The sequence below is a fragment of the Cricetulus griseus genome, chromosome X (genome assembly GCF_003668045.3).
Source record: "Cricetulus griseus strain 17A/GY chromosome X, alternate assembly CriGri-PICRH-1.0, whole genome shotgun sequence".
In the NCBI taxonomy this organism is placed as follows: domain Eukaryota; kingdom Metazoa; phylum Chordata; class Mammalia; order Rodentia; family Cricetidae; genus Cricetulus; species Cricetulus griseus.
This window is the reverse complement of record NC_048604.1, coordinates 66,553,795-66,625,883: the sequence shown is the minus strand read 5'-3', so window position 1 is coordinate 66,625,883 and position 72,089 is coordinate 66,553,795. Positions and strand designations below refer to the sequence as shown.

The following is a 72,089-nucleotide window of genomic DNA, read 5'->3' as shown; positions in this document are numbered from 1 at the left end:
GTGAGGACCCAAGGTGACCACTGGGTGTCTTTCACCTGCCTGAGCCTAGTGGCACCAAGTGGGCCCCTGACAATTATTTTTCAACGTGTTGAAAATCAAAGATACTAACAGTGTGAGCTGAAGGCAACACTCTGAAGGTAAGATAATGGAGGGAAACAACAGTTGCTTCGGCGGCTTTGCTTTCTCAGTCTGCAATAAAGGGCAGAGAATGAACTCAATCAGTGCCCATGCATGCACAAGGGTTGTTAAATAGCCTGACTATAGCCCAGCCACTCCACATCCACAGGCCTAGCTCCAGACCCATGACCTATAAAGTAACTTTGCCTGGTGTTCCCTTTTCCCTACTCCTACTCAACTCCCTGCCCTGTATCTTGCTGCAATTTCCGTACCTGCAGGCTTATAAAGCCCCAGGCAAAGGCTTTCACACCTGGTCTGCCTGGTCTAGGTTCAATAAAGCAGCCCATAGACTAGTTTTACCTGGCCTAACTCCAGCCATGAAGCCTCTGTACTGGCCCAATGTAAGGCAGGAGACTAGAATCTCACATCAGACATACAACCAAAGAAAGAAGTCCACATAGCCAGGTCACATTGCAAACACAAAAACAATATGAAAGTCTCAAATCAACCACACTAGTCCTGTAGAAATGTTCTTTAATGACAATTACCTAGATGAACCCCAGGACACAGAATTTAAAAGATCATAAACTTTGTCAAATAATTGAAGTTTAAAGAAGGTAAACCATCACCTCATTGGATATCAAGAGGATTACAATAAATGCCTGCCTGAGTGATGTCCAAGAAAATACAAATAAAAGGCTAAATGAAGTGACAAAGACATCATGATATGATATCAGAACTCAGTAAAGAGCTAGAAATACGGAAAAGAACTCAAGCTGAAATGAAGGCTAAATTGAAAAACTCAATAACCCAACTAGAAAACTCAAAGGAAAGTCTTCCAAGTAAGATGGGTCAAAGACAAGATAAAATATCAGGATTCAAAGACACGGCAAAGAAATTACACCACTTAAAAATATGGAAAAAAACCCCACAGAAACATAAAGGAAATGTGGGATACCATGAAAAGACCAAATCTTTGAATTACTGTTGGAACATGGTCTAAGAATGGGGATTTCTCAGTGCTTGTGAGGGAATTCCAAGAAACAAAGGTAACAGTCTTGTGATCTCAGTTTCTTCAAAAACACAGAATTGTTCTTGGAGTGTGCTTTCTTGCCCCTCCCAGGTATAGCAAGTAGGTTTACTTCAGATTATTCATTACAACTGGCTATTGTTATTTGTTTATATGCCTCTATGGAAAACATGTTTCTCCCATGGGTGGCTTGTCCTGTGATTGGGTGCTTAGGTGATTCCTCTTAACCCTCAGAATATAAATTGTGTGATGCTCTGAATAAAGTTGACTATTGTGTGAACTTTAGTCCACCTCATTTATCCGCTCCATTCTCCCAGGTCTCACCACCTCTAGAGTGGTAAACAAGTTATGATGAGGGACAAGAATCCCACGTCGATGGCACAGGCCAGATCTTCAACAAGACGGTAAAAGAAAACTTCCCCCACATAAGGAAAGACATGTCCATATAGATACGAGAAGCACACAGACTATCAAGCAGACAGGATCAGAAAAGAAAAGAAAAAAGAAAAAGCATTGAAAGTTGCACAAAAAAATCCACAAGTCACATATAAAGGAAAACCCATCAGAATAACAACTGATTTCTCAATGGAAACTTTGAAAGCCAGTACGTCCTGGAGAGATGCACTCCAAGTTCTAAATGACCATGACTGTCAACCTAGACTACCATACCCAGAAAAACTACCTGCCATAGTTGAAGGAAAAAGAAAAACTTTCTGTGACCTAAACAGACTAAAATAATTCCTATCCAGTAGACCAACACTAAATAAAATAAGGAAAGCAACAGCTTGAACAAAAAAGAGGAAAAAGTATAGCCAAAAGACTATAGAAATGTGACAGGCAAGACAATGCAGAAGTCCCTCCATCTTTTACTCTTGCTGACTCCATTTCAGGTTTAAGTAGCATTTGATCTCCTTGAGAGAGAATCCTGTGGAAAATTACCCAACTCTGTTCTAGAAACCCAAGACCAGGATGTCCTAACTACTTATTTTAGTCTGTTTAAACACAGTCCCCTCTGGCTAAACAATTATCTTAGCTTCTGTTAAGCTACGTGCTTCTGTCAAGCCCCCTTGCAGCTGCCGAGTGAGATGCCTTGACTTGATTATTGCCTTGTGAACTCTGCTCTGGACACACAGGAGCACACCTGGGTCTCCAAACATCTGGCTGTAGTCCCATTTGGCTGGAATAAAGACTCAGTAGGCTATAAAATTGTGTTGGAATGGTCATCTTTGGTGGGCCCCACATAACAGAAGAAGACAAACGAACTATAATTTGTTATGGGATATTTGTTCTCACTGATACTCCAGGACTTCCAATAAAGTTAAATCTTGATTCAGAGGGTGGAGTTAGCAATTGGGTGACCAGAATTAGCCATAGATATGTTGGAGGACTGAGGGTGTCAGAGAGAGAGGGACAGGAAGAGACAAAGAGAGGCTTGGAGGAAAACATGGAGAGTAGGGTCAGCTGATTGTTCTTCAGCTGTTCTTTGGATTTATCAGGTTTTTATCTCAATTTCTGACTCCGGAGTTTTTTATGAATACTCGAACAATTAAGGTAAATGCATTAATAATTACTGAAACACAAACTGTGACTAAGAACACAAACAGGAAACCAACAATAATTGCTACAACCAAAACACACCTCTCAATAGTAATTCTAAATTTGAGGGGATTTTTTAAAATTTAAAGAGAAAATCATGGCATTTATTAACTTGTACATACAAACAATACACAAAACAGTACATTGAGAATTTTGATTTGTTATACTATCTTTGAGGAAAGTCAGGGGATTTAATAGTGCACACTATGTTTTTTTTTTAAATAAGTTTTTAGGTTCTAATATAATTACATCATTTCTCCCCTTCCCTTTTCTCCTTCCAACCCTTCCCATGTACCATCTTGCCTGCATTAATTCATGGCCTCTTTTTAAAAATTGTTCACACACACACACACACACACACTGCTCAGTTAATGTTACTTTTATATGTGTTTTGGAGGCTGACTATTTGGCATTGGACGGCCAATTGCTGTGCTCTTTCCTGAGGAAGACTATCTCTCATCTTTCCCACCCCGAACACTCCTTAATTGCTTGTAGTTAGTTCTATGTATAGGGCTGAGGCCTGTTTTTCCCTTTCCGCATTCTTTTTTTTCCCAGCAGCTTTCAATACCCTTTCTTTGTTCCGTATATTTAGCATTTTAACTTTTATTTGCTGTGGGATGTTCCTTTTCTAGTTTTGTCAATTTGGTGTTCTGTGTGCTTCTTGTATTTGTAGACTTTTCTTAGTTTGTATTTGTATTTGTAGTCTTAGTTTGGGGAAGTTGATTTTCATCTATGATCTTTTGGAAGAGCTGGTCAATGCCCTTGACCTGGGGTTCTCTCTCATTTATTTCTAAAACTCGAACCTTTGTCTTTTCATGATTTCTCACATTTCCTGTATGTGCCCTATCTGTGTTTTAAGATTTTTTTTCATATTCTTTGTTTATTTCACCTAGCGACACTATCTTTGAGTTCTGATATTCTCTCTTCTGCTTGAGTCATTCTATCTTTAAGGCTTTCCTCTGAGTTTTCCAGTTGAGTTACTGCATTTTTGATTTGTTCGTTTTGAGACAGGGTTTGTCTTTGTAGCCTTGGCTGTCCTGTAACTTGTTCTGTAGAACAGGCTGGCCTCAAACTCAAAAGATCTGATTGCCTCTGCCTCCCGAGTGCTGGGACTAAAGATGTGTGCATCATCATCATCATCATCACACACACACACACACACACACACACACACACACACACACACACACACCAAAACACGAAAAACAAACTCAACCAAATAAACAAACAAACAAAAAACTTAACAAATCCAGAAAAATCAAAAGAGTTCCATGTATCCTATCTGACTACAATGCAGTGAAGCTTAAAATCAACAGCAAATGAATCTCTAGAAATTAGACAAACTTATGAAGATTAAACAACACATTAGTAAATGGTAAATGGGTCAAAGAAGAAGTCGAGAAAACAATAAAAATATTCCTGGAATTAAATAAAGAGGAAAACATAACACAGCAAAAACTCTGGGGCACATTAAAAGCAGTCTTAAGAGGGAAACTAATAGCTCTAATTGCCTATACTAAAAAATATGAAAGAACACCAATCAATAAATGGTTTAATAACTCAAAAAGTTGGAAAAACAAGAACAAACTGCTGTAACAGGCCAGATCATGTTGTTTGGGAGGAATTTTGAAGACTTTGGGTCTTTAGGAAAGAGATTGAATACTGTAAGCTGGGCTTAACAGGCCATCCTAGTAGGAGCTTGGAAGACATCGGTGCTGAGAGCACTGTAAACTATTAAGGACCAGATGAAGAGGGTTCAGAGGAGAATATATTGGCAACTAGGCTTGAGACCATTCTTGTGATATTTTGACAAAGAATATGGTTGGGTTTTGCTCTTGTCCTAACACTCTGCCCGACACTAAATTGAAGAGTTTTGCACTAAATTCATTGGCAGAGAAGATTTAAAGATAGGCTAATATTGATTGTGTCATGTGGTTATTAGTGACCACTGTCATGCAGGTCTACAATGAAAAGGAGCAAGGGGGCAAAATAAATACAAAACCCACAATTTGAGAAGGAAAAGAACACTAGGGAATGTAATGTTGAAGCCCACGTTTTTGCTGAAAGAGATAATGAGAGGCCAGAAGTCAAATGGAATAAAGGGGATGATGTCCTCAGGGCAAGACCTCACTCAGCTAATCCTGCAATTTGTAAAATGAAAAGGCCCAAGAAACCATTTCTATAAAGCAATAAACAAAGGAAAGCACATGCAAATGTAATTCAAGGGGGGGGTCCAGGCTTCATCCTAAACAGGCAGTGGAACTTGGCAGCATCAGCCACGTGGTTCTGGCTTTAGAGTCATGAAGGATACAGGGGTTACGGGGTTCTGGAGTCTTCTTTTGTGTTTTAGGAAAGCATCTGAGGCCAGATGTGTGGCAGGGGAGTCCCTACATGGAGGCCTACAGAGGCTATCATGTGAAGTTATGAAAGCAAAGCCTTCAGCATTGGAGACCCCATGGTGCTAGAGATGCCAGAGCTGTGGGATGTCTCCTGACAAGAGCTGCTAATAGGGAATGGAACCAGCCCAAGAGAAAGAAGTGTATTGCAGTCGACAAAGCTGAAAAGAGCTGGAGAGCCGAAGAGCCATCTAAGCTCTTTGACACTGGACATAGAGCTACAAGATTTGGAGTCTGCCCTGCTAGGTTTTGTTCCTGCTTTGATCCAGTGTTTCCTCACTATGCTCCCATTCTCTCTTTTGGAATGGTAATGTATATTCTGTGCTATTATATGTTGGAAGTATGTGATCTACTTTTTGATTTTACAAAGGATTGTAGTTACAGAGATTGCCTCTAGTCTTAGAAGAGACTTTGGAATTTTAAACAGTGCTGAGACTGTGAAAGACTACGGAGACTTTTGAAGTTGGCTATTGTGATATGGCTCCAAGCTTCTGCAGGCCAGGGAGTAGAATGTAGTGGTTTGAATGAGAATGGCCCCCGTAGGCTTATATATTTGGATGTTTGGTTCCCAGTTGGTGGACTGTTCAGGAACAATTAGGAGCTGTGACTTTGTTAGAGGAGGTATGAGACTAGGAGTGGACTTTGAGGTTTCAAAAGCCCACACCAGGCCCTGCCTCTGTCTCTGTCTCTGTCTCTGTCTCTGTCTCTGTCTCTGTCTCTGTCTCTCTCTCTCTCTCTCTCTCTCTCTCTCTCTGTGTGTGTGTGTGTGTGTGTGTGTGTGTGAGTGTCTCTCTCTGTCTTGTTCTTGCAGATGAGGATGTAAACTTGCAGCTACTACTCTAGTACCATGCCTGCCTGTCACAATGGCCATGAAACTGTAAGTTTTTCCTTTTCTTTTTGATTTTTTGATATGGGGTTTCTCTGTGTAACAGCTCTGGCTGGAAGCAAGTTTCTTTCTAATTTTTTTTACTTTCTTTTTTTTTAATTTAAAAAGTTAATTTTCATTTACATACCAACCTCAGTTCCTCCTCCTTCCTCTTCACCCACCTCTCCACCTACTCCCCTGCCCACCCCCATCCACTCCTCAGAGGGTGTAAGGCCTTCCTTAGGGAGTCAACAAAGTCTGGCATACCAACTTGAGGCAGGATCAACCCCCCCCCATATCAAGGCAGAACAAGACATCCATCTGTAGGGAATGGGCTCCAAAAAGCCAGTTCATGCACCTGTGATAGGTCCTGGTCCCACTGCCAGGGGGCCCCCAACAGATCAAGCCACAGAACTGTCACCTACATTCAGAGGGCTTAGACTGGTCCCATGCAAGTTCCCCAGCTGTCAGTCCATAGACCATGAGCTCCCACTAGCTCAAGTCAGCTGTCTCTGTGGTTTTCCCCATCATGCTCTTGAGCCCCCCGCCCCCCCCACACTTGCTCCTGTGATCCCTCCTCCCTCTCTTCAACTGAACTCCAGGAGTTCAGCCCAGTGCCTGGCTGTGGGTCACTGCATCTGCTTCCATCAGTTACTGGGTGTAGATTCTATGATGACAATTAGGATAGTCACTACTCTGATTATAGGGGAAGGCCCATTCAGACACCCTCTCAACTATTGCTAGGACTCTTAGCTGAGTTCTTATAAAGGTAAAAACCACAACTACACCCCGTTGATGTAATTGTGATGCTCTTAGCAAACATACAGGATATGAACTTTTATGGAACTATAAGCAATTATATACTTGGGATGTCCCCAATATTCTTGGGTATTTGATTACTTGGTCCTTAGTTAATGGCTAATTGGGAGGCTTAGGAGGGTTGGCTCTGCTGGAGGAAGAATGTCACTAGGGGTGGGGTTTGAGGTTTCAAAAGCTTTGTACCATTTACTGTGTGCTTTCTCTGCTTCCTACTTGTGGATTGAGATGCAAACGCTCAGCTTGAAGCTCCAGCCACCATGTCTGCCACCAGCTATCATTATGCACACTAACACTTGGGAACTATAAGCCCCAAATAAACTTTCTTCTATAAGTAGCCTTGTTCATGGTGTTTTCGCAGCAATATAAAAGTAACTAATATAAGTCAGAAAGACATATGTTTCATGTTACCCTTTGTGATTTCTAACTCTGAATCTTTTTTATAAGAATATACAGGAACCATTATTTTATGTTTACTTACAAACATATATATTAGTGTATATTTACATGTACACACACACATACACACACACACACACACACACACACAGGAATAAGGCTACACCAGGTGGGGTAATGATCCCCACCACCACCACAGCCATAAACTGTCTAGCAAAATCCCCAGTTCCAAGCATGAGAAATTTCCCTTTGAGTTTTTGGTCAGAGGAGTCTAAGAAACTTCCAAAACAACATTGGCTATTTCTGTTGCCTTAAATTATCTCCTAAAACTTGAATGCAAAACCCTATTGTTGCCAGGCGGTGGTGGTGTGCGCCTTTAATCCCAGCACTCAGGAGGCAGAGGCAGGTGGATCTCTGTGAGTTTGACGCCACCTTGGTCCACAGAGTAAGTTCCAGGACAGCCAGGGCTATACAGAGAAACTCTGTCTCCAAAAACCAAAACCCAAACAAACAAAAAGACCCTATTGTGGAAGACACCAAACAATTCAGATAGAGGACTTGGAGGAATTGAGCTAGAACTGAAGTGAGCAAAACCTATTAGCTAAATCCCAACCCAGCCTTGTGCTAAAACTGTGGTCAGCCTGACCCCCGGGCATGTAAAACACTTACAGGAACTTTTGCTAATCTCCGTTTTTCTGCTTCTGTAACCACAAGGCTTTCTGCTCCCCAGTCAAACAGAAACACCATGGTAACACAGCTGTGTCCCATTCTTATTAAAAGTTCATATCCTGTCACGTTTGCTACGAGCCATCACAACTACGTCAATGGGATGTACCAAGCTTGTGATTTTTACCTTTATAAACCTGATTTCTCAGCTAAGGGCTGCCTCTTTAGACTCATAGTTAAAAGAGTGTGGGCCCACAACTGGGACTCAACAAAGCCTCAGATTCATAAAGAGCTTGTCCTGTTCCCTTTGTCTTGGGTGGGAACAGCCCAGCTACAACAGAACTGAACCAGAAGCCTCCTCCCAAGGTCTAACTCTCATAGTATCTGAAGATGTCATGCAAGCTGCCAAGGGAGAAAAGCAATCATTACCCATTCCCAGCAGTAAAGCCTGAGAACGGCCAACAATAACCAGCATGGCAAGCTATCCCCAGTGGTACTACTATGGTTGGTTTTAATGTCAGCTTGCCACAAGTGATTATAATCATAATCACCTCAGTAGGGGGTCCTAACAGATGCAGGATGACCCGCCCCCACTGTGACTAAGACTTTGTGGTAGTAGCCCAGACAAAAAGCTAGGTGTACAATAGAAGGAAGATGACTCCTGCTTTGCTCTCCTGACCCTCCCCTCTTGCCAATGACTTGATTTGCTCTGTTACTGCTGCTGCTGCTGCTGCTGCTGCTGCTGCTGATTCCTTCACTGATATGAGAACCCGCATTTCCAGGCTTCCATCATGGACTAAGGACCAGTGGCTCTCTAGGAAACTTCCAGGTTTCCAGTACCAGATTGGGACAGCTGAGGCACACAGCTTTGTGGACTAAGCAACTACTAGGTTATTGGATTCTCCAGTGGGAGACAGCTCAGGTACCCAGTCCTGGGGTTTCATGCAGCTGTTGTTATTTTCTTATAAGATGACTCAAAGAGTATATACACATATTTTTTTCATCCTATTACTTGTTTCTCTAGAACACTGACTAATAGAGGTGCAATAGTGGCACTTCTATTTTTGGGGTAACTAACAGCCATCTTTTGAACATAAGGTTTGCTCAGTAGGAAGGAATTCATGCCTAGAACTGTAAACCTAGCCATGGTCACTAAAGGAGAACTTACTTTCTTAAAGTAGTATAAATTCTTATTGTATATTATGCCTATTCATCATCAAATAAGCTTTTTTTCAGAGACAACTAAAGTCAGTCACAAGTGACGAAAGTGCAAGGACAACTGACTTTATGGTGCCCAGCCCCAGTTGATAGATCTACAGCCCAACCCTTACACTTAATTCTCAGGGAGCAGCATGAGAGAGGGTCCAGAAAGATAGTAAGAGCCTAAGGACCAGAACATATATTGTGAGATAGTGTCTTCTATATATAATAGGAAAGCTACACCCATGAAATTGCAACCATGTGATCACCTAAACAAACGTATACACGAGAACACCCACTGACATGGCAACATGGACGAGGAAATCTCACAAGGCCCCACCCCTATAGATGAAGAGCTACAGGCAATTAATGGCTTCTAAGAGAGGAAGGTTCACTCTTCTCCAGGGATGAGCCCTCTGATAAGCTATCCAATCCCACATGGTCTTCCCTAAACACACATAGATATGAACAACACTAAATAGACTCAGTGGATTGTGTGTGTGTGTGTGTGTGTGTGTGTGTGTGTGTGTGTGTGTGTGTGTGTGTGTGTAACAATAATTAAGATAAAGTCATGAAAGGAGCCGGGCATTGGTGGTGCATGACTTTAATCCCAGCATTCAGGAGGCAGAGGCAGGTAGATCTCTGTAAGTTTGAGACCAGCTTGGTCTACAAGAGCTAGTTCCAGGACAGCCTCCAAAGCCACAGAGAAACCCTATCTCGAAAAAAAACAAAACAAAAAAAGTCACAAAAGCAAGTAGGGGAGACACAGGAGTTTGAGGAAAAGAGATAGGGGAGGAAGTGGTGTAAATACAGTGCTCATGTATGAAATTCTCAAAAAAAATTTAAAAAGTTCAAACTGTTTTCTGGAACATTCAAACTATTCTGAACACATCTCTCCACACAACACAAAAGAGAAGGCAGGGCCAAGGCAAAACAGAACAAAATAATTCTCCTCGATTTGGGCCTTTAGTTTAGAGAAGCTACACCAAAGATTTTGAGGAAAAAAAGAAAGGAAGGGAGTGAGGGAAGAAGGGAGGGAGGGAGGAAGGAAGGATGGAAGGAAGGAGGAGAATCTCGGTAAGCTAGAATGAACCTTTTCTTTGAAAACAGAAGTGTCGATCAGTGTGTCCCTCTGGCTTCTTGCTAAGCAGTCAGATTGCCATGGAGAGAGGTTGGAGTCACCATGCTATAACTCACTTATCAATCCTCCACCACAGAATCAGTTTCCAGACACCTTAAAAAAGGCCACAAGTGTTACAATGTCGTCACAAAGTCTGAGTAAAGGCAAAGGAATCAACCTTTCCCCAAACCTTAGTTTCCAAAGGCTCTTTCCTCATAGAACTGTTAATAATTCACTCCATTTTGCCAAACTAAACAAACTTTCAGCAATGGCACCAGAGAGATTTGGTGCTGGGAAACACTCTCTTCAGGACTGAAGTCTGATCTGGTAGGTAGCCTTTATTGTTCTGTTGTCTACTTTCCCCGTTACACCCCAGAACTCTCACTGATATTGATATATTACCACTTACTATCTAACTAAAGTTGAAAGACATTGTAAATCCACACCCTGTTTCTAATAATGGCAGGAGTGGTCAACGGTAGCTATTTCATATGAAATCCTCAGATATTATTTGTATGGTTTTACCATCAATTAGGAAAGTGAATCAAGAGTCTCTTTAGATATTTCAAGGGGCTGTTTCAGAGGGAAGTGTAATAGTGCTATTGATTGGCTGCCACATTGTGCTGCTGTTGATCTGGGCTTCCCTAACTGGCTAAGTCCTTTTTCTGATTCTTTTTAAAAATGTGTGCATTATTATTATTGCGTGGGTACATGTGTGTACATGTGGAGGTCAAATTTCCTGACATGATGTGGGTCCCCAGATCAAACTCAGGCTTGAGTGAATGTGTCTTTTGACATGGGCATGGACTGTCAAGGACTATTGACACATGATGAATTGGCAAAGCCATTACCCATATGGGCCAGACTCAAGAGAGATGTCAAAGCTTTCCTAGGGAGTGTTTATGAATGACTGATCAGTGCATGCAAAGACTAACAACTGCAATTTCCTCCTCCTGGATGTTTACAGCCCGAGATTGCTAACCTATAGAGACCTACTACAGAGACTAGCTAATCCTTCCCCCTGTGCAGTGTATAATAACCACACCAAGGCTCCATGTTGTAGTTGTAGCAGTAAGAAAACCTCACCTGAGCCCAGCCTCACTTGATGTGTTCTTTCTTCACCCTCGGCCAGGGTTCCAGGACCCACGTGGAATTGATGCGCTGGCTCCCCTTAAACTATTTGGTGTTGTTTTTCTGTTCCTTGGGTGGTACCTCCTTTGTGCTGGCATGGCCTCTGGGAATTCCTGGTAAAGAATTAGATTTGCTTGGCCTTGCAGCCCATGGGCATTAATGACCAAGCCTATTTATCAAATTCTGCTCTGAATTTATCTGGATCTTTTTCACTAACTTTCAAAATTCACAGTGGTGATGCTGAGGGTTTTTGAAAAATATTTGCTTTCCTGAATGGACACAATTCTTAGAAAAAAGACCATACTAGGACTTAAGGATCAGAACTTTCGTTGATGAGCGTGATAGGAATACAGAAGACATACTTAGACAAAAAGAAAATGAAAGGGTAAATGTGCCATGTATCTGTCTACACAGAAAAAGAAAATAGAGGGCAGGGTATAGTTTTAGAACTCTGGCCCCAAGCAGGTATCTCCATCTGACCTCCTTGCTGGTCAAATTTGCCTCTGAGGCATAGTCTCCAAAATTTTAGTGAGCCTGCCTCTTTGGGAACAGGTTCCACAGGTACAAATTCCTTTCCAGCACTTTCTGCCTCTCTTTGAAATATGAGGAAATGCTTTATTCTTACCATTAGAGAAAGAAAGACACATAAAAAAGTTGGTCTGAGGATTAAATGTGATATCTAAGTTAGATATTGTGTCTGAAGGTTTCAGCCAACTGATGGCATGCAATAAATAAATACTAAAATACAAGATGGGGTGGGTGTGAGTGGCACTTTCAGAGGTTTGGCTGGGCATTCTAAGCCAACAGCTTTGGTGTGCAAGTTAAAAATGAAGCTTACAGGGGCTGGAAAGATGGCTCAGTGGTTAAGAGCACTGGCTACTCTTGCAGAGGACCTAGGTAGGCTCAGTTACCTGGGCTTATGACAGCTTACAACCATTTTTAACCTCAGTTCCAGGGGTTCTGAACCCTTTTCTGACCTCTGAGGGTTCCTGCATACATGTGGTGCATATAAACTCTGACACACACACATACATGTAAAATAAATATTTTTCAAAAACCCTCAGCAGCATCACTGTGAATTTTGAAAGTTAGTGAAAAAGATCCAGATAAATTCAGAACAGTATTTGATAAATCCAGGATTATTAGACTCCACTTTTAAAAAACTTTTTTGAAAATAGTTTTTTTTTTCATGTATATATTCCTTCCCACTCCCCTTCCATGTGGGTCCACACCCTTTCTGTGTCTCATTAGAAACAAACGGGCTTTTAAGGAATAATAATAAAATATAATATAATAAGATAAAACAAAATCACTCCCAATGGTCTATTTTGTGTGTCTATTCTGGGAATGGAATTGGGGGCCTTGTGCATGCTAAACAACTTTACTAACTCTGTTATTTAAAATGTTAAAACTATGAAGGTCTGGTTTGGGTTTCACTCAGGCCCTTGAATACAGTTAATCTTAGAACCTGTAGATAGATTACTAGCAGCCACATTTCAAATGGCTAAGCCCTTTTAAGTGCTTTCTATTACGCACTCCATAAATGAATCTGCACTGAGGTGGGTATATTACCATCCTGCATTAGAGGTGACACAGGCACATTACAGACATTGGCTAGCTTGCCAAGGGCCACAGGACATTGCAGGGTACTTCCACTCACATCTTTGATTCCAAAGTTCTTCCTTGTACTCTTAATCCTGACCTCGTTTGTTTTTTAGTATTTCTCCCAACTCCTAGGCTAATTTGATTGTGAGGTATGATTTCTACAAGACAAAAAACATTGGTTTGGGGGAGAAGGGGAGGGGGAGGAAAACATGAGGGATCAGGAAAATCGAGTTGGGGGAAGGAGAGCAAGGAAAGAGATACCTTAATAGAGGGAGCCGTTATGGGCTTAACAAGAAACCTGGAACTAGAGAAATCTCCAGGGATCCACAAGGATCCCAACTAAGAATCTAAGCAATAGTGGAGAGGCTATCTTAAATGCCCTTCCCCTACAATGAGATTGATAACTACCTTAAATGCCATCCTAGAGCCTTCATCCAGTAGCTGATGGAAGCAGAAGCAGAGATTCACAATTAAGCACTGAGCTAAACTCCTGGAGTCGTTTCAGACAGGGAGGAGTGATGAGCAAAGGGGTCAAGACCATGCTGGGGAAACCCACAGAAACAGCTGACCTGAGCAAGTGTGAGCTCACAGACTCCAGACTGACAGCTGGGAAACCAGCATAAGACCGAACCAGGCCCCCTGAACGTGGGTGTCAGTTGAGGGACTTGGGCAGTCTATGGGGCCGCTGGCAGTGGAACCAGTATTTATCTGTAGTGCATGAACTGGGTTTTTGGAGCCCATACCCCATGGAGGGATACCTTGCTCAGCCTAGATACATGGGGGAGGGCCTTGGCCAAAGTGACAGACTTTGATGATTTCCCATGGGAGGCCTCACCCTCTCTGAGGAGTGGATGCGGGGGTGGGATGGAGCGATGGTGGGGGAAGTGAGAGGATGGAAGGGAGAGGGAACTGGGATTGGTATGTAAATAAGATTGTTTTTTAAATTTAAATAAAAAATATTGGTTTTGACTAGTTGGCCAAGGAAAAATTTAAAAGGGTTAAATCACTCTGGATGTTTCCAAATATACCTTAGGACTTATAAATTAAATCAAATGAACATTCATTTTAGCGTGTTAAATGTGTTTTGGAATCAGTTCTAGGGCAGGTATTTTCCAAGTCTCAAAAGATGTATTTTTTTTTCAAGATAGGGTTTCTTTGTGTAGGTGTGGCTGTCCTGGAACTGTCTGTAGACTAGGCTGGCCCTGAACTCAGAGATCCACCTGCATCTACCTCCTCAGTCTGGGATTAAAGGCGTGCACCACCACTGCTAGGCTGCTTTTATTTTTTATGTAGTAACAATATTTAACACGGTCTCTGGGCCCCTTAACACAATTTTGAGTGTATGGTAGAGTCCCAACTAAGGTTAACTGACTGTATATGAATAGCACTGTTTCCAGTTTTTCTGCTGGGATTAAAGGTGTGTCCCACCACCACTCCGCTTTCTTCTGTATTCTATAAAATTGGACAAATTTTGATGGCTCCTTGAATCGAATCCAAGGCCTTGTGCAGGATAGGTAAGCACTATTCCATTGAAAACACCACCAGCCCAAATTGAGCAATCTTTAGGGACCATTTCAATCCCATATTACATGTACTATTGACCTCGGCTATGGCTTGGTTTGAAATATGAAATAACTAGAAAGGATTTCAGCCAACTTTTTAGTGCGCCAGTCGGTTTACTGGCATCCAAGTAAATGCCCTTTAAAGTCAGTTGCCCAGAGCTGCCATAGACCTTTGGAGAACATTGTCATTGCTTAGAAGATACTTGTTTAAATTGCTTTGGGGAACACTTTTATGAGTGCCAATAAAGCAACCCTATTCATTTGATTCACACACTCACTACCTTTCTGGTCAATTTTGGCTGTTTCCAAGAATTACCTTTATCTCAATGGATATTTACGACTCTGCGCTAAACATTCTAGAGGTAAGGGCAAACAAACCATTTCCAAATAATAGATGAAGCAGTGTTTGGACTAAGTAAATGGATGTCTAGGAGAGAACTTGGAAGATCATTATGTTTCATTCAACAGTTGAAGCACCAAGATAAACAGTTCCCATTGGAAAGAAGCAGGCTTTTCAGTAGGAACTATGTAAATATACTAACAAACCTTAAACAGATGTATGTGCCATAATTATCTCCATTCAAATACATAACTGAGAGCTCACATACTTGAGTGGAGTAGTGAAGGATATGGGGGTGATTATGGGCTCATCTGAATCTCCAGTTTCCTCAGCTATTAGGAAGCAACCATGTTGCTCTCATCTGTATCTAAAGCATTATTTTTGAAGAGTGGGTCCCGAAGTCTCCGAAATTCTGCTGAACTTCTCATCCGATGAGCTATGACTACTACATCTGTAGTAAGCTGTGACTATTATATTGCCCAGTAGAGTTATAGACTAAGAATTAAGGTAGGTAGGATGCAAATGGCTATGCACAAACATACCTTATGTTCTGACCATATTACATCAGAACTAAGTAAGTCTCCTTTTAAAAAAAGATTGTGTGTGTGTGTGTCTCATGATAGTAAATTTTGAAGAGTTATCTGGTAACAGAGGTCTATAAATCAAAGCTACTTAGAGGCTGAGGCAGGAGAATCACAAATTCAAGGCCAGCTGTTTCAACATTAAAACAAAAATACAAAAAAGGCCTAGGAAGTCAAGCTCAGCACTATGGGGCTTCCCTAGCATGAATTGAGGTCCTGGGATCAACACTCAGTTTCTAACAAATAGAATCACCACACTAAAACCCCTAGAAAAGTAATGAGGCAAAGGGACTGCATCAAAACTATACCGAGTCTGATTATCAGTGGAGAGCTCTGCAGGTGCCACAGAAAATGAAAACTTTAACACTGCCAGACTGGGATGTAGAAAAGGGAAATTGTCCTCAGAGTGTGATGTGCTTAGAGCGAGGCATCTAAAGGAAGGACTTAAAACATTTCAGAAATGGGAGACTGGATGAGGGCTAGACGCTGCACAAGCACACATACACACCCACTCTGGACAGGTAAGTCAGGCAAGGCAGCAGCCAGGACAGGAACAGCAGACACATCTACTTCAGATGGCACGCATCTCCCAGATTCTTGCCATACACTTCCATCTTTTTCTATCAGAGATTAAGCCGTTCAACCAAAGAGATAAAAATCTTGGCCAAATAACCCAGTACCTGCCTGTGCATACCCAGCACAGCCAAGGCCATCAGAATCAAGGTTGCAGTGGAATCCTCGATTCTAAAAATTGCCTACGTGACCGGTTTAAGGTACCAGAACCTTGATTAGTATCCACCTTTTAAAACCCCAAAGATGAAAAAGCACAAGTGATCACTTCATGCATTTTATTGATAGTCTATATTTTAAAGTCTGCAGTATGACATTGTACATAGGGAAAAAGCTTCTTCCTAAAAGATAGCTATTAATAGTCAAACCAGATTTAATGAATGACCTTTCAATGTCTTGTTCTGCATGAAACAAGTTAAATTTTAGCAGGTGTAAAGCAATGTACAAAAAAAGTTGGGTACATTCTCGAAATTTAATACAGGGCTTCCCAACCAGGAGTTTGCTGGATCAGATACTGGAGAAGGGTGTTTTGTTCAGATTTAAATGGAAGGAAATGAGAAACCAGACAAAGCAAGCCAAGCAAATTCAATTCCCTTTGTGCTCCTCTGTTGCTTTCTGCAAATGTTCCCCGGAGGTCAGGAAGCCCTGCTATGACAATCACTTTAGTCTTTACACAGCATGCACACATGTGCTTTATGGTCAAAGACTTAAGGGCTGCCCTTTCCAAATCCTTTCAGGTTCTTATGGGCTTCACAGAGCTTTCCAGGATTGCTGCCCAGTTCTTTACAGGAACCCAAGTAAACATCTATACCAAAGTAGCTTTTCCTGGGAGAAGACAAACAGGTCCACAACCAGGCCAACTGCGTACCTACTCCACTGGACACTTTAAAGCAGCACCAGGAACAATTGGAGCTATCAAGAGGTAAAATCCAAATGCTGGACAGTTTAAACATATAAAAACCAATCTGTTATAAAATGTTAGTTAACAGGGCACTGAGCAGAGTTAAGGCCGAGCAGCTGGCTTGGCTAGAAATTAGAACTGGAAACAATCTTCAAGATGAGAAATGAGAAAAACCTTGAAGCAAGGCACAGTGGCATGATAGGGTTCACTTTCACTGCGCATCTCTAGACAGCTGCTTACCCAAATGACTACAAAGCAACTGTGGAACTTCAATAAACAAATCCTTACTGGGTGGGGTGACACACACCCATAAACCCAGCCATCAGAAGGATCACTAATTTTATAGCCAGGCTGGGCTATAAAAATGAGACCCTCTCAAAATACCAAAACAAAAAAGTCCCAAGTATCTCACTAGAGCTCTGAGACTCAAATCCAGACATCAACAGGGACATGAAAACAATCACAAAATGGATACTTGGAAAAAAAGAATTCCCGGTAGTAATTCTATTCTAAGCTGTAGGCTTTTAGATACAAATTATGGTGACTTTATATGAGGCCACTTCCTGGAGTGTTGGACAGTATTTTAAAACGTTCCAGGGAAGATAAAGGAATCCTTAATTTCAGAGTGCTGAGCTAGGTAGGTTTGGTGACAAGTACTTGTATTCCAGCATTCAGGAGGCAGAGGCACAAGGACTGCCACATATCTGAGGCCAGCCTGGTCCACAGAGTAAGCTCCAAGCCAGCTACGAGTACACAGCACAAGACCCTATCTCAAAAACAGTAATTCAGATTGCAAAAAAAAAAAAAAAAAAAAAAAAAAAAAAAAAAAAAAAAAAAAAAAAAAAAACATAAAGGGCAGATATTGAGCTCACAGCTGTTTTATTTGCTTAAACTGTGACTCAGAAATACTCTTTCCTCAGACCTTGCACTTTTTAACTTCCCAAGCAAAGCATAATACATCAATGTACATTTAAAAATAGTTTTTTGAAAAGAGCCATTTACTAGTTAACTCAATTCCAGCACTGTTACCGAGCATTGAACATACTGAACTGTACTAAAGGGGAAAAGCAGATGCCTTCACAATGCCTTCTCCACTTTGACAAAGGTACAGAAAGAACACTTTGGAAGTAACAATCAGAACTCTCTTAGGAGATTAGCAAGGACCCTAAGTGCTCTGCAGGCATGGCTTCCATGTACTGCATATTTTTGGTAAGACGTGTAACAGGGAAGCCAGTCAGAAAAAAAGAACATTTAAAAATCAACTAAGGCATATTACAAATTATTTCCTTTCACAAAAGAATTTAAAAAGTCTCCATCTGTTAAAAAAAATGTCAACCACAAGGTGCCACTGCATTCTAGCAAACTAAATGGCCTTTAACAGTCATTTTGCAACTTTGACCTCTTTTATCACATGGGTATTTGGAGAACTGACTGAAAGTCATAGAAGCAGGTGGCTAAATAAAAAACATGCTAAATGCTACCCTTTCATAAAGAGAAGACATTGACAAAAGCAGAGGATACTTGGCACAGAAACGAAGTTTTCCAAGGAGACAAAAACCCATAGCTTACGGTAACACTTAACCAGTTTCCTACATTGGATGGATTCTGACAATCATGTTCCCAGAGATGGACTATCTCCTGGCACTAGCATTTCCTTATCAATTGGACAATTACCTGTTCCAACACTAGTGTGAGCCTCCTCCCTCTCCCCTATGCCACCTCTATTAACAGTGGTGCAACTAACATTTTTTTTTTTCAGAGAAAATGTTCCAAATTCTCACCACAGCTCTCTTCAGTGTTACTGCAAATAGCCTGCCACTTTTTAACTTGTTCAATATTTCAGCACTAATAAATCTCAACATTGTAAGCTGCGTAGAATAAAAAACACTGCAAACCTTTATACTAGTAAGCGGATTAAAAAAAAAACCTTTGAAATATTCAAGGAAAATCAGACTGTAGTACTTTTCCCTATGCTTTGAACAATGTAATCTCCCAACATTATTACTGCATGAAGTTCAAAGTAGGTCTTAAAGACAGAACCTTTCCATAATAAAGAAAAAGTGCAAAGATACAAAATGAAATGTAAAGTCTTTTGAAAGAAAATGTTCCTTCAAAAATAGGTGTGTTTGGACACTGATGAGGGAAAAGATTTATGTTTTTTATTGTATACCTGACACCTATACGAACAACCTTATCTTTAACGTCCGCAACACTAGTAATAGTCATGGACTTTGTAAAATAAAAAAGCAAATCCCACTAACAATACTTGTATTCATTCTCCACAACCCAATAGATATGAGTGCTATTTGAAAGGGTCTACATGCACATCAAACATGTGCGTTCTACTGAAGGCTGGAAATGGAAAGAATGGGTTCCAGTGTTTCTGAAGAGCTTCAACATCTCCATTCATAACCAGCATCCTGCTTGAGTTACCTCTGACTTCAGTACTTCACAAATAGGGAGGTCAGGGAGGTACCTGCTGTCAGTAACTTCATGTTTAGAATGTGCTGCAGTTGTTTTTGAGCTATAGAAAATGAACACCCCTAAAGTGGAACATTTTACCAAGAGGAAAATGGATTTGTTTTTAGTTAATCAGGACTATGCTGCAGATCTGAAAACCACAGGGAGGTGGCAAGGAGGCTCACAAATATAAAGGAATCCTGACTTTTACATGGACAATTCTTTTAAAAAGATAAAAATGTATTACATAAGCGCCATTAACAATGAAATTTGCTTATATTAAAAAAAATAAGTGAAGCTTTGTTTGGACATTATTTCCTTGCAAGAGCAGTACATATCCTTTGTAAACAACTACCATATTTACAATTTAATTTCCTTGATACTTAGGTAGGATTGAAAGCCAGAGTAAAACATGAAAGAATAAACTTTAAAATAATCTTTACTGCTAAGGTCATATCAGTGAGGGTAAGCAGGTAATTCCTAAAGCAGATGTGGGTAAAACATTTTCTGGAGTCCTGGACTAAACCTGGGTAGTTAGTTCATTTGGTTAACGGCCAGGGATGTGTATATTCAATCCAGCTTCTCTTCTGGCCTGGTAGCTTTACCCCAGAGAAATGGCCAGACTAATCTTAACCCCAACCTGCCGCAAATGAAAAACCAGGCAACAGTACTGGGGTTATTACAATCTATTCTAAATAAAGTGCGTGTCCATAGATGTGAGCCAGCAATCTCATCTTCAAATATGGGCAACACAACTAGAATCTGAATTTCAAGTAACCCAACATGCCTCACTTTCAATAAAAGATAAAAATCTCTTAATTTATGAATAGGTCTTTAAATGCGGCATGTTAGATCTGCTAGATACAGCAATGACAAAGACAAGTGTGCACTAGTACCTTACACGATAAATCTCGAAAACAAGCAAATCCGAGACTTTTCCAATAGCACACCCATCGGTACCAACTGAAATCCTTCCTTTAATATTGGTTTCGAAGTCTCTTTCCTCCACCTTTCTTTCTCTTTCTTTCTTTCTTCCTTCCTTCCTTTCTTTTTGAGCAGATTGTAAAAACATTAATTTAACTCAAACCAAAGACAGTTCGGCCAAATTCGATGATCTCCTTCATCTATTCAAGTAGAATACCAGGTCAAGCTGCTGTGCCTTTTACCATATGAAACCATTTCATGTCTATATTACTGTCATCGTGAAAATGTCCCATTGTTCGGAGCAGTTGTCTTTACCCTCATCTAGCACTTCCTGCCTAAATCGAAGTTACAATGCATGATCTCCATTGGTCTTTAATGCAGTTTGATTCTGCATGGTCCTTTCTTTCTCATGTCACAGTAGCTGTTCACAAAATACATTAAATAGAGATATGTTCTGCTCTTGACATCTACACACTTAGAAAAGCAGCTTCGTACTTTGTTTGGTGTGTTTGTTTTACTATGCTGGCTCACAAAAAGCAGTTCTCATTTCTAAGCATGGTACTTTACAATTTTGAATGCATTAATACAACAGTGCATTGGAAAAGTACTGAGCCTCTACAAAATAGCTTTACATTTTAAACAAATGAATGTGATTTTTTTTCACTTACACAAGCATAGGCTTTTTAATATTTCCACAAGATAAATATCTCAATTAAACTATAAGTTCACTCTATTGTGTGCCACAGTGATGGGCTTAGGACAGTTAATACACTTAGAAGATCCTAACTGTTTAGTGTTATTTACACTGATATGTCCATGTCACCTATTCTGGAAGGTGAACAAACAATATTCAGAATGTGACTGAATTTGTGTCAATAACTGGGAATGGTATAGTTTTAGTTAATCACTTACAAAACACATAATGGAACTTAGTCTTGAGTGGGAATTTTCTTCATGCCTCTCTTATGGCCTGGGAAACTTTCAAAAGAGGTCAACATGATAGAGAAAGGAGCCACTACTAGGGCAGACCTTAAGATAACAAAGGGAAAAATGACAAGCGTACATGGGTAAATTATCAGTAACAGGTTAGCAATTATCTGGTACCGAAACCAAACATTTAAGTCCTAAAACGTTGCTTCTGAAATATTCTTTGCATCCTGAAAGAGAAATTAGAGAAAAGACATGATTCCCTCAGAAAGCAATGACTCAATTCAGGTTGTGACTTTATATTTAAGCACCACTCAAAAAAGTGGACATAAAGCAAGTGATTTCTGTTTGCCCATCACTATTCCAGCTACACAGCTGAGAGTTCTGTTCTCATTACACAACACTTTCTCTGTTCCCAGAAGATAAGACTGCCCTGCGACAAATGGGACAGGTGGAATTCTCCGATAACCAGCGGTCGATGCAGTGGACGTGGTACTCATGGGAGCAAGGTAGTTTACGGAGCTTGTTGCCTTCTGTATATTCTGTAATGCAAACACTACATGTTTTCAATGCATCATTTTCACCAAAACTTCTCATTGCCAAGTTATCAATCTGTTCTTTGGTGAGTCCTCTGGGTTGGTCATCGTCGTCCTCATTTAAGAGGAAAAACTGAGCCAGACTAAGGAATGGCAAAGAGCCACTTTCATCAAATACAACTGGAGCCCTATGTCGACCTTCTCTCCTGCCACCTACTGGGCCAGGCAAGACTCCTTCATTACTGCCTTCAAACATCTCTGAGCTACTTTCTGAACTTTCACCACTGGAACTGGGGCTGGAGCTAGAACCGGAACTAGAGCTATTACCACCAGAGTTCCCTCTTCCACTCCGCGTCTCTATTCTCTCTATATTTCGACTGGAGACTGAGGCACTAGGCTCCGGGTCATTGTCACTGTACATAAAATAACTTAGCTCACCGAACCCTGTCATTATCTGCCTTAACATGGTTTGAATCGCAACAGATGTAGTTTCACTTAATCCAGTATTTAAGATTCTACGAATGGGAATCCTGATAGTACTGACGTAGGTTCTCACACCTGCACGCTCAGAACGTGAAAAGGTGCGCCTAAAACCTCCACGTTCACTCTCATAGGTGACTGTGTTGTTCGGTGCCTGAGACCTTGACCGAGTTCTGCTAGCTATACTATCTCTCTGCCGGTATTCTCCAGGACGAACTCTTCTTACTTGAAGGTCAAGGACTATGGTTGGAGGTCTCTGACCAGGCCCTGTAGATTCACCATGGCTAACTGTGTCTGAAGAACTTGTCCCTTGAGAGGCATTTCTTGACCCAGAAGCTGCAAAAAGACTTCTACCTAGCAACTCAGGTCCACTTATCTGCTGTCTCAAGGTCACATGGTGACGGGTTCTAGAACTTCCCTCAGTCTCATTTACCACAGGGTTCTCCGAGGTCTGAGACGAGATATGAGATCTTCGTGGAACTTCATTTGTTGGGTGCAGAGGTGATCTGCTTCTTTCAGCTCTGGCTCGGGTTCTTCGGTGTTCTGGGCTCCGGCTTCTTGCTCTTCTCTGACCTCTGGTGGATGGCACTTCTGTTAATGTTTCAGTTGAACTTCGTTCTGACCTAGATGGTCTGGCAGATGATGTCTCAGATGCTGGGTTTTCCATTTGCCTTTGGCTGCTGGTTTCCATGTTTTCTACACTAAGACGTCTAGCAGATGTTTCATTTTCATTCTCTGGGGTCTGGCTTCCATTATTACGGTTAACATTTATCTCTAAACTGAATCTGAAATCACCACTGTTTGGATTAGTCCGGCTCACTGCCCTCCAGGACTGATTTCCTCTCTGACCACTTCTTGTTGTATTGCCAGTCTGTCTGACTGAGTTAAGCCAATCTATTATAGAGTCACCGTTGGACACATCATCTGAAGAGTCTCCACCTGTTGAAAACAAAGAAGGGGGAGAGGGAGAGAAAGGAACTACAAAAATTAGGACAATCATATAAGTAACATTCAAGAATTTTGCAATTCTGAACAAATTTTACATTTACAGATCTTATACTGTATGCAACACTGATTTCTACAGAAAAAGCAAAAAAAGTTGAGGTATTTGAAAAGAGAAAGCTAAGAGTAACAGAATTTTATTCTCAGAGGGGATCTGGAGGAAGTTATTTTCATTATTTCATGAGAGCCTATCTATAACAGTGGTTCTCAACCTGTAGGTCACGACCCCATCAGGAGGAATGAGTGCCTGTTTCAGATATCTTGCTTATCAGATATTTACATTATGATTCCTAACAGTAGCAAAATTACAGGCATGAAGTAGCAATGAAAATAATGGTTGGGGTCACCACAATATGAGGAACTGTATTAAAGGGTCACAGCATTAGGAAGGTTGAGAACCGCTGGTCTTGAAGAAGCTGTGAGACTGTGAGAAGGCAACTTGTTTTTTCCAGTCCACTCAATAAAATCACTACATGATGGCTAGTTGGGGGAAGGGGCTTGTGTTGGTATTTTAGTTCCAATTTATATTTCTACCAAATTTTCCATCTCTATTACTTCATCTAGGGCCCTAGCTTAAGTGTCTTTGATAATATGAAGTTGCTTTAAAATATAAGAATTTTGCAGCCAGAGCAAAAATATAAACAAGGTTAATAGTTTATAATTACTTGAATATTTGTCAATATCAAGATTTTCAACTATCATGAAAATGAAGACAATGACCAGCCTGAACCTAGAGTAACAGCATACCTAACAGTATGTTCACAATCTAATGTTTCACCATAGCTCCTAGGTTACAGTCAATCCCTATTTCCTGTGCAGAGGGAAGCACCAATCCTGAGGTTATAACCAGCTTGCTCAGCAGCAGCAGCAGCGACACTCTGAGCCAATTAATGCTGGGAACTGTGGTGTGCATTGTAGGACATCAGGATGGTTGGCAGTGTACCTGCACTCTGCCTGCTAGATACTAATAGCAAACCCTCATCAGTTGTGTCAAGCAAAGTGTCTCCAGTCATTGCTAATACCCCCCCAAGGGGAACAAAATTACACCCAGTAGAGAGGCGCTAGGGCAGACAAAGTAGCATTTCTTTTTGCTGATGAAGCCACATTTATAAACAAGGCACTAAGTAGCAGGAAATTTCAATGGATGTGGAGAGCCAAGGGGAGGAAAATCTCATTTAAATAGGCTACTTCTCACTGTGGCCCAATTAACACAAACAATCCAAAGGTGTGGCCGAAAACAGCACGCTGACATTCTCACCAAATAGCAAGAAAATGCCACTTTTTTTTTTTAAATGAAGTTACTTATCAGCACATTAATTTGTGGCATTTGTGGATAATCTTTTGGCTGACATTTACTATTACGAAGTTCCCATCATCCACTAGCCACTTTCCAAAGCACAACATACCTCTGTTTTCATCTGAGCTCTGTGGTGGTGGACCCTCTTTAATTTGTTGCAGTCTTCTGAGCAACTCCTCCTCAGTACTTTCACCTGAAGGTGGAACAATAGTTGCCAATTTACAAATGACAACCACAAGTCAGTCTGTCTTTTTGCCACCCTCATGATTCTTTTTGAAGAAGGATCCACCCAGGCTGATTTCAACCTCCAGCCTCAGCCTCCTGTGCAGCTGGGATTACAGGCACATGCCACCAGGTCACGTCTGGCTTTGTTATCTGCACTTTAAATTGAGTGACTGATTTGCCAGAAACCACAGAGTAATAGCAGGGCGAAAACTGCAGTTAAAGACATTCTAATTAGTGTCTGGTATTGTTTGCTCAAAATGCTCCAAATGTCTCTGACACAATTGTTCCAATTATGAAAGAATGGAATCAGGTAATAAATATGGCAGTAAATGCCATACTGCACCTCTTGTATTAGTCATTTTTCATTAAAAAACAGTGTATGTAAAGCAAGCTATTTCATAAAAAAAACCTTACATTAGATGTAGCTTACCTGGGGTGCCCAGCAAATTGTTGTCTCTCATAAGTCTATAATCTTCTTCGCTCAGATTATTTACAAATTGATAGAAAGCTTCTTCACGGTCCAGTCTGTCCATTTGACTTCTGCGCTGTGCTGCAGATTGATCATTTCCTTTATCATTAGAATCTGAGTTGTCCATCTTGATATACAAGTGGAAATTTATCTAAAAAGAGAAAGACCAACTTGAAAACTGACGTCATTATGCATTCTGTAGTGTTATTGACATGAAAATCTAAATGCAGGTAAGAGAGGAATTTAAAAAAAATGAATTAATGAGGCTCCGCAGGGTGAAAGGTTAGCAGAAGTGTCCTTCCTTCCTTTCTGCTGGGAAATGGCTGCTTGCTGTCGAAATGGGCAAGTTCATGATACCCGGGAAAGTGGTGCTGGTCCTGGCTGGACGCTACGCCCGATGCAAAGCTGTCATCGTGAAGAACATTGACAATGGCACCTCAGACCACCCTTACAGCCATGCCCTGGTGGCTGGAATTGACCGCTATCCCCGAAAAGTGACAGCTGCCATGGGCAAGAAGAAAATCGTCAAGCGATCAAAAATTAAGTCTTTTGTGAAAGTTTATAACTACAATCACCTCATGCCCACAAGGTACTCTGTGGACATCCCCTTGGACAAAACTGTTGTCAACAAGTATGTCTTCAGAAGCCCAGCCCTGAAACGCAAGGCGAGGCGGGAAGCCAAGGTCAAGTTTGAGGAATGATACAAGACAGGAAAGAACAAATGGAGAAGCTTCGTTTTTAGGTATATTTTTGTTTCCATTATTAAAAGTTAAAAAAAAAGAAAAATGAATAAATGAAATGTAACAGGAAAACCTTGGGAAAGCACTGTTACACTAGGAAGACTAGGTCATGGAGTTAGCAAACTATATGCTTGGGCTAAATTTAACAATGGGGTGTATTTTTATCTTCCTTGTAATATTAAAATGGTTTTTACATTGAAGTGCTAGAAATGGAACCCAGGGCCCTGCATGCATGCACTCCACTGTGAGGATACACATCCAGCTCTTGGGTTTTATAGTTACTTCAGTCAGGGAAATCTGTGTGGTTCAGTTAACTCAAACATGGTTCTCCTGCCTTAGCCTCTTGAGAGCTGCTGGGCTAACAGAGGCGTGCTAAAAAACATGGCTACTTGAACATTTAAAACCTGTTTGTGATGTCTGAAGACTATGAAATACACACTTCGGTATGCATAGTCTTACTGGAACACAGTCATGTGCGCTTGTGTTATGATGGCAGAATTGAGCAACTGTGATGGACTTTAAGTGGTTCCCTCACTGCTTTGTACTGCTGCTCTCTGCACTTGTTATGCAATGCAATTGTAACTTGGTAGTATTTCAAGTATGGCATGAGTATCATCCTATGACTTTTAAAAAATATACAAGGACACAGTCATTGTGGCAATTGAAAAGTGCACTCTGAACATCGAAAATAACATAAAGGCACAGCAGGATACCTAATTTTCACCAGATTGGATGACAGAGGCTGCACTTAGGCAGACACTATGAATGTGCTAAAGTAATACAAAATGAAGATTAAAATACTTGTCAAAATTTTCCCAATACAAAAAACCTATGCTCTGCAAATTAGAAAATTCAAGCTGAAGGAATCCACCTAAAATATTTCTTCATAAAAATTTACACACTGGAATACTATTCAGCTGTTAAAAATGAAATTATAGAATTTATAGATCAATAGATGGAGCTAGAAAAATTCATTCTGAGTGAGGTAATCCAGATTCAAAGAAAAATATTGTGTTTTTTCTATCACGTGGATGTTATCTTTTAAGCCTTCAATATACATGCTACAATCCATAAGTAGAGATTAGGTGTCAAGTAAGGAACTGGGGGCAAGGGGTTTTTGTTTGCTCATTTGTTTTCTAAGGAGGGGTGTGTGGTGATATCTTGCTTGTACAAATAAAGCTTGTCTGAAGATCAGAGGATAGAGCTTGTCACTAGCTAGCCATAGAGGTGTAGAGTTTGTACATGCAAGATATCACCACAGGGGTGGAGTTGGATGAGTGGGGACAGAGGAGGAGTTGGGGGAGGGGAAACCATGGTCACTGTATTGTATGAAAAATTTTCAATAAAACAAGAAATAAAAATGAGGATTTAACCAAATTTCCAAATGACTTGTTTTTTTTCCTGAGCAAAGAAAGCCATTTTAAGCCGGGCAGAGGTAGTGCACACCTTTAATCCCAGCACTCAGGAGGCAGAGGCAGTTAGATCTCTGTGAGTTTGAGACCAGCCTGGTCTACAAGAGCTAGTTCCAGGACAGCCTCCAAAGCCACAGAGAAACCCTGTCTCGAAAAACCAAAAAAGAAAAAAATGAAAGAAAGAAAAAAATGAAAGAAAGAAAGGAAGGAAGGAAGGAAGGAAGGAAGGAAGAACAGAAAAAGAGAGAGAGAGAGAGGGAGGGAGGGAGCCATTTTATCAATGGGAAATGAAATTCTGTTTAAGGGCATAAATGTGTACAAAGAAAATGAACTTGTTAGTATTAGACTTTGGTTAATACAGTTCTACAAAACACTGATGGTACTGGACAGGCTGTGAGGATACAAGGACCATACAACGGAGTGGCTAGTGATGAGTTAACAAATAGAACGGACAGTGTTCCAAGCGTTTCTTTCCCTAGGCAAGTGTTGATTATTCAAGTATAAACTAAGTGTACAACTAGTCCCATGAATAGTTGACCGAAACAACAGGTGAGCATGTAGTCCAGGCTGGTCTTGAAGTATCAATCTTCCCAGCCTAGCTTTCTGAATATTAAGATTAGAGATGTTTTAAAAGAAGTTGAGTAAATACTTAATTCAGCATAACTTAAAGCAGGCCTGCCAGAATGATTTATAAATGAAATAATAAAAAATATATGTGTAGTAGGGAAAACCCTGGTGAGACTACGTTTTATGAAAATGAAAATGTTTCTAAAGCTTCTGGTTACTCATTTTATTTTCTCCAACAAGTACTTTGAAGAAAATATTAGAATCCATCATGTTACTGAACCAATAGTGTCAATGTAAACCTCATTCTTAATCTTCTTGAGTTGTATGGACTTTTTTTGTCAGTAATCTTCCTTTTTAAGACATGGTATTACTATGTAGCCTTGGAGCCTTGGCTGGCCTAGAACTCACTTTGAAGATCAATGTGGCCTCAAACTCAAGAGATCTGACTGCCTCTGTCTTCTGAGTGCTGGGATTCTGTCAGAAATCTACCACTTTGCTTTGTTTTGAAGACAGGGTCTTACTTTGCAGCCTATGCTAGCCTTAAACTCATGACAATCCTGCTTCATGGGAGCCATAGGCTTAGCATTTCCATGCAGTTTTTTGATGGCTTAACATTGGTATGATTCGTAGGACTTGGGTCAAAGATCATTTTTTTCTTAATGAGAACCACCTCAAATACTACAAAATGCAAATGGCTTGAGGAATTCAGTTTGGCTGGTAACTAGTAGATAATGTCTCTTAATGAATAACAGGACAGTTAATGCTTACACACAAAACTTAAAAGTCACTGCAACAGTAGTACTGGTATCACAGGCTATCAGACACTCAAGGCTCCATGTCCTTGATGCTCAGCAGATATATAATCTCTGATCTCCAACTAAAGTTTCAAAAGTTCGTGAATTTCCTCAGTTTAAACTTCATGCACTAGGGTGGAGCAATGGCTCAGTGATTAAGAGCTCTGGCTGCTCGAGCAAAGGACCCAGATTTAGTTTTGAGCACCAATTAGGAAGTAAGGATTAGGATGACCTTCGAAGAAACCCTTAGAGAGATACCTTGACTTTTTCATCAATGAGAATACAGTGAGAGCCATGAAGTTAACCTTGGACAGTCACTAAGCTATCCAGGCCTTGATTCTGACTTAACTCTGCCTCCTGAACTCTTTAAGCCTTCTGCTGTTTATAGAATATGCAGCTTAGAGCATTCTATTACAGTAGCCCAAACCAACAAGGACAATACGAAAATTTAAATTTGTGGTGGAAAGTACTATACTTTATCCCATCCCACATATATAGCAATGTACATCAATCCAAAAGGAAAAAACAAAATCCTGCTCAGTATAGTAGCTCACACTTGTAACCCCCATACCTGGAAGACCAAAAGAGTTCAAAGCCAGCTCAAGATACAGACTTCCATCTCAAAAACAAAAACCAAACCCTATTTCAGATTTGGAAAAAGCAAAGGGGCCCATTCTTGTCAAATTTTGCCCACTTACTTACCTGCAGCTGAATAGTCTATACATAGTCACATCCAGATCCCCATTCTATCTCCCTTAGACTACTATTTTCATTTGTCTTTTTGAGACAGGGTTTCTCTGTGTAACAGTTCTGGCTGTTCTGGAACTTGCTTTGTGGGTCAGGTTGGACTGGAACTCACAGAGATCTGCCTGCCTCTGCCTCCCAAGTACTGGGATTAAAGGTGTGTGTGTGTGTGTGTGTGTGTGTGTGCGCGCGCGCCACTATGCCCAGATTAGACTACTATTCTTAAAAGTACCCTATTATTAAGATTCTTTAGTTTCTATAGACATTTCTGACAAGTGTTTTAATAACTTTGACACTATGGGAGAACTAGAAATCAGAGAGTGAACAGTCATGGAAGTCATATGGGTAAAATGTAAAAAAGCAACACAAGCCACCATTTTCCCCTACAAATAACACAAATTGGTATAGGTAATAGTAGCAGTGGCTCCTTTTTTAAACAGAAAAGCACAAAGGGAAAGAAAACAAAACTCTCAAGCCATAAATAATTTCCTAAAGAAAACCACCACTAATGTTTGACATTCATAAAGCAGTCAATGTTCTGGCCACTAAAGCAAGTTAGGACAAAATCCACTTGTGAAGGATCAGCAAACAATTTAAAAAAAAAACCTGCTGGCTCAATAGGTTTTAAAAATATAAATTTTCCGGGGCTGGAGAGATGGTTTAGCAGTTAAGAGCACTGACTGTTCTTCCAGAGGTCCTGAGTTCAATTCCCAGCAACCACATGGTGGCTTACAACCACCCTGAATGAGATCTGGTGCCCTCTGCTGGCATGCAGAAAACTGTATACAGAATAAATAAATAAAATAAAATAAATATAAATCTTCCAAAGAAAGCAAAAACATCTGATAAGTTCTGACATTTAAAGGACATGAACCTAAGATAAGAGAAAAGGCACATGCCAATGATAGAAGAGTGTGCCATAGTCTTAAGAATAGCATCAACTGTCAAAAACCAATGGTAATAAGACAGCCAGGTGGTGGTACTGCACACCTTTAATCCCAGCACTTGGGAGGCAGAGTATGCAAAGTGAGTTTCAGGACAGACTCCAAAGCTACACAGAGAAACCCTGTCTTGAAAAGACAAAAAGTTAAGTCTAAATAAAGCACAGCAAAATACAAAGGCAAGGCATGGAATCCCAGCACCAGGGAAGCAGCAACAGAAGCAGATGGATCTCTGAATTCAAGGCCAGTCTGGTCTATGTATAGTGAGATTCAGGGTAGCCAGGGATACACTTAGAGACCCTATTTTTAAAGGAAAAGAAAAGAGAGGAAGGAGGGAACAGAAAGATCCCTTCAAATAGAAAGGCATATCACAAGAGAATATAACCAGTGCCAAACTAGAGCCAAGAGGTGACAAAAACAGGGAAGCCAGTAATTCTTCCTTGTAATACAACAGTACAACAAAACTGCCCCCAAATGGAGATGCAATCAGTACCTTAAAGCAAGCAAGCTATATGTAGTCATACCGTGTAGAGGCTGAACAGAAGTTAGAACAGACGGAATTGAAGATTCTGAACTAAAATGTCATTAAGTAAGATTATTGAACTGTATGTTTCCATGACACAAAATTCTATGACTTTTCTTGGCAAGGCCTATGGAGATAATATGAGACCCTGCCTCAAAGCAGAACACAAAGACCAGCTCCAAATTCCTTTTACTTCCATAATGACATGCTGCTGTACATTTCCCCTACACTCAGCAATACTTATGAGAAATCTCTCCACGTGTTTCTGCAACATACTAAAGTAGTGGCTTCCATCAAATAAAATCTGTTCCTTGTAATTATTTTGGGGACAGGGAGAATAATAAAATCTGATTCGATTCCTTCCCTACTTCTGCCCCAACTCTTCATCTTTTCTGCTTTCATTCTGCATTGCTAAGAGTATAATAAGTGAAAGGATTCGGCACTGGGAAGGCACAGCCATCCTAAAGGGGCAGTCATATGGGAAGTGAGGTAAATTCTGAATGCAAGCAGTGGTCTTAATGCCTGGTAAACCAATCTTACTCAGAAATACTCAATGAACCCGGTCTCATTTTAAGGAGCCTTTCACTAGCTGTGTCAAAGCCCAGTGGACAATAAATGGTCAGCATACAGGACTACTGATTCCAAAGTCAATGGATTTTCCACTAAATGACACCCCTCCCATTATATCCTGGGTTGTATGCCAATAGGCATGGCACCTGAATCCCATGGGCTTTTTATGCCAGTCCTTGTATAAACACTTTCAAACATGAAAAAACTTTTTTGTGGTGTTGAGGATTGAACCTAGGGCCTTACACATGCAAGACAAGCACTCTAATACATCGGGCTACATCCTTGGCACTCTTTCAGGCATTTTTCACTATTAACTTCCTGCCTCAGCCTCCCAAGTAGCTGGGATTACAGGCCCACATCATGAAGCCCACTAACAAAACAGCTTTTGATTGGTAATCACTCTTTCACTGAGTTATACCCCTAGCCCACAAAACATCCTGTACTGGCGCAAACAGGCAGATTTTCTCTTTTCTGGTCTGCTACTGGAGGGACATGAGCTCACTATACAACTTAGCCCTGTGTCACCACGCTGGCTCTGTAATTTTCTTCAACAGTGCTGGAAATGGATTGTGCATATTAGACAAATTCTATCCCCGAAACATACAGCTCAGCTTGAATCCTATATATTTTTGTCAATAAAGCATTAGTTCAATAATACTAACACCAAAAAGAAAAAAACACCTGTTTGTTCAACCATAGCCAGGTATGAAGAGGAACACCTTAATCCCAGCACTTAGGGCAGGCAGATCTCTGAGTTTGAGGACAGCCAGGCAAGGATAGTGAAACTTTGTCTAAAAATAGGTTAAACCAGCTGGGTAATGGTGCACACCTTTAATTCCAGCAATTGGAGGTACAGGTAGGAGTCCCTCTGTGAGTTCAAGGCATCCTGGTCTACATATCAAGTTCCAGGACAGCCAGGGCTCTTATATAAAGAGAAACCCTGTCTCAAAAAAATCAAACCAAACCAAACAAAAAAAGGTTAAAAGGTGAGATAGGCCTGTGGCAAAGGTCTGTAATCCTAGCTAATGGGAAATCTAAGGCAGGAGGATTACAAGTTCAAGGCCTATCTGTACAACAGTTCCAGGGAAGCCTAGGCAACTTAATGAGATGTGATCTCAAATTACAAAATAAAAATGTAAAAATGGGGTTAGGCCGACAACTCAATAGTAGAGCATTTGCCAGGTATGCCTAAGACTCTAGATTCAAACCCCAGTTCCACCAAAAATAATATACAGAGTTAAATCAAATGACCTACTAGATTTGAAGTCAGGATAAAAATACCATCATGTATGTAGATACCAAAAGTGTTAAGAATTTTTTCTTTGTAGAATGTTTAAAATTTATTAAATTTATAATAGATAGATAGATGAAAGTTTAGCTGTGCATTTCTGTCATCTCTCACTTTTAAAAATATGAAGCATTCTCAAAACAAACAAACAAAAAAACCAGGGCACTGCACATAGTGAAACATACCTTTAATTCCAGCACTCAGGAGGCAGAAGCAGGCAGAACTCTTGAGTTCCAGGCTTGACAGGGCTACACAGTGAGACTGGTCTCAAAAACAAACAACAACAAGAAAACAAGGACAGAGGGACTAAAGGATGGCTGCATGGTGTTACTTGTTACTCTTACAAAAGACCTGATTTTCCAGCACTACATGGTGGCTCACTACCATCAGTAACTTTGGTTCCAGGGAATCCGACATACATACAGGTAAAATACTCATACAAATAAAATAATCTAACTAAAAACAACAGGACACGGTTGTTTTACTGCATTTATTTATGGAAGATACTATTCACCAACCACATTACTTGCAGAAACGGTTGCAGTAGTACACTAGTAGAACATATACCGAATCCAGTACTGAGACACCATAGTAATGAGCTTACAGATGACCTGAATGGACACTTAGCTTTGCCTATAATTTCCTATCTTTACCTCTTGTAAAGGGCAGCTAAAAAATCCAAAACGGATTCAGGAATGTCCCTCATGTCTAATCTCTTGGCAGGAAGAATACTGACTTGCAGTTCACAATTCCGACTACAAGTCTCTAAAACAATTGAATTGAAATAGTATTAAGAACTATATGGTAAATTAAATGCTACCAGCTTATAGGGTCAAGTTAGTGGGAAGCCACCATGATGACATTTCATCCCACTAAAGCAAGTCAGAAAGTGAATTTAATCTTCAATCACCCATTCCATGTTCTCTTTTGGTTTTTAGAGACAGGGTTTCTCTGTATTGCTTTGGAGGCTGTCCTGGAACCAGCTCTTGTAGAGCAGGCTAGTGTCGAACTCATAGAGATCCGCCTGTCTCTGCCTCCTGAGTGCCACCACCTCCCAGCTCATTCCATGTTCTTTTATTCCAAAGAACTTAAAAAATACCCTATAGATTTCTATGTTGATTTTAAAAGGCAATTAACACAAAAATCTATGATTATTAGTACTGTTGATAGTAATCAGTAACTACAATACCATTTCAGGAAGTAAGATTCCCCATCAAGAAAAAGAAAAAAAAGATTTCCCATCAAGCTGGGCCTATGAAGCAAGCACTCCTGTAATTCCAGCAGTTAGAAGGCTCCTCTTATCAAAAAACAAAAAATATTGTCCCTAAAATATCTGGAGGGTGAGACAGGATTTCCTTGAGGTTGCTATATACCTAGTTCCGGGACAACTTGGACTATAGAAGAGACCTTGCCTCAAAAAAAAAAAAAAATCAAAAATCAAAAATAAAACACAACCAAAGGCACTATCACCTCTATCAATCACTTAATTTTAGTTTAGGAAAACAATTTTGAGATCAAACACGATGATAACTAAATCGTTCCGGAACCAGTGCTCTTACACAGAAATCACTGAGGGTGGCCTTGAACCCTGGTCTGACCCATATACTAAGAACCTTTTATACCTATACTTAGATCATCATAACACACAAGCATCTCTCCCCACCCAAACTCCCTCAGACTGTCACAGGTTGCAATGACAGCATACTCCGTAGAGGTGCAGTTATTACCTTTAACCTACCTAAACACACACACACACACACACACACACACACACAGAGTCCTGCTGTCTACTACAAATATTTGTCCCACACATATCGGTGCTGTTATGATTAATGAAATTAAAATCTCAAGTTAAAGTATTGCAATATAAGAAAAATGTAAAGCAAAAATGACAATTACATATTTCAGGTGGAAAACCCTATGTTCAAAAACATGCATCCATAATTGAGGAATTATCTTTAAGGAAAAAAGCTCAGTTAATTAGAGGGAAAGATGAACAGCTTTACATCATCTAGGAAACGCCCCTATTCAAAACCGAGAAAAAAAATAATGAAGGAAAAAACAGACATGGAACTATACTATCTTAGCATTGAAACTTCAAAGTGGGACATGAAGATTTAGAAATCTGCCCTCACCCAGGGCACTAACCCAAATGCAGCACCTCATTGGTCTGGTTTTGACTTATTTATTAGCCACTCTATGGTAAATCAAAGGAACAAGGTGCTATTCAGTGAGGTACTCTATTTCCCAGTCCTGTATGATTATGGGAAAAGTACACATGCCACAATTGTATAAATGTAAATGTTCTACTTGACTTGCTCCTACTGAAAACCTTACTACAATGTTTAACAACTGAAAGACAGCAGCCTAACATTTCTAAAGATTTTGGTGAGCTATTTCTTTAAAAGAGTCCTGCTTGTAATTTTTTTTCCTAGACAAGGTCTTACTATGTAAAACTGGCTGGCCTAGGAATTCACATGCTGATCTCAAATTGTGGTGATCCTCCTATGTCTGACCCCACCCTAAGTGCCAGAATTCCAGATGTGGGCCACCATGACAGACTTATTTTTAAAGTAAATTTATCAATTTACACCAAGAAGCAATAATAGTTGAAACAGAAACTATAAACAAACCACCCAAATAATGCAGTTACTGGATAACTCTCACCTCTGTTCCACTGAGGCAAACTAAGTCTGCTTCCTCTTTAAAATAGTTAACATTCCCATGAAGATCTTATTGTGAGGATTACAAAATAATACACACCAAACCCAGAGCCTAGCAATACTCTTCAAGAGAAGTTAATTATAAATGTAGCCTAGTTAACTGTCCAGCAGTTTGCTTTGGACACCCAAGTTTGCATCTGTTTTCTAGGAACACTTAAAATGTCCCACTTACTTTTAAGTGCCCTGGCTAGTGCAAGAAATTTATGTGGTCATCTTACAATGTTGATAATAATAACAGAATTAATCAGAGCAATACATACCAATATGGCTTCCTGAATCTTGAAGGGAGAAAAATAAAATGGCAGACAAAATAACTCACATTCTATTGAGATTTCATTTAGTTATTCACTGAATATTTAAAAGCAATTTCATATGCCCAGGTCATTCCAACAATATCTTAAAGCTTCCTAATTTTTTCTTTCAGTGCTATGGAAGTTTGGCTAATATTAGATTACTTTAAAAATAAAATTCACTGTTAAAGCATAGGTGACTTTCAGGTACCCTTTGCATTCACATTAAAAAAACACCTACCCTCATCACTAAAAAACCATTCAACCACAGGGACTGTAAAACACAACAACATATATTTGTAAATACATTCTACATACACACCATCAGGAGAAGAAACAAAAAATAATTACCTGTCTGTTATGACATAGTACTGAAATCCAATAAACTGGATTTTAGTTTTCTTCACTCTGTTCTAGGAGAAAAAGAATTAATTATTCTTCCTGTTATAAACCCCACATTTTCTTTGAAATAAAACAAATTCTTAAAAACACATATCATATGTATTTTGGTTACACGAATCATAACCCAAATTAATTCAATGTTAGAATTAGGATATTTTAGGAACCAAGAAGGCCAGAGGGAACCAGGAGTTAGATAAAATATTTCCTTTAAAAGCCAAGAGGCAATCTACCTTTTAATATTAACTTCTTTAAAACAGCCATTTCCTTATCAGACTAGTAATTATTTTCGGATTCAAGGATTTATTTGGTACATTAAACTAGCCTAAGGCAGAAACTAAAGTAATAGAAACCATAAGGACATCTTAGGCTAAAGAATGTTTGTGACCTTTCTCAGGAAAAACTGCCCTAAAATAGTTACTTTAAAGGGTGTTTGGGTTGGTCTTTCTAAATACTTAACCTGTATTTCAGAAACTGATTTGAGGAAAAGGCCGACCTGTAATGTGCCTGCTTCCTCTCCAGACTCTGATCTGACGGGAAGATGAGTAACTTTGTAATTATGAAGAATCAAAGAAATGATTAGCGCTACATTTGTTATTTTTTTCTGTCTTCAATCATCTAAACGCACTGTGGTTAATTAGGATTCAAGAAATGTAAGCAACTGATTTCTAGCCAAAAAAATCGTGGGGCCTGCCAGTGGTGCATGAGAATCTGATGTAAATCTTTTTGCCCCTGAGAAGAAAAAAAATGACCTTAATAACTAGTCTGCTAGGCCTCAGACTGCTAGAATAACCTGTGGAATAAGTATGGTGAAACTGTCCAGGGAAGAACGTGGCTGTCTCCACCATCTTGAAATTAATCAGCATAAGGGGAAAAGGGACTGAGTATTCAGGAAGCAGAAGCCCAACCGGTTAATACTAGTTACTAAGCTATGGCGTACGTGGCAGGTACCGCCCGCAGAAGCCGAGACCCTTAGGGGGTTTTTTGAGTGGGGGAGGGGTATGAATGTTGGCGGATCACACGGATATTAACTTGAAAATAATCTGGCTCAATTCCCACACTCACCCAGGGAAAACAACCCGCAACGTCTTTTCCCTCCGTTTTTTTTTTTTTTTTTTTTTTTTGGAAGAGGGGGGGAATCCTTCTAGTACTATCTAGCCAAGGATACACCGGGGCTAAAGGAGGCAGGAAGCAAACCACATTTGTCCCCTATCCTCAGGGGAAGACTGTCATCGTAGCCCCAGAGGGCAACTAATTGGCAATGCCCTCCAGAAGGGTTCAAAATGGGGCTTTGCGAATCCTGGGAAAATCTAAAGGCCCAAGAGTTCCCAACATCTGACTCAGAGCACCTCCACCTCCACCCCACTTCCCCAAACCCTAACCCCATCCGCAACGCGGGGCGACGAGGGGGAAACTCCCGAGTAAGGAGAACTGGAGAGATTCTGATGCCCAAGGCCCAAAGTCCACGATAACCTCCCCGATGTTCGGAGCTCGGGAGGGCAGGGCACCTCCAAGATGTTCAGAGCTCGGGAGGGGAGCTCGGGAGGGCCGGGCACCTCCAAGACGTTCGGAGGTCAGGATGGCCGGGCGCCTCTCCGACGTTGGTAGCTCGGGAGGGCCGGGCCGCGACTCCAGGGCCACGGAGAGGAAGTCCTACCCACCGCCTCCCCTCTTCGATGAGCCGGCCGCCACACACCACCCAGCTAAAATGGCAGCGGCGACTGCGCCATAGAAGCCCCAACAACCACGAACCCGGGTCGGGAGGCCGTGCTGGCTGTCTCGGCCGCGGCCAGCCACTCGGGCCATTTTGGAAGCCGCTGCCTTGCCCAGCCCGACATCCCATTCCTCAGGGTGCCCGTGCCGTCACTTACTCGGTGTCCCGGCCAAGAGCCGACCCGCTGGGCTCCGCCGCCTTCACCGGGGCTCTGCCACGCAGCCGCCGCTCTCCAGCCCGCCTCCGAACCCCTGGTAGAGACCCGTCTCTAACCCAGAGCTCGATCTGAGACGTAGCTCAAGCAGCCATTATCTTCCCCATTGTTACCTAGCAGTGACAGGAAACGACTGCCCACAACAGGAAGTGATGATGCCGCGTCCCCGCTTCACAGGCCCCAGTCCCAGACTGCTAGCCAGCCAATCCCAGTTGATTCCTCGAGAAGGCCTGCTGGGCAGAGGAGGGGACCGGTAGACTATCGCACGCGGCGGGAGGCGGGTAGGGAAAAAACTGCCGCTGTGACGCCCACCATGTGACAGGCCCCACCCTCCTTCGCCATTTTGAATTGTGGCGAGAAATTCGCGTTCTGAGAATTGTGGGAACCTTCGCATTCCCATTTTGAAAGCTGAAGGACGTCACAGTCGGGCCGCTCAAAGCCTTTTTCAGAGAAGTAGAATGTGTTATAAATGTCACTGGCATTGATCCACACAGTCCCAGACTAGTGTAGACCGCAGCCAACGTTTTATTCAACATGTATTTACCAAGTGCCAACTGTAGATCAAGCACAGCTGTAGATGTTGAGAAAGTTGAACCCAAAATAAAGTTGAAATAGTCTAAAAATAGAAATTCTCAGTTCCTACGGGATTTGGTAATCTAGAGTGAACAAAAATTTAAAATACATTATTTGTTCCTCAATGCTGCAATTTGAAGTGGGGGAGGGGTGCACTTTAGGGACAAAGTCAATTTGCAATGTTAAAAAGTGTTAAGGAAGGACTCCACGAGGCTCTAACTTGAGTACTTTAAAGGGGCGGAGTTTGCAAATGGATGGGAAAATCTGATAGGGGAATTCTAAACGATTGGTTAAGGAAGCCTTTCTTACCTGCTGATGACTAAGGGAAGGAATGAAAGGAATGCACCCTACAGCTCCCAGTTCCCATTCAACAGTTAAAGGGGAAAAGAACCTTAAACCTGTTTTAAGGATGTCTCCGTGCCACCATCCCCATTTTCCTGTCTTCTGCTAAACAGATAGCTTTTTATTCCTACCTCAGTTTCTTAAACTAGGCTGGAAGCCGGGTGGTGGTGGAGCACACCTTAATCCCAACACACAGGAGGCCCAGTCTGTAGGAGTTCAAGGCCACCCTGGTCTGCAGATCGAGTTCCAGGACAGCCAGTGCTACATAGAGAAACCCTGTCACAAACAAACAAAAACCCAAACAAACATAAATGAGGATGAAATATTTTTCTTTGATATTTTTGTATTAATCATCTAGGCTTCACCTCACCTACCAGAGAAACTTCTTGTGACCACCGTGTTTAACTTAACAATTTCTCCAATCCCTTATTTGCTTAATTGTCTATAAAGCATTTAACTAATAAACTATTTGTTAATCTCACCGTTTAAGAATACAATAAATCCCCAGAACTGGGAAGGCTAAGGCAGGAGGATTGCTGAGAATTGGAAGCCATCCTGGGTTACATAGTAAATTCCGGACCAGCCTGAGTTACAGTGAAAGATATTTTTTTTTAAATGGAGAGTCTCGATGAGACCCAGGCTGGCCTTGAATCTGCAATCAAGCTTCTACTTCCTAAGTACTGGTGTTTCAAACCTGCGCTAGTACTCCCTGCTCAATAATTCATGTAACTTTTAAAAGTAATGTGTGTCAAAAGCCACAATGAATCTGGGCATGGCAGTGTTTACAACACCTAAGAGAATAAAGCAGGATAGCAACAAATTCGAGGTCAGTCTGGGCTACATAGTGTGTTCCTGGCCAGCCTGGGCTAGAGTGAGACCCTGGTTTTTTGTTTGTTTGTTTGTTTGTTTGTTTTAAATGCTAGTCATAGTGGAGGTTTTTTCTTTTACTCTTTAAATTACCGTGTGTGTGTGTGTGTGTGTGTGTGTGTGTGTGTGTGTGTGTGTGTGTGTGAGAGAGAGAGAGAGAGAGAGAGAGGGGGGGGGACAGAGAGACAGAGAAACAGAGACAGAGAGCTTTTTGTGTCCCCCCACCTCCCAGTGCTAGGAACCAGCCTTAGAAACACTCTACCATTAAGCAAAACACCCAACCCCTAGAAAGAAGTCTAAATGTGCATACATGCAAGTAAAGTGTGATCATTATTAGCCATTTAACCTTCTTTATCTTTTTCTATATTGTCTTAAACATTTTAAAATATACATGTGTTAGTAGGTTTTAGAAAAGGGAGAGCCATTTTCATTCAAAGAAAAATCTGTCTAAATGTAAAAAGAGAAAAAGAATTCCTATCCATTTATTCCTTCCACAGACCGAATACACACTTTGCCTTTGTTTCCTTCTGCCTGTTTTCCTGTGCTCTTTCATGAGCATGAAGCTGCTTCAGGTATTTAGTAAATTATTCACTTTATTGCCAAACTCTACATGTAGCCCATGATGCCATTGAGTACACTCTAGAACCATCCAAAACAAACTCTGGATACTTAGTTTCTGTTCAGCCTACCTTTTTTCCCCCACTTAGCACTTAAATGTTGCCTAAAACCTCTTCTTGATTACATGGTCTTTAGGAAAAAAATACATTTCTCTGTGTTTGTCTCAATGGTCTGCTGATCACTATTCAGATCTATCAGTAGCTATTGTGACACTACTCAACTCCATAGTAAGACAGGCATTGAACCAGTATCAATGTAAAGAACATTGCAAAGGAGACTAGTGTACCAACGCAAGTACCAAGAGAAGCTGCTATTTGTGCCTGAGATCTGAAAACAGGAAGGTGCTTCAGGAAAATAAGGGAAGAACCCTGAGAGAGGGAACAGCCTTATTTCAATATCCAGGGATGAGAAAATGGAGCCTGAGGTACTGAAAGACTACATGGTTTTCTCCAGCGCTCACACACCAGAATTTATCTGGTTAGTTTGCTTGTTTATTGTTCTTATTTGTATGTTTATAATCTGCCAGTCTTCCTGCTGGCTGGCTCCCACTCCTCCAACAGTAAACACCGTGGGAAACTGAAGCTTGGCTCCACCCCCTCACAGCCGACTCTTCAGAGCTTAAAATACTAACAGGCACTCAATCAATATTTTTTAAATAAATCAACAAGTTTGTGTGTAGCTCTTATTGCAGATTTTGGAACTATGCTAATAACAATGAAAAACCTTAGGTCTTTAAAGGGAAGAACAATACTATCTAATTCAATTTTTTAAAGCTCTTTATGGATGCTATGTGTTTGATTTTGATTTTCCCTTTTAAAAATAATATTCATATGAAGGGCTAACATTTACAGCTGCTGTGAGTTTGTAACTTCATTTTTCTCTAGAAATAATCTCACTGGTTTAAAATGTAATAAGTAAGCATAATCTTTAAGACATTCTAAAGGTTGTGTGGAAAAGACAGCTACAGAATATTTACTTAGGTCAGGTATTGCCTCTAATAACTTTTAAGAATCTTTTGAGGAAGAATCATGGGCCTCTTTGATGCCACCAGTGGGTATAGTGTATCTCATCTTGCCACTCCACACAGAACACTGTATGGACCTCCCCCAGCTTCTGTCTCTGCCAGCCCTCCCCTACACTGCTCTTTGGACTCCTCCTTTGATCAGATTTCAGCTAGGTGAAATCACAACAGAGAGATTTATTGCCCCCAGCAACTCATCTTCACTAGGCATAACATGCACTTGTTTTGCATTTGTAGATAGCATGTTGTCAAGGAGAATATTTATTTCATGAGAACAAATACTGCCTCTTTTGTTTCCTTTATATTCATGGTATGGTGAAGATCCCTGACCCATAATAAATACTCTGTAACCATTTGAATAAATGAATAAATGAAAAAATATCCACTGGCCAAAAAAATCTTTTAATAAAAAAACATTACCTATTTCTTAGTGCTTCTTCCACTTACTAGTTTTCTCCTTTAGTGGTTCATGATAAAAGTTAAGATATGAGTGAACTCTAAATGCCTTCTTCAGTTTGCTCTGAGGAAGAGGCTCACAGTTAAATATTCATTAATGTTTTGCTTAAATAAATTAAGTATTTATTCATTTATTTTGACATTGGAGGTAACCAAAGGCGTCTAAGGCCTTATGGACACCAATTAAGTCAGTCATTCAATAAATACTGTGAGCCAATGTTCTGTGTTAGGCCTTGGGGCTATGCATACAAAAGTTACAAACTGTGTCCTGTTCACCGAGTAGAAGAGAGACACCTGGGAGGATGTAGTTTCATCATTTTGTAAAGATGTGTGTTCACTCCATTGACTGCCCAGGAAACACTCTTTAGTTCACTCACATGTGTGCTTTGTTTGAGGGTACAGAAGGCATTAATATCATCAAAGAATGACCAAAATAACTTACATGCATGTATAAAAATGTCACAGTGATAAAACAAGAAAAGATCAAAATAAAGCCCATTATTTTGTACAATTTATAAACTCTAATAAAATAGAACAAAAGACAGATTAGAAAGTGAAGCACACAGAGCATACAAAGCCTGCAGAGGGCATTTCAAGCCCCCAAAGCTTTAAAAATAGTATCTTGTATGTTAGCCTCATCCGTGGCAGATTACAATTCCTTTTACTTCTAACAGCACAATGGCCCATTTTAGCTGGGACTATAGGCACGTGCCTGTCAAACGTCCTGTTTATACTGGCATTGTTATTGAAAACTGTTAGATCCTTGAGAGCTATTATCTCTGCAATGTTCATTGTGGTGCACGTTGTTTCTCTCACAACCCCCCTGTAACTTAATTAACTGGAGTTGTTATCCTCGGGAAAATAAATTCTAGAGTAGGAAGCATTATTGCAAATGTTTGGCATACTAGAAATAAAATGAGTTCTGGCTAATTGCATTAATATTAAAGGAATTCAGAGTAGCTTTGTAGTCGTACCCCCTCCCAACTGTTTTTGCAACCCTGACGGAGTTTTCTTAACACTCTGCTGTGTGGGAATTAAAAGGCTGCCTGCCTTTGTAAAGCAGTGGGATGCGCCTTCAGCATGCAAACAGAAAAGTTCACACCCGGGGTCACAAAGCACAGACCACTTCTGTAACTCATGCCAAAGCAACTAGAATCTAACCTTTCTAGAACACACTAAGAGAGACAGGGTCATAGAGAGAAGACAAAAGAGTTGTAGATTTAGAGAAGATTCATTCTTGTTAGCTCTGATTAGCAACTCATTTTAATAAATAAATCTTTTGTTTAAATTATTTTAACTGTGAAGAATACAGTGTTTAAAGCTGGGTCAGGTTAACTGTGGACCTCTGAAGTCAAACACACCAAGTGTCTCTTTGGAGACAAGCTATCCACTTCTCTGCTTCTTATCTTCAGTCTCCTCAGTCAGCAAAGAATCGGCCTTGAGTTTATGCACTCTGCTTTCCGCGGAGGTCAGCCCTCAGGCCTCTAGCATGTCCACCCACCCTGTCCTTCATGCACGCCATTTGCGCAGCTGCTTTCTCCGGGGAGCCACATTCAACAAAAAACTTGCCTCTCTGCCTTCCAAGGAGAAGGAAGGCCCCGCCTTCCCAGCACTTTGACCTGAAAATGCCTGCTCCCAAAAGTCTTCCCCTCCCCCTAGCAGTCTAGGGAAAATCCCAGGGCCACACTCGGCTCTTAGAGTTCTAAGCCTCCTAGGGAGAGACAGGAAGGACAATTGTTTAGACCCGCAGACTCTAGTTCCACCCTGAGATTCTCATTCAAATGTCTCAGGTAGGAACCTGAGAACTGTCAGGCTTTAAATGGTATGTTTATTAATTTAAATTACTTCCAGGGTTTTGTTTGTTCTGCTTTGTTTTTCTCAGTTAGGGTCTCTATGTAGTCGTGCTTGTCCTGGAACTTGCTATTGTAGACCAGGAAGACTTCAAATAAGCTGGTGTCTTGTCTGGGCTTCCTGGATGCTGGGATTCCAGGTGGTCAACAGCACCCCATTTTAGAAATTTTCTACTGCTCCTGCCACTAACAAAGATTCGGAGCAGGATTCTTGGCAGAGAGGCACTAGGAAGGCCAGCTTTAGTTCAAATGATACTAGCTGTCGTTTACTGTTGCTCTAAGATGTAACAGATACAGTATCTTAGTTCTCACCTGAAAACCTGAAAAGATGTTATAAGCATTGTAAGTGAGGACAATGAAGGCCAAAGCAGTGAGAAGCAGCACCCAAATCAAAATGTATTACTTGGTTTCAAATGAATCACAGTTTTTTTTTTTTTCTTTTTCATGCCAACATAGTACACCTTACACACCCGAAAATCATGCCACTGAACAAATAAAGGGCAGTAATTTATACATATTTTGGGCAATGTACATATGTTAAACAATGTTCTATCATTGAGCTATACCCCTAGCTGGAAATTCTCTCTCTCTCTCTCTCTCTCTCTCTCTCTCCCTCTCCCTCTCCCTCTCCCTCTCCCCCTCTCCCCCTCTCCCCTCCCCCTCCCCCCTCCCCCCCTCCCCCTCCCTCTCTCCCCTCCCCCTCTCCCTCTCCCTCTCCTCTCCCCCTCTCCCTCTCCCTCTCTCCCCTCTCCCTCCCCCTCTCCCTCTCCCTCTCCCTCTCCCCCCCCTCTGGTTTTTCGAGACAGGGTTTCTCTGTGGGGTTTTGGAGGCTGTCCTGGAGCTAGCTCTTGTAGACCAGGCTGGTCTCAAACTCACAGCCTCCTGAGTTCTGGGATTAAAAACGTGTGCCACCACCGCCTGGCTACACATTCTATTTTTTAATGTGGTGTGTGTGTGTGTGTGTGTGTGTGTGTGTGTGTGTGTGTGTGTGTGTGTGTGTGTGTATAAGATACAGGCATCTGGAGTTAGGACATTTGTGGTATTTCTTTGTATGAATATATTCTTTGGCCTTTGTTGAGTTTGTGTTTACATCTTTGTTTTTGCTCCAACTTGTTAGATAGTAGACCAGCTTAATGATGCTTGGTTCTAAGTGTTAGGGCTACTTTGAGGTTCTGGGTTCAGTCTCCAAATGGTCCCAGGTTAGAGTAGTGAGTAGAGTGGCTGATAGTTCAGCAGGTAGGTGGGGAGGATACTGCTTTTGGATATCTCTAACTGGGGCTTTGAGTCAGGCTCCACACAGTCACTGGGCCAAGCAGTGTGTTGGGTACCTGAGAGTTAGGCAGATTGGTGGGCTAACTCTGAGAGCTCTTTCCTGGAATTCAGATTCAGACCCAGATTTTGTACTCTTAAGAGATTCCAGCAAAGTGTGATGGGTGGGGTAGCTGACATTTACAGTGACGGAATGTACTGGCTCTGTGAGTTCCTACCTAAAGTTATGGTTTGGACTCTAGTTTAGACTCCAAGCAGTCCTGGATGTGTATGATGGATGGGGTGCCTGATAGAAGAGGGAATGAAGTGGGCACTGGCTCTGGAAATCTCTAACTGGGCTTCTGGGTTCAGCTCTACAAAACTTGGGGTCCAACAGTAGATGGGATGTTTGACAGTCTGGTGTTAGTGAACTGGCTCTGAGAATTCCTACATGAAGTTTTGGTTCAGATTCTAGGTTTAGACTTGAAACTTTCCCAGATTGGTGTGGTCAGTGTGATGCTGATAGGTGAGCAAGTGGGGAGGAGCAGACTGGCTCTGAGTGTCTCTATCAAGGGCTCTGCATCAGGACCCAGGTGACGCCTAATGGTAGATGGAGTGTCCGGAAGCTTAGTAAAATGGCTTTGAGGAAATAAATTTTTAAATGATATACATAGAACAGTTACAATTTCTTTTTGTTTTGTATATTTTAAATTATTTCTTTGTTTATTTTATATATATGGCTCTTTTGTCTCCTATGTGTCTGTATATGCCTGGCCAGAAGAAAGTCTCAGATCCTCTGGAACTGGAGTTACAGATGGTTGTGAGCCACTATGAAGGAGCTAGAAATTGAACTTGTGTCTTCTGAAAGAATAGTCAGCTCTCTGAACTGCTGAGCCATCACTCCAGCCCCTGTTCATTTGGTTTTGAAACAGAGTTTCCCTCTGTAGGCCTGGCTGACCTAGAACTCACTCTGGAGACCTTGCTGGCCTCCAACTCACAGAGATTGCCTGCTCTGTCTCCTAAATGGTGGGATTAAACACATGTGCTGCCTGGTTTATTTGTTTTTGAGGTAAGGTGTCATGTAGCCACTGCTGGCTTCAAACTCATTATGTAGCTGAGGATAGCCTTGAAGTCCTAAACTCATGCCTCCATTTCCTGGGCACTCAGATTACAGATGTGCACCACCCTGCTGGGTCCCAACTGTTCTAAATACATTTTTATAAGCATCAGAACGATATGTCTTCAGGGTGTATCTTTAAATGCTAATATATATTTCTGGGCACTGGAGTTACAGGTGATTATTTTCTGAAGTTTTTGCAAGAAATACCCACTACTTTGGCACTTGGTTGAAAAATGTTACACAAGAGAAGCCATACTCTCCAGAGTAATCAATTTTTGCTCGTCATTCTATGCATCACAAATTGTCCATTAGACTGTAACTGTCATGTGGGCAGAAATTAGTTTTTTAAAAATTTCCCCTGGTACTTCCTGCCACACAGTGTTCTGCATTCAATAAATGTTGACTAAGTCTACTCGTGCATGCGCATATATATTAGCCTATGTACCTATGCGGGCATGCATATTTAAATATGCCACCCTCTTTCTCATCAGTAATGAGAAAAATGTAAAAAGCAGCTTTTAAAAAAGAGCTAATGGGCCTTTTGCCATATGTTGGGAACAGAACGGTGCTCTCTACCCGCCAAGGCTGAGGGTACAGAGTGACTGGTAATGATTTCTGGTCACCACAATCAAATGTGTCCATTTCTGCCCACACAATTATTTTCTTTCATTGCTTTTGGTGAGATTAGGTCCAGTTCTCCAACAGTTCTCCTAACTAGCCTGTCTGGTCACTTTATTGAAAATGTTTAAATGAAAAGCTATGTACCAAGACAAGTGGTAAATGGGCTGTCTTTACCTACTCTGGGCTACCAGAGTTGCAGCCAGTGCTTAATCAGCTGAGATGACAAGAACCTTGTCCTGTTGAGAGGCAGGCAAGCCAGACAGGTTCACAGGTCTTCAGTCACATCTCATTTGCTGTGTCTTCAGAATTCCATGCTCTGCATCAAAACTCAGACAAGAGTACCAAGTTTGTACTTTGGGTTATCAGCAGGTGCCCAAAGGAGAATGAGTGTTCAAATCCCTCAAACCACTAAATTATTAAAAAGCCCTCGAACAGGCTCTTCAGAATCAGACAGCAGGGCTGAAGGATTTACACATTTGATATCAGAAATAAGAGAGCAGGATAAAGAGCCAATCTGAGCTCTTGATGATTTGATGTTTTTAGAATAGTTCTTGCTGTGCAAAGGAAGGCACAGAACGTGGAGGACATTTTAAAGACAGATTATGGCTTATCCTTAATTATAGCTGCTGCAGGGCTAAGGAGATGGGTTGGAGCCTGATCATGACTCTGGCCTTCCCTCAGAGACCCAGCAGGCAATAGGGTAGGGATTTTTTTTGCTTCCTCAAAGCCACTGATGGGGAATTATTGATTCTGAAATCTCCTGTAGGAAATTTTTGCACAGTAAAGTGGGGTGTTTAGAAATCTGAGCAGATCGACCAACTGTGAATTTATACTGCCTCATTATGTTAACCCATCGGAAGCTCTATCTGGGGACTCACTAGTGCCACTGTCTTCTTACATATTTATTGGACTGTCAAGGTATAAAATGCCACTATTAAAGTCAGAAGCACCATGCAGCGGACCATGGCTTAAAATTTCCTCTGCTAATCACACCAGAGTCCTGGCAGCAGCATTCCCACATTCAGCAAATACTGGAGAGTAGGGAGCACTGGTGTGGCCTTAGGAGATTCTGTCTTACTCTTTTTTCTCAAATGATCCAGACTTTTTTACTTGTAACTAATTCAAATCCTAATCCTCTCTGAGGACTCTCAGTCATGGAAGATCTTACCTTGGGGGTGTGGTCCTCAAAAAATGTTCTATTTAGTATTTTTTGGGAAGGTGCAAGAGGTACTCTTGGGATGAAGAAAGGGGATTGGCAAAGAGTAACTGAAAAGTCTAGGATTTCTAAGAAATGCATTCACTTTCAAACATTTCCTGACTGAAAAAGTCAATGGCATCATATGCTTATCCTCCCTATGCTGGAAGCAAAGCATATACTCATAGAATTTAGTCACTGTTTAAACTCCACTGACTTCTTTCTGTTGCAAAGCAAGCACTAAATACACATTTATTTGTTAGAGGAATGAGAAACTGAATGCAAAATGATGGTACTTTTTAGTTCCTGTGTGGTGGTTTGAATGAGAATGGTCCCCATAGGCTCGAGTAGTTGAATGCTAGGTCTCTAGCTGATGGAACTGGTTTGGGAAAGATTAGAAGTGTGGCCTTGTTGGAGAAGGTGTGTCACTGGGGATGGGCTTTGATGTTTCAAAACTCATGTGAGTCCTAGTCTTTCTCTCCCTCTTTACTCCCTCCCTCCCTCCCTTCCTCCCTCTCTATCTCTGCCTCATGCTTGTGGATCAGGATGTAACCTCACAGTTGCTGTTCCAGCACCATGCCTACCTGCTACCATGGTCCCTGCTGTTATGATCATGAACTCTAACCTTTTGGAACTGAAAGTAAGCCCCCAATTAAATGCTTTCTTTTATAAGTTGCCTTGGTCATGGTGTCTTTACAGTAATAAAACAGTAACTAGGACAGCCTGCTAGTGTTAAAATGAGTACCAGTGAGACTTGAAAATATAGTCCATCTTAAAATGTACAGCCAAATGCAGAGGGTGGATCCTTAACTGGCCATGAAGTATCCAAGCACATAGGTATTATTGTTTGTACCTGATAATAAAAGTGGTAAAATATTTATGAACGGAGATTTTTAAAAAAATCCCTTGATCTAAATAAAACCTCAGACTAGGGGGCTGGGGAGATGGCTCAGGGTTAAGGACACTGGTTGCTCTTCCAGAGGTCCTGAATTCAGTTTGCTGCAAACACGTGGTGGCTCACAAACATTTATAAGGAGATCTGGTGCCCTCTTCTGGCATAAAGGTGTACATGCAGACAGAGCACTTACATAAAATAAATAAATAAATCAATCTTTAAAAAACCCAATAAAACAAAAACCTCATTCTCTCTCTCTCTCTCTCTCTCTCTCTCTCTCTCTCTCTCTCTCTCTCTCTCTCTCTCTCTCTCTCTCTCTCTCTCTGTGTGTGTAAACAATTTTCAGGAATCTCTTTTTTCCTTCCACCTTGGATTGAGGATTGAACGCAAGTATCTCTGGCTTGCGGAAAAAGTGCTTGTATCGGTTGAGCCATTTTGACAGCCCAGAAATCAGATTTTTTTAATTTTAAATATTTTATTTTATACACCACATTTAAATAACCACTCAGGGAGTAAGTCAGATAAGTAGAAGTTAAGCTTGGTAGAGAGATGGAGATGATATTTGAACCACAGGCAGAAGTTGAGCTGGAAAAGTCACACTTCCGCCCTTTAAGAACACATTTCCTCAATTATTTGGGAATTAAACTTTCTTATAAAATAACTTCTCCTCTCTTCTTTTTTCTCCCCCTTTCCTTTTTTTGAGACAGTATCTTGTTCTGTAGTCCAGGCTTATCTAGAACTCCCTACAAAGCTGAGGGTGGCCTTGAACTTGCAAGCCTTCTGCTTCAGCCCCCGTCCCCGTAGTGCTGGGACTATAGGCATGCATCACCATACTTGGCTTCTCACCTTCCTTCCTTCACTGCCTCTTTTGCTACCTTCCTTGCTTTGCCTTCCTTCCTTTTTTCCTTTCTTTTGGGGTTTGAACCCAGGGTCTTGTGTGCAAGCCAGGCCTAGTGCTCTACATTCCCAGTCTTTATACATATTGTTCTAACATCTGAGTTACGAAATATATAGCCAGAAGTCATATGGATTGTAGTTCAAGATTTACTAGTATATTACTACAGATTGCAAATATAGTAGTTTTTTTAAAGGTAAGAGAAGGTAGACAAAAATCACTAAAAAGAAAGGCATGGAGGCTGAATGGATAGCTCCACAGTTAAGACCACATACTGCTCTAGCAGAGGACCAGAGTTCAGTTTCCAGCACCCACATCAGGTGACTTACAAAGGCTTGTAACTTCAGCACCAGTGGGACCCACCACCTTCTTCTGGGGTACACGGTCATTGCACTCATGTGTGCAAACCACACTCACACACAACACACATACACACATAATTGAAAAATAAAAGCTTAGGTTGCAGAAATGGCTCAGTGGTTAAGAGCACTGAGTGCTTTCCCACGATCTGGCTATGATTCCCAGCACCCACATGGCCTGTGACTTCAGCTCCAGAGGATCTGAATTCCATGGGCACCAGGTACTCATGTGGTACACAGACATGCATCATGCAGGTAAAATACCCATCCACATAAAATAAGTAAATAAATCTCAAAATATTAAAAAGAGTATCTCAAAGCATAGATCTATTATGACACTATCAAGTTTGACAGTGCTGGTTCTTTTTAGGACATAAGTCCTAGATGTTTCTATTTTTCTTTCTTTTTCAAGACAGAGTTTCTCTGTGCAGCCCTGACTGTCCTGGAACTAGCTCTTGTAGACCAGGCTGTTCCCAAACTCACAGAAGTCTGTCTGCCTCTGCCTCCCAAGTGCTGGGATTAAAGGAGTGGAAAATCACGGCCCAGCTAGCTGTTTTACTTTTAACAGTCCAGCTTCTAAGTGAACACAGCTACTTCATTTACTTTTATTACTTTCCCAAAGATTTTTATTTTTCTGAGACAGGGTCTTACTATGCAGCCCTAGTGGGCATCAAACTCAATCTTGACTTAGCCTCCAGGGTATTGAGTTACAAGTGTATGTTTCTGTGCCTGATGTATCTTTTAGTGTGTGTGTGTGTGTGTGTGTGTGTGTGTGTGTGTGTGTGTGTGTGTGTGTGTGTGTTTCAGTACATGAAATGACATTATACTATGCTTTCCTTCTTCCATCAGTACTGTGTTTGAAAGCTCTGTTTATATCTGGGTCATTATTGCTTTCTGTGGTATGGTGGTCCACACCTTGCATCGACTTTCTTGCATCGAGCTTCTTTCCTCCAGAAACTGCACTGCAGAGAGAATGCCTATATTTGAACCCATGGGAGGAACTGTTTTCTTTTTAGACATTTTAGGTGTCACTTTGTAGTTCAAGAGGGCCACAAACAAACTCAAGACCCACCTGCATACCCTTCTCAACACTAATATCACAGTCATGTGCCATTCTGTCAGGCTAAGAATTTCCTTAGGAAACCAACACAGGAACAAAACTGCTGAAGCATGGGGTTATGTACAAATTGAACTAAATGCTTTTGGTTAGTTCTCTGGAATGATGGCTGGGTCTCCTCTAGTACCTGCTTTCTAATTTTTTTGTTAGTTTAATAGGTACAAAGTGACACTTTATAGTATTTTTGTTGCTTATTTTGTTGTTGTTGTTAGTTTTTGAGCCAAGATTTCTTTTTTTCGATATACATTTTTTATTCAAATTAGAAACAGTCTTATTTTACATACCAATCCTGGTTGCCTCTCCTTCCCGTCCTCCTATGCCCCCCCACCGATCCCCCATCCCATTCCCCTTCTGCTCCCCAGGGAGGGTGGGGCCTTCCATGGGGATCGTTGAAGTCTGTAATATTTGGAGCAGATATTAGTCTGTAATATCCCCCATGTATCTAGGCTGAGAGAGTATCCCTCCATGAGGAGTGGGCTCCCAAAGTCCATTAGTATACTAGAGATAAATACTGGTACCACCGATAGAGGCCCCATACATAGACTGCCCAGGCCTTCCAATTGACACCCACGTTCAGGGGGCCTGAGAGAATCCTATGCTGATTGCCTAGTAGTCAGACTGGTATCTGTGTACTCCCACTTGCTCAGGTCAGCTGTTTCTGTGGGTTTTCCCAGCATGGTCTTGACCCCTTTGCTCATCACTCTTCCCTCTCTACAACTGAATTGCAGGAGTTCGTACTCAGTGCTTAGCTGTGGATCTCTGTTTCTGCTACTGGATGAAGAGCCAGGATTTCTTATAGTCCAAGCTGGCCTTAAACATTTATGTAGCCAAGGTAACCTTGAACCCCTGGTTTTCTTGCCCCTCATTGTCCTCTAAGTCTATCCTCTAACATTGCCTATTTTTTCCAAATTATTTTATTATTAATTGTGTGTTTATGGTGTGTGTTTCTCTGTGTGTGTGTTTCTGTGTGTGGTATGTGTATATGTGTATTTTGTCTGAGACAGGGTCTTCTTATGTAGCCAGGCTGTCCTAATCTCTTAATTCTCCTGCTTCAGCCTCTGGATTATTATTTGTTTTTAAGTTTGGTTATCTGTTGTGCTAGGCAGGGTTCTCTAGAGGGACAAAACTGATAGAAAGTACCTAGCGTTTGTTTGTAGAAGGGGATTTATTGGGTTGACTTATATAAGAGTGGTATGTCGTCCAATAGTGGCCATCTGCATGCAGGAGAAGCAGAGGATCAGGTTTCCAATCCAAGAGGAAAAGTAGAAGACTTTCATGGTCACAAACTCAATGCTGAATGGTTAGAAGTTCTCAGATGAGATACTGGTACTGTGTCCATTTTGAAGGGCCAAAGAAGCTTGAATTCTTAGGTTTTGGATGCAGTTCCTTATATGATATAATTTAAAACTATCACAAATTGGCTTTGAGCTTACAATTGTCTTGCTCCAGTTTTCCAAGTGCTGGTATGTATTAGCATCTTAGTTCACTTTTTACACAAATTCAATTAAATGGACAGTTTATAATCTTTTCAATAAATGATGATGGAATAAATGGAAATCTGTATAGGGGAAAGGTATTTTGATCAATACCACATATTATAAACACACAAAATGAATTGCTCCGTAATGTAAATCAGGAAGTGGGAGGTTTGAAATGTAGCTCAGTGGTAGAACATTGCCTGGTATGCACAAGGCCTTGGGTTCTCTCTCCATCACTGTAGAAACAAAAATAAAACAAAATAGGATTCAGACTTTCAGGAATATGGAGCAAGAGCTCAAATTCTCTCTCCTTCCACTTTGTTCCACTCAAAGGCTGTATAGTATTCTCTGGCGTATACTTCAATTTACTTATTTTGTGATGTGTAAATATTATTCTGATAGGGATGAAGAAAGCTGTATTTGGGATTAAACAAAGGGCCTTGTGAACAGATGTGTGTCAGTGTAACAGGCCCCAATGACAACCTATTTTGCTTGCACCAAATGTGTATCTTCTGAATTATTTGCTCTGCAAGGATACTCCTTGTATTTTTGTGTATGTTGTAGCACAGGTGTTCATCTATAATGGAGAGGAAGGTAGGGCCCACCTAAATCTGGATTCTGATCTTTCCTGTGTGCAGCAAGCCATCCATTCTCACTCCCTTCTTGGTTGGGATAGGTATTGCAAGATCCACTGCAGTTGGGACTTCAGCCCCAATTGTGGGGGATAAAAACTTGAAGGATCTCAGCACTCAAGTGAACTCAGATCTAGTGGAAGCAGATGCAGTGACCCACAGCCAGGTACTGGGCTGAGCTCTTGGAGTTCAGTTGAAGAGAGGCAGGAGGGATCATGTAAATAAGGGAGGAGTCAAGAGCATGATGGGGAAAACCACAGAGACAGCTGACCCCAGCTAGTGGGAGCTCACAGACTACGGACTGATATGTGGGTAAACTTCATGGTACCTAACTAGACCCTCTGAATGTGGGCGACAGTTGTATGGTTTGGTCTGCTTGTGGAGCCCCTGGCAGTGGAACCAGGATCTATCCCTGGTGCTTTTTTGAGTCTATTCCTGATGATGGGATACCTTGCTCAACCTTGATGCTGGGAGGAGGGGCTTGGTCCTGCCTCAACTTGGATGTGCCAGGCTTTGTTGACTCCCCATGGAAGGCCTTGCCCTTTATAAGGAGTGGATAGGGGTGGGGTGCTGAAGGTGGGAGGAGGGAGGGGGAACTGTACTTGGTATGTAAAATGAATAAAAATAAAAAAAACATAGATCTAGGCCATCTGGAAAGTTCTATTTCCCATTGATTCTAGACCTCCTCTTCATGAAGCAAGGGAGTCTCTGCATGGCACTCGGAGAAACTTGTTGCTTCTGTGTCAACCAGTCAGGGGTGACTAGAGAAAGTTTGGTCATGATCAGAAATAATCTTAAGGGAAAAGAAAAGAGATGCTAAGAATCTGATAACTATTATCAATCCTTGTTCTTCTGGGTCCTCCTGGTTAACTATTATACTTATAGCAATTGCTGGGCCATTAATCCTTTTGCTCCTATAGGATCCTGCCTGCTCAATTGCCTTCTTAACTATGTAAGACAGTTAATTCGGTTAAATTGTTAGTACTTGAGAGTATGATATAACAGAAACCTCCATCTTCACCCGTGCTCCATGATGAATCCATGATTTGACTCATGCCCATAGAACCAATGGGGAATGTAACAGGCTCCTAGACCTTAGCACCATTGACGCCGTGTTAGAGGCACTATTATAACCTAAGAACCCAGCATGTAGACCCTAAAACTTTCCAAAATGACAGAAAAGACTTAGTTCATCATAGGAACTTTTCTAGAACTATGAACTATGCTGGGTTCTTAGGTTCTATGGGCATAGTTATAGAAAAGTTCATAAATGTACTAACCTTGTTTTCTTTGGTTCTAACGCTCTGCTTACTGCTAACTGTTCTTGTTAATTGAAGTGTGTCAAACCAGGATGTGGTTTTTGTGCATTAAAAGTCAAGAATGGCAAGGCTAATGGCTGCATGATTTGGGCAAGTTCCCTGTGCGCCGCTGGCCACTGAGAGTAAATAACTTTCTATTTGGCTTTAAGAACATGTGTTCCCATGTTCTCTGATTGAGTTGCCCTGCAACATCACTATACCCATTACTGGGTGAATCTTAAAATCTTTGTGCAGAGGGAAAGGAAATAGAAATAGAACAGTATATGTTGTATATACTGTATATACTCACTTACTGAAATTCTAGGAAGGACAAAGTTACCAACAGTTACAAAATCAAAACAGCAGCTGCTAGGGTGGGAGCTTTGCCATAAGACAAGAAATAACTTTGTTTTGCAATACTGGGGATTGAACCCAGGGTCCTGCACTTGCTAGGCAAGTAAGTATTCTACCACGAGTCACATCACTGGCATGAAGTAACATTTTGGAGTGACAGAAACATTCTATATCTTGGTGTGTGTGTGGGGGATGGTTCCAGTATGTATGCATATTTTCAGTGCTCTTTGAATTGTAGACATAAAATTAAATTTAAAAGTTGATTAACAAAACAGAGCAGCCCATATCACTAGGACCCATGAAAAGGAGGCAGTTTATTTTACTCGACACTCATGAGAACTGGGATGCTTTATTTCATTTGATGAAAGACAAAGGGCTCTGCTGAAGAATTCTGAGGCTGCCCCAGGATCTCTGTCTTCTAGAACAGGACCGCACAAGCACCATCAGTTGCCTTTCTTGCAGATTTGACAAAATATCTTACATAGACAATGTAAAGGAGCAAGTTTGAGAGGTATTAGTCCATGTATTAGTTACTTTTCTACTGCTGTGATGAAACACCATGTCCAAATAAAGGTGTTTTTTTTTTTCGTTTTTTTTTGTTTTGTTTTTTAGAGACAGGGTTTCTCTGTGGCTTTGGAGGCTGTCCTGGAACTAGCTCTTGTAGACCAGGCTGGTCTCAAACTCACGGAGATCGCCTGCCTCTGCCTCCCGAGTGCTGGGACTAGAGGCGTGCGCCACCACTGCCCGGCCCAAATAAAGGGTTTATTTGGGCTTAAGGTCCCACAGTGAAGGCATGACAACAAAAGACAGGCATCATGACAGGAGCAGGAAGCTGAGGGCTCATATCTTGACCTGTGAGCACAAATAGAGATGTTGGACTTGAAATGGCACGAGGATTTGAAACCTCAAAGCCCACTTCCGGCGACATACTTCCTTTAATTAAAGCCTCACGTCATAAACCTACACAAATAGCACCACCAACTGGGGACCAAGCATTCAAATATCAGAGACTGTGGGGGGACAGTCTCATTCAAATCACCACAGTCCATGAGGGTGGGGATGGTATGGTGGAGCAGTCCTCATCATGCTATCTGGGAAGCCGAGCATAAGGAACATAGGAGTCAGTAGTGAGAGGAAGAAATAGCCCACAAGGACATGGCTCCAGTGACCTATTTCCTCCAATCCAGCTGACTTTCCTACCTTTCACCACTTTCCACTAATGCCATCATTTTATGTATCCATCAAGGGATTTATCCATTCATTAGGCTAGAGCCCTCCTGATCTAATTGTCTCAGGAGATGAACTCACAGAGGTGTACTTTACTAATCTCCCATGCATTTTGTAATCCAATCCAGCTGACAATGAAGATTAACTTCATACAAGCTAATTTATTCTCTACCCACCACAAGGCTCTGTAATATTTCTGTGCAGTTCTAGGGCTGTAGCCCAGGCTTTGCACGCACAGACAAAGTGCTCTACCACTGATAGACACCTCTAACCATAAGCTTCCAATTTGACAACTCTGCTAGCAAATGAAAGTCAAGTCATGCTCCTCAGAACAAATGATAGCAAAGTCAACGTTCTTCTTTCTAGAGGATGTCTATGTAGCATAAACTAACCTTAAACTTATGATCCTCCTACCAACTTATTTAAGGCCATATTTTACTGTCAGGACACATAGGTCACCCCAAAACACTTCTTCGTTAACTTATTCACTGAGAGACAGCATGATCAAGTCTGAGTGATGCTAAAATACAATCAAATAACTAGTTTTATTTTTTAGAGACTTTTTAACATTTGAGACTGTAGCTGGTTGTTTTAGAAGTGATAACTAAAAATTAAAGATATACTGAGATAAAATGTGAATTATATATATATATATTCATTTTTCAAGACAGGGTTTCTCTGTGGCTTTGGAGGCTGTCCTGGAACTAGCTCTTGTAGACCAGGCTGGTCTCAAACTCGCAGATATCCGCCTGCCTCTGCTTCCTGAGTGCTGGGATTAAAGGCATGCACCACCACTGCCCAGCTTAAATATACTTTGTAGCATGCACAAATTTGTATTTAATAAAAATGCAGAGTATATTGAGGTGTAGTAGTGCATGCCTTTTATTCTAGCACTCAGAAGGTGGATCTTTGTGAGTTCAAGGCTAACCTGGTATACACAGCAAGTTTCAGGCCAGGCAGGGCTGCATAATGAGACCCTATTTCAAAAACGCAAATAAATAAACAAAATGTGTAATATATGCTATATGTACATACACTACATATAATGTGCTGTATGTTATGATGTGCATCATTATTTATAGTGAAATTTCAGTATTGGCCATTGTCACCCAAGAGCTATGCCTTTGATATTTCTTTCTCTTTCATCCTCTTCTTTATTTTAAAAGATATGGTTTATATATCCTATGATAGCCTAGAATTAGCAGTGTAGCCAAAGATAACCTTGATCTTTTAATCTTCCTGCCTCTATTTCTTGAGTGCTGGAATTACACTTTGCCATTTTATGTGTGTTGGGGTTCAAACCTCATATTTCTTGCAGGAGTCCACCAACTGATCTATATTACCAGCCCCCCACCTTCCTTCCTTCCCATGGTCCTGGGTATTGAACTTAGGACTTTACACAACCTGGCCAAGAACTCTACTTCATCCCCAGCCCCCACCTCACTCTTCTCAATCCTCCCTTTCTCCTTACTAATTTTCTGGTTTTCTTTTTTTGAGAGTGTCTCACTACCAGCCCAGGCTGGTATAGAATTTTGTATGCAGGCGAAATGAACCTCCAACATATGAATTTTCTGTCTCAGACTCTTGAGTGCTGGGATTATAAACATGTGTCACCTTGTCCTACTTATGATTTTTATTTCTAAGACAAGAGTTTAAAGTGTAGAAAAAGAAAATAATTTCTTGCACTCAATTTAATCTTACATTTATGATAGTTTTCTTTTTTGCTGCTTTTCTCTGATTGTCAAAGAGATAAAGTGTTGCTATCCTGTCAAAGATGTTATAGAAAAATTAGCAAATACAGGAAGCCACACACACACACACACACACACACACACACACACACACACACACACACACACTTGTTTTTACCATTTCTCCCCCAAGTGGCCACAAGAAACAATTACAACAGTGGCAAACAAAGGCAACTCTATTTCCAGTTGTTGAGAAATTGTCTGTTTGCCTCCCTGTTTGCCTCACATTGACTGATCAGATTGTTAATTAGAAGCTAATATCATTTCCATGTGGGTTTCAGTCATGTGTGAGGGAAGGAGGGAAAGAGAGAACCACAAGTGGTCAGGGATTAACAACAGATGAGAGAGGTTCTATAGCAAGTTTTAACTAGAGGCCAGTAATTATTAGTGCTGGTGCTTAAGGAAGCCCTGGTTCATGTGACTTCAAATTCATTATCTGATCATATCCTAATGGATGTGGCTAATCTTAATCCCCACATCCTGCCTTTTAGGAACCAGGATGTACTAGCTACTTTTCTTATTGCAGTATAAAATACCCGAGAAAAGCAAATTAAGGAGGAAGGATTTATTGTGGTTATAGCTCAGAAGAAAGCAGTCTATGAGGGCATGAAAGGCACAGAGGGAGGAGCAGCTCACAGCTGTTGGCAGCAGAAGCATAAGGCTGTTGGCTCACTTCCAGAATGATCAGGAAGCAAAGATAGGGAAATTTGGGTATTCGGCAGGCTTTTTCCTTTTACTGTTTTTATTTAGTCTAGGATCTCATCCCTGGTGATGGTGCTGCCCACATTAAGAGTGAACCTTACCCTCTCCTCTAATCCTCTTGGTAAATTCCCTCACGGACACATCCTGAGAAATTCCCAACTCATTTATAACTAGTTGTCAGTCAAATCAAGTAAGATATGATTTTTTTGGTGGTAATAACTTGGTATTAAGTGTTATTACTCAGGAATATTCAGTTTTTCTTACCTTTCTTACCTTTCTAGTATAAAGTTCATTCTATTAGTTCCTTTTCAATTGCTGTGATAAAGCATCATGACCAGGGCAACTTAAAAAAGACAGAGTTTAATTGGGTTTGTAGTTCCAGTGTGTTACAGTTTATGACGGTAGAGTGGCATCATGGTGGCAGGTGGCCGAAGGAGCATCTTAGAGACATTTAGATATATAAGAAGGACACAGGGAGAGAGAGAGAAAGAGAGAGAGAGAGAGAGAGAGAGAGAGAGAGAGAGAGAGACAGACAGACAGACAGACAGAGAGACAGAGACAGAGAGACAGAGAGACAGAGACAGAGACAGAGACAGAGACAGAGAGAGAACATTGAGAATGACATGAATCTTCTCAAACTTCCAAACAAGCCCCTAATGACATACTTCTTCCAACAAGGCCTCACCTCCTAATCCTCCCCAAACCAACTGGGGATCAAATAATTCAAATACTAAAGATTCCTGGAGGATAGCTCATTCAAATGACCACTTTCATAGATGAAGCATACACAAAAAAGACAAGAATGGGGAGTGTCTTAGTTACCATTCTGTTGCTGTGAAGAGACACCATGACCAAGGCAACTTATGATAGAAAACAATTAATCGGGGGCTTGCTTACTGTTTCAGTGGGTGAGCCCAAGACCATCATGGTGGGGAGCATGGCAGCAGGTAGACAGGCATGGTGCTGGAGGTGTTATAGCTGAGAGGTTGCATTTAATTCACAAGCAGGAAGCACAAAGCTAACCGGGAACGGCACAGGCTTTTGAAACCTCAAAGCCCCAGTGACACACCTCCTCCAATCATTCCTAAACAGTCCACCAACTGGGAACCAAACATCCAAATATATGAGCTTATGGAGGACATTCTCATTCAAACCACTACAGATAGTAATTAAAGAGCACTTTGATCTAAGTATATTGGTGCTGTTTAATCCCAACAGAGGCAGGAAGATCTGCATGAGTCAGAGGCCAGCCTGATCTACTTAGTGAGTTCCAGGCCAGTTAGATCCTAGCTGGAAAAAAAGCCACTTTGTGATTGGTGGAATGAATGTCTAATTCTGTGGTAGAGTTAGAGATCAGAGGATGACTCAGGACCAAGGTCCTAAAAGGGCTTAATTGTTTTTACCAATTTCCTGTCTTTTCATAGCTGACCATTGAATTAGTAAGATCTCTTATGTATCTCAACATGCATGTATAAGACTCAAAGGCACCTAGGAACCCAAGAGACTGTAGCTTAGAGAAGTAGCTGCTCACCTTGCATCCTCAGCCAGGGAGCAGGGAATGATGCTTGTGTTCCAAAGGGTCCCTTCTTTACCTCATTACCAGCCTTATGCATTTAAAGAAATCTTTATTTCCATTTTTGGTTGCTTAAGACAGGGTCTCGTTATATAGCCCTGCTTGGCCAGAAACTGAGTATAAATTCCAGGCTGGTTTCATACTTACAGTCATTTTCTCGCCTCTTCGTCTTAAATGCTGAGATTACAGGCATATGCCACCATGCCTGCCTTTGACTCATGCAGTCCTAAAAACTGGAAGGATTTCCTCCTGTGAGAAGATAGCCCAAATCTTTAAAATCCATGGCTCAGCATTCCTTGTAGTCTCCATTGTCTACTTAACTTCATGTGTGTGTGTGTGTGTGTGTGTGTGTGTGTGTGTGTGTGTGTGTGTGTGTGTGTCCCCATTAAGATCCCATAGGATTTGTTCTGTCCTGTGGTGACTGCTGTTAATGCAGGAGATTTGTTTTGAGACAGGGTTTCTCTGTGTAACAGCCTTGGCTGTCCCGGAACTTGCTCTGTAGCCCAGGCTGGCCTGGAAATCAGAGATCCACCTGCCTCTGCCTCCCAAGTGCTGGGATTAAGGGCCTGCACTCCAGCAATGCTGGAAATTCTTGAGTTCTCTAAAACTTGCTAGTTAAAAGAGGTCCATAGATTGTCCCTACACACCTGGCCCACAAGTAAAGCACTCCCAACACATTCCTGAGCTAAAGAGGTTGTTGATGCTTCCATCTTTAGCCAAAAGAATGTTGTATTACCGGTTATCCAAGTCCTAGAAGAATAGAGAATAAAAAGAAAGCAGAGTCTGGGGAAACAGAATGACTACTGGTGTGCATTGGGCTACAGAAGCACCAATAGTAGAACATGATTTTAAATGCTCATTTTCTTCTTTTGTCCATATTTATTTAAGGTTCTCTTTTGTTGTCATTGGTTGGTTTGTTTGTTGTTCTACTGTGAAGGGCCAGCGCTATTTGTTAGTTTATTTTGTTTCTCCTTCCTCTTTATTTTTCTGTGTTTTGTAGGCTTGGTTTGTTATTATTGTTTTTGAGATAGAGTCCTGCTATGTAGCGGTTGGCTGGCAGGGAACTTTCAGTGGTCCTCCTGCCTCTGCCACCTGGAATAAGCATAGCCGGTTCTTGACATGAGTTTTCTTAAAAAAAAAAATCCTCCAGGTTTTGCTTTATAGGAAGTTTCTCATAGTGAGAACTACATACAAACTAAATTTCCGATCTACAGAAAGTATCCCCCAGTCTGAAACAAACATCTTTGACCATTTTCACACTCATATGCAGAGTATCTTTCTTTTGGGTGGTATCTGCACCATTCCTTCCTATAACAGAGCTGAGTCACAGATGTTATGGGGTTAAACCCTGTTTAAGTGAGTTTCTCCCCTTCCCTGATAGTACACTCTCTGAATCATGGGTATCTTCCTTCCGGACCTTGCTTATCCCACTGCCCAAAGGACAAGCACGACATCACTTCAAACTCATTAAAAATGCCTGCTGTGTCATATGCTGCTCATCATAGTCTCTCTTCCTTTAAAGACTTTTCCTGAAATGGAAAAATATTTTCTCCATCCACAGTGTGTGTGTGTGTGTGTGTGTGTGTGTGTGTGTGTGTGTGTGTGTGTGTGTGTACCATAGGAGGAGGTCAGAGGACAACTTGCAAGTGTTGGTTTGCTCTTTCTCCCATGTGGGTTCCATGAATTTTGTTATCATCATCATCATCATCATCATCATCAGTTTTTTGAGACAGGTTTAACAACCTTGGCTGTACTGAAATTTGTTTTGTAGACCAGGCTGGCTTCAAGCTCACAGAGATCCACCTGCCTCTGTCTCCTGAGTGCTGGGATTAAGCGTGTGTGCCAACACTGGCTTTCTGCTTCCAGGAATTAATTTATGTTGTCAGGCTTAACAGCAAGCACTTATAGCCACTGAGCCCTCTTACAGGTCTTTCTGAATATTTTACAGTTAGTGCAGGAAAGTTGGCTAGCATGCTTTTATTGTTCTTTTTCAAGTATTAGTATTGATTTTTTTTTAAAAGACAGTCTTGTTATATGGCCCCGAGTGGCCTGGAACTTGCATGCAGACCAGTCTGCCTTCAAACTCACAGATATGATCTGCCTGCTTCTGTTTCCTGAATGCTAGGATTAAAGGAATGTGCAGTCATGCCTGGCTATGGTTTCATTTTTGAAACAGAGTCTCACATTTCTAGGTGGCTGAGGATGTCCTTGAACTCCTAATTTTCTTGCCTCCATCTCTCAAGTTCTGGGATTACAGGAGCGCTCCACTATGCCTGGCAACGATCTTACTACTGTCACCTTTTGTGGTTTTCAGAGGACACCTCAAAATCTTTCTGAATCTGGGTTTCCTTGTTGGAAGGAATGGAAAGTCATTCTAGTTTACAGTTTCTTTTTAGTTTTTTCTTTTATTTTATGTTAAGTCTGAGTTATAATTACGCTGCCTGGACCTAATAACAGGAAAATATATTCTTTTCCTAGTTCATACTAAAACATCATTTGATGACCTCAAATGTGCATAAGTACATTTAAATAAATATGTAATGAATATACCTATAATGTTTTGACGATAACAAAACAGTGATCTCGATGTACACACATGTTCCTTTTAGACTTAGGGTTATATTTGGGGCACATCCTTCTTTTCCCTTTCATGAAGGCAGACTTTGACCTCTAAGATCTTAAGCCTTCTCTACCTTTATTCCCAGATAATCCTTTGGTTTGCCTTCTGACATTTCTAAAGCTAAAACAGTCTCCTGGGCTGTGGTTCTCTGTTCATTTAAAATACACTGTAGTTGCTCTGCCTGCTGCCAAGGTCCTTAAGCTGTTGCTGTGCCAACCAAATTCTCAAGGCCAAATCATTATTGCCACAGTCTTTTTTAGTGCATTTTTCTGTTTTCCTTTGGATTTGCTGAAATTTATTTCATTGGGTTTTTTCCCCTGCCACTTCAGTCCTAAACGAAGCAACATTCCTTGTGTGTTCCTGACTTTCATACTTATTCATCTGCTTTCTCATAAAGCCCACCACCTTTTGGACCTTTGGAAGTGACAACTGGGATCAAGGTCTATCTGAGGAACAATCAGAACCAATTGAAGAACTTCTGGTAGAGGAAAGGGCATCAGAAGCAAGGCAAGCAAGCCAGTTAGATCCCTGGGTGAGTTGTGCTAGCTTGCCCTCTTTGAAAATGGTTGTGTTTTAGAATAAAGTAAAGAATAACAAAATATGTGCAGTTAACTCAAAGGCCCAGTCAGCCTTCACCTTCCAAAGCTAGGTCTGCAGCTATGTCAGAGGAATAGAATAGGAAGAGAGAGAGAGAGAAAAACTGGAGTGCCTGAAATCATGTTACTTAATTAAAAACAAAGATATGTTATAGAAAGACATAAAATCTTTGTCGATAGATGTCAAATACTAGAAACCTAAATGCCCAGTGGTAGAAGAATAACTAAATAAATTGCCACATTTATTACATGGAAAGTTTAGCTTAAATATTTTTTTTTGAGACAGGGTTTCTCTGCATAGCCTTGGAGCCTGTCCTGGAACTTGCTCTGTAGACCAGGCTAACCTCAAACTCACAGAGATCTGTCTGCCTCTGCATCCTGAGTGCTGGGACTAAAGACATGCAGCACCATTGCCCAGCTAAAGATAAGATCTATTGTGTTTGGTTTTGTTTTTCTTTTTTGGGGGATGTTATTTGTTTGTTTGGCTATGTAGACTTGGCAGACCTGGAACTGGCTTTGTAGACCAGGCTGGTCTCAAACTTACAGAGATCTGCCTGCCTCTTGCTCCTGAGTGCTGGGATTAAAGGCGTGAGCCACCACCAAGCTTAAGCAATTTTTTAAAGGTTAAATGTTTTTGGAAGATTATTTCATAGATGTCTCTGTTTCACTTGGAGCTAAGGCCACAAGTGTTTTTGAGGACACTGGCTTGTTACACAGGTCCTAGGATATAAACTCTTAGCTATTGAGCCATCTAGTTGTTTGATTGCTTTTTTTGATGGGTATGGTGTATTTTGTAGTGTGAGAATATGAAATTTTATTTAAGTGTGATTTTATGGTACTTATTTACAATCTTTTGCCACTGTTAACAATGAAGCATGAAACAGGGGAGTGGCAGTGTTCACCTTTAATCCCAGCACTTGAGAGGCAGAGGCAGGTAGATCTCTGTGAGTTCAAGGCCAGCCTGGTCTACAGAGCGAGTTCCAGGACAGCCAGGAACTCTCTGCTACATAGAGAAACCCTGTCTCCAAAACATCAACAACAAAACAAAAACCTAAAACCAGACCAAAACACAGAAAAATCTCCAAAATCAAGGACAAAAAACGAGTTTAGCTTTAGGTGTTTCCTGGTCCTGGATATGTCACTTAACTTTGTTTTAGATATTACCACACTGAGCACAGTTAGGGTTATGTGCTCAGTGCCAACACAGTGTGAGTTTTCTTAAAGTCTCACAATACAGTATGCTGTTATATGTATCTGGCTGAGCACAATGAAGTATTCCTGTAACCCCAGCTGTGAGAAAGCTGAGGCTGAAATATCAAGGCCATCCTGGGTGAGTGCTTGTCTCAGAAAAGAAAAAAAGAAAAAGAAAAAGACATAAAATGTCATCAAATGCATATCTGAAAGGCAAAAATATCTATTCCTTTATAGTTCACAATTACATTTATTTTTTTATGATTTTGTGTGCCTTTTCAACTATATGGAAACCAGATTACTGTAGTTTTTTCTGAGTGTTAATGCAGATATTTTGCTTATATTACTACAGCTGTTTTGTCATTTCCTTTATTAAATACATGTAAAGGAATGAATTGGCTAGTCATTTTCCTTCCATTTGTCCTTTTTTATTTTATGCAATTTTCCCTATAGAAAAATATTTATGCTTGTATTTTATTTTCTCCTTTTTTCAATTACATCCATTTATTATTTATTTTCTGGGTTTTATTTTTATTTTTTACACAGAATCTAATGTGTTGGACTTCAACTTGCTATGTAGAGGAGAATGACCTTAAACTTTTGATTCACCTGCCAACATACTCATATTAGAGACATGTACTTCTATGCCCAGATTATGTAGTGCCAGGTATCCAACCCAGGGCCTTGTACATACAAGACAAGCATTTTACCAATTAAGCTACGTCACTAGCCTGCTGTCAGCCCATTTATTTACCTATTTTTTGTGTGTGTGTGAGTGTGTGTGTGTGTGTGTGTGTGTGCGTGTATGGGGGAGAAGGAGAGAGAGAGAGGGAGGGAGGAAGGGAGGAAGGGAGGAAGGGAGGAAGGGAGGAAGGGAGAGAGACAGAGGTGATTGTGTGTTAGTTCTCTCCTTCCGTTATGTGGGTTCTAGGTATTGAAATACAAATCCTTAGGTCAGGCTTAGTGGCAAGTGCTTTGCCTGCTGATCCATCTTTTCAGCCCAGACTGGTTTTGGTTTTTGGTTTTAACTGTAGGCTAGGCTGGTCTCACACGGAAGATCTTGCTGCCTGGACCTCTGAAGTATTAGGGTTATGGGCAAGTATCCCACACTCCGTTTCTCTTTTTCCCCTTTCTTCAGTTTTTGTTTTTTTTCTTTTATTTAAAATGTTTTTCTTTTTTATAATTTATTTTAATTTACTGTTTATTGATGTTTTGCCTGCATGTATGTATGTGTAACGGTGTCCGGTATCCTGGAACTGGAGTTACAGACAGCTGTGAGCTGTCATGTGGGTGCTGGTAATTGAACCCAGGTCCTCTGGTCTTCCAGTGCTCTTAACTGCTGAGCCATCTCTCCAACCCTGAAAATATATTTTTCAAACAATATATTCTGATTATGGTTTTCCCTCCCCCAATACTTCTAAGATCCTTCCATCTCCCCTGCTATCTGCATCCACAACTTTTCTTTCTCTATAAAACAAACACGCTTCTAAATAATAATAATAATAATAATAATAATAATAATAATAATAATAAAAACAAACCAATCAGAATAAAACAAAGCAAACAAACAAGCAGAAAAAAAGAGCCAAAGAAAAAGCACAAGAAACACATATAGACAAAGAGACACATAAGAGATGGCTCAGTGGTAAGAGCATTGCTTGTTCTTCCAAAGGTCCTGAGTTCAATTCCCAGCAACCACATGGTGGCTCACAACCATCTGTAATGAGATCTGGTGCCCTGCAGGCAACATACAGACAGAACAACACTGTACACATAATAAATCATAATAAATGAATAAATCTTTAAAAATACAAAATTAGCTGGGCAGTGGTGGCGCACTCCTTTAATCCCAGCACTTGGGAGGCAGAGGCAGGTGGATCTCTGTGAGTTCGAGACCAGCCTGGTCTACAGAGTGAGTGCCAGGACAGGTTCCAAAGCTGCACAGAGAAACCCTGTCTTGAACTCCCCCACCCAAAAAACCCAACATAAAACTTGAAGCTATACTATATACATAAAGGACCTGTAAGGTAAAAATCAACCAACAAACAGGGCTTTTGCCCTGACACAACATTATGAGGCAAAGAACCTCCAAGTCAGACACAAAGGTGTGTATGTGTGTGTGTGTGTGTGTGTGTGTGTGTGTGTGTGTGTGTGTGTGTTGGCTAACTACTGTTTGGCATGAGACCTGACCTTTAGTGTGGTTTGTATACCCAGTGAGACTCCATTGGAGAAAACTAACTCTTTCTTTTAAAATGGCTATCATTTAGAAATGGCTTTTGTTTCATATACAGGAGCATGTGTGTCCACTTCTCTCAGTGCTGGGACACTATCTGGCTTCAACTGTGCAGGCCCTGTGCATGCTGCTACAGTCTCTATGAGTTCATATGTTCATCAGTCCTGTTGTGTCTAGAAGGCCTTGTTTCTGTTCCATTTGGCTCTTACAACCTTTTTACTTCCTCTTTTGTAGGGTTCTCTGAGCCCCAAGGAGTGGCTTTTGAAGGACACATCTCATTTAGTGTTTCAAGGTCACTCACTATAACATTTGTCTGGTCGTGGGTTTCTGTATTTGTTCCCATTGACTGTAGGAAGGAAGTTTCTCTGATGATGGCCGAGCAAGACACCAATCTATGAATATAGCAGGATATCATTAGGAGTTATATTCCTTGAGCAGAACAGTAGTATTTAGTTTTCCCCTGGGACCCTAGCCTGTCATCTAGTCTCAGATTTTGGTCACCCAGTTTCAGGAATGGAATCCATCTCATGGAGTGGGCCTTAAATCCAAGTAGACATTGGTTGATTACTCTCAAAAGCTTCGTGCCTCCATTGAGCTGGTACATCTTGCAGGCAGGCTAACTTTGTAGATAGAAGGGTTTGTAGCTCTGTTGGTGTTTACCTTTCTACTTTGGTAGAACAAAGAGTACCTTCCAGTACCATGAATACTAACAGTAAGGACAAAGGTTCTATATATACCAGCTCCATTTCTCCTTGTTCAATGAGTTACGTAGGTTTTGTCTTCAGCAATAAATAGGGCTTTACTGTCAGTTTGTGGAGAGCAACCAACAACTTTGACAATAGCAAGGGCTGTTTAGGGTTTCCCATGGGACTCCCTTCGCCAACAACTTGATTTGATGTAACACATTGTGAGTACTGGAAGCTTCATTTGGTGATGAAACATGTCCAGTTGGGACTCCATCTCTCCTATTATTTGGTAGCTGTATTTAGATTGCCTTATACATGTATGTATTTTAGGAAGCTTCAACTCTATTAGGTTTTCTTTCTTTTCCTCACAGGAAGTCTGTGAGCTCATTAACCAAATTGGTTCTTTATTATTTTAATTTGTTTAATTTAGAAACAATCTTATTTCACATATCAATCTCAGTTCCATCTCCCTCCCATCCTCCCATGCCCCCCACCAACCTCCAGTTCCAACCCCATGCACTCCCCAGGGAGGGTAAGGCCTTCCATGGGGGAAACATCAAAGTCTATCACATCATTTGGGGGAGGGCTTAGGCCCTCCTCCATGTATCTGACCTGAGAAGAGTATCCCTCCATGGGGAATGGGCTCCCAAAGTCCATTCGTGCACTAGGGATAAATAATGGTTCCACTTTCAGAGGTCCATAGACTTCCCAGGCCTCCTAACTGGCACCCACATTCAGAGAGCTTGGCTCAGTCCAATGCTAGTTCCCCAGCTTTATGATTGGGGTTTGTGTGCTCTCACTTGGTCAGGTCAGCTGTTTCTGTGTTTTTTTCCAGCACAGACTTGACCCCTTTGCTCATCCCTCCTCCCTCTCTGACAACTGGATTCTAGGAATTCAGACTCAGATTTAGCTGTGGGTGTCTGCTTCTGGTTCCATCAGCTACTAGGTGAAGGCTCTAGGATGCCATTTAAGGTAGTCATCAATCCCATTATAGGGGAAGGGCATTTAAGGTAGCCTTTCACCATTGCTTAGATTCTTAGTTGGGGTCATCCTTGTGGATCTCTGAACGTTTCCCTAGTGCCAGATTTCTCTTTAAACCTATAATGGCTTCCTCTGTTATGGTATCTCTTATCTTGCTCCCCTCTATTCTTCTCAGTCTTCCTGATCCCTCATGTACTCCTCCTCCCTCCTCTTCTCCCATTCTCCGTTTCCTTCCTCCCTCCCTGGGTGCTCCCAATTTTCTCAGGATCTCTTGTCCCTTTCCCCTTCTCCGAGGGACTATGTATGTCTCTCTTAGGGTTCTCCTTGTCTCTTAGCTTCTCTGCAGGTGTGGATTGTAGGCTGGTAATCCTTTGTTCTATGTCTAATATCCATATATGAGTGAGTACATACCACGTTTGTCTTTCTGTGACTGGATTACCTCACTCAGGATGGTTTCTTCTAGTTCCATCTATTTCCCTGCGAATGTCAAGATTCCATTGTTTTTTTTCCCACTGAGTAGTACTCCATTGTGTAAATGTACCACATTTTCTCTATCCATTCCTCAGTTGAGGGGCATCTAGGTTGCTTCCAGGTTCTGACTATTACAAATAATGCTGCTATGAACATAGTTGAACAGATATTTTTGTTGTATGAATGTGCTTCTTTTGGGTATATGCCTATGAGTGAAATTGCTGGATCTTGTGGTAGACTGATTCCCATTTTCCTGAGAAAGCACCATACTGATTTCCAAAGTGGTTGTACAAGTTGGCACTCCTACTAGCAATGGAGGAGTGTTCTCCTTTCTCCACATCCTTTCCAGCGTAAACTGTCCTTGGTGTTTTGATTTTAGCCATTCTGGCATGTGTAAGATGGTATCTCAGAGTTGTTTTGATTTGCATTTCCCTGATGGCTAAGGATGTTGAACAGTTCTTTGTTTCTCAACCATTTTAGTTGCCTCTATTGAGAATTCTCTATACCCCATTTTTAAATGGGGTTGTTTTCTTGATGCCCCATTTTAAAAGATCTTTTCATATGTTTTAGATAACAGCTCTATTTTGGATATGGAGTTGATGAAAAATCTTCTCATTGTGTAGCCTGCCACTTAGTCCAAATGATGCTATCCTTTGGCATACAGAAGGTTTTCAGTTTTGTGAGGCCCATTTTATTAATTGTTGATCTTAATGCTTGTGCTATTGATGCTCTGTTCAAGAGTCTTTTCCCGTGTCAATGAGTTCAAGGTTATTCTCTTCTTTCTCTTCTCTCAGGTTCAGTGTATCTAGATTTATGTTGAGGTCTTTAACACACTTGGACTTGAGTTTTGTGCAAGGTGGTAAAGATTTATTTGGCTTTTTCTACATGAAGCCATCCAGTTTGACCAGCACCATTTTTGAATATGCTGTCTTTTTTTCCAGTGTGTATTTCTGCCTTCTTTATAAAAAAATCAACTGTCCATAGGTGTGCGGATTAATGCTTGTGTCTTCAATTTGAGTCCATTGATTAACTTGTCTGTTTTGTGCCAATACCATGATTTTTTTATTACTATAGCTCTGCATTATAAGTTGAGATCTGGAATGGGAATACCCCCAGCAGGCATTTTTTTTGAGATAAGGTTTCTCTGTATTGTTTTGGAGGTTGTCCTGAAACTCACTCTATAAACAAGGCTGGCCTCGAGCTCACAAAGATCTGCCTGCCTCTGAGGCCTTCTGAGTGCTGGGATTAAAGACATGAGCCACCAATGCCTGATTCCAGCAGGTTTTTTTTTTTTTTTTTGAGACAGTCTTTCTCTGTGTAACAGCCCTAGCTATCCTATTACTAGCTCTGTAGACCAGGTTGGCCTCGAACTCACAGAGATCTGTTTGCTTCTACCTCTGGAGTGCTGGGATTAAAGGCAAGCACCACCACCCAGCAGCTCCAGCAGTTCTTTTATTATTCAGAATTGTTTTAGCTCTCCTGGGATTTTGTGTTTCTAAATGAAGCTAAAAATTGTCTTTTCAACTTCTGTAAGAAATTGTGGAGTCAGGCAGTGTTGGTGCATGCCTTTAATCTCAGCACTCAGGAGGCAGAGGCGGAGGCGGAGGCGGAGGCGGAGGCGGAGGCGGAGGCGGAGGCGGAGGCGGAGGCGGAGGCGGAGGCGGAGGCGGAGGCAGAGAGGCAGAGGCAGAGGCAGAGGCAGATCAGACAGATCTCTGTGAGTTCAAGGCCAGCTGGTGTACAGAGGGAGTTCTAGGACAGGCTCCAAAGCTACAGAGAAAACTTGTCTTGAAAAACAAAACAAAGAAAGAAAGAAAGAGTGTTGGAATTTTGACAGGGTTGCATTGAGTCTGAAGATTACTTTTGGTAGGATGACCATTTTTACTATATCAATCTTACTGATCCACTAGCATGGGAGATCTTTCCATCTTCTGATAACTCCTTCAATTTCTTTCTTCAAAGAGTTGATATTTTTTGTCATACAAGTCTTTCCCTTGCTTAGTTAGAGTTACCCCAAGTTATTTTATATTATTTGTGATTATTGTTAACAGTGTTATTTCTCTGATTTCTTTCTCAGTCCATTTATCATTTATATGTAGGAGGGCTACTGATTCTTGTGAGTTAATAACCAGATACTTTGTTGAAAGTGTTTATGAGTTGTAAGAGTTTCCTGGTAGAATTTTTAGGGTCACTTAATAAATCACCAGTCTGCAAAAGTCCTATTGGTCTAGATAAGACTTCAAGTATTGTATTGGATAGATACATAGAGAGTAAACAGCCTTGACTTGCTCCTGCTTGTAGTGGAATTGTTTTGAGTTTCTTTTCCATTTCAGTTGATGTTAGCTATGAATATGTTGTAACTGCCTTTATTTTGTTGAGGTTTGTCCCTTGTAGTCACAATCTATCTGAGACTTTTATTATGAAAGGGTGTTGAATTTTGTCAAAGGCCTTTTCTGCATCCAATGACATGACCATGCCTTTCAGTCTGTATATTTGGTGGATTACGTTTATTGATTCTCATATGCCGAGAATCATCTCTGGGATGAAGCCTACTTGATCATGTTGGATGATCTTTTTGATGTGTTCTTGGAATCAGTTTGTAAGTATTTTGCTCATAAAATGAATTGGGCAATGTTCCTTTTGTTTCTGTTTTGTGGAATAATTTGAGGAATATTAGCACCAATCTTTCTTTGAAACTCTGGTAGAATTATGACCCCAAACCATCTGATCCTGGGCTTTTTTTGGGGGGGGGTTAATTACTGCTTCTATTTCACTAGAGGTTATATATCAGATTAAATAGCTTATGTGATCTTGATTTAAGTTCAACTAGTGGTATATATATCAAGAATATTATCCATTTCTTTTAGATTTTCCAATTTGGTCTAGTACAGATTTTTTCTGATATGTTCTTGGATTCGGTCTGCCAGTGTTTTATTGAGTATTTTTGCATCAATGTTTATGAGGGAGATTGGTCTGTAATTCTCT

At 41.0% G+C, this 72,089-nt stretch overlaps 2 protein-coding genes across 3 annotated transcripts; one reads left to right on the top strand and one right to left on the bottom strand.

Annotated features, from left to right (window-relative positions):
* Window positions 1–18,728: 18,728 nt before the first annotated feature.
* On the bottom strand, window positions 18,729–38,217 carry Rlim (ring finger protein, LIM domain interacting). 2 transcript variants are annotated; one of them, XM_027433071.2, is made up of 5 exons: window positions 38,078–38,217; window positions 36,159–36,220; window positions 25,177–25,366; window positions 24,631–24,714; window positions 18,729–23,161 (listed from the first exon to the last, which is right to left on the bottom strand). In XM_027433071.2, the coding sequence occupies exons 3-5, from the start codon at window positions 25,340–25,342 to the stop codon at window positions 21,600–21,602; spliced, it is 1,812 nt and encodes a 603-aa protein (XP_027288872.1). In that variant the 5' UTR covers window positions 25,343–25,366; window positions 36,159–36,220; window positions 38,078–38,217; the 3' UTR covers window positions 18,729–21,599. The 2 variants fall into 2 exon arrangements, with proteins under 2 accessions (XP_027288872.1, XP_027288873.1); XM_027433072.2 differs by having other exon boundaries at window positions 36,159–36,215; window positions 38,078–38,216.
* LOC100762148 (60S ribosomal protein L27-like) lies at window positions 25,519–25,934 on the top strand. Its single transcript, XM_035450298.1, has one exon. The coding sequence runs from the start codon at window positions 25,554–25,556 to the stop codon at window positions 25,914–25,916; it is 363 nt and encodes a 120-aa protein (XP_035306189.1). The 5' UTR covers window positions 25,519–25,553; the 3' UTR covers window positions 25,917–25,934.
* Window positions 38,218–72,089: the final 33,872 nt, after the last annotated feature.

Coding starts and splice junctions, on each gene's coding strand:
- LOC100762148 (XM_035450298.1), top strand. CDS start 25,554: ATGGGCAAGTTCATGATACCCGGGAAAGTGGTGCTGGTCCTGGCTGGA.
- Rlim (XM_027433071.2), bottom strand. CDS start 25,342: ATGGACAACTCAGATTCTAATGATAAAGGAAATGATCAATCTGCAGCA. Junction 24,715..25,176: donor CAATTTGCTGGGCACCCCAG/GTAAGCTACATC, acceptor TTCCACCTTCAG/GTGAAAGTACTGAGGAGGAG. Junction 23,162..24,630: donor GAGCTCAGATGAAAACAGAG/GTATGTTGTGCT, acceptor TGTTTTCAACAG/GTGGAGACTCTTCAGATGAT.